Source organism: Pseudophryne corroboree, chromosome 2, assembly GCF_028390025.1.
Source record: "Pseudophryne corroboree isolate aPseCor3 chromosome 2, aPseCor3.hap2, whole genome shotgun sequence".
In the NCBI taxonomy this organism is placed as follows: Eukaryota; Metazoa; Chordata; class Amphibia; order Anura; family Myobatrachidae; genus Pseudophryne; species Pseudophryne corroboree.
Window position 1 is genome coordinate 328,222,441 of NC_086445.1, and position 72,089 is coordinate 328,294,529.

Sequence of the window (72,089 nt, forward strand, 5' to 3'; positions counted from 1 at the left end):
CTGTTAAATGTATTTATTAATGATCTAGGAATAGGCCTGGGAAGCACAGTGTCAATCTTTAAAGATGATACTAAACTGTGTAAGGTAATTAATTCAGAAATAGATGTGGAGTCTCTACATAATTACTTATTTAAACTTGAAACCTGGGCATCAAAATGGGGAATGAGGTTTATTATTGAAAAATGCAAAGTTATGCATTGTGAGATTAAAAACAAACTTGTGATTTACACACGTAATGGGGAAAATATAGGGGTAACAGTGGTGGAAAAAGATTTTGGGGTGATCATAGATAATAGGCTTAGTAACAGTGCACAATGTCAAAATGCAGCAAAGAAGGCAAGTAAAGTCCTTGCTTGCATAAAATGGGGTTTTGAGACAAGGGATGAGTATTTAATCCTGCCGCTGTATAAAGCATTGGTACTGTACGTCTGCACCTTGAATATTGTGTTCAATTTTGGACACAATATCATAAAAAGAATATCGGGGAACTCAAAAGAGTTCAAAGGTTAGCTACTAAACTAATTAAAAGGTTAGAGACACTGGAGTATGAGGAAAGGCTTACTAGGTTAAATATGTATACAGTAGAAAAGAGGCAACTAAGAGAAGACATTGTTACTATCTTCAAATATGTAAAGGGTCATTACAAGGAGTTAGCAGGGGACATGTCTGTACAGAACACGTGGGCACTCACTGAGACTAGAGGTGAGAAAATTCCGTACAAAACATAGGAAAGGGCTCATCACCGTAAGGGCAATAAGGATTTGGAACTCCCTGCCTCCCTGTAAATGCATTTAAAATTGGATTGGACAGTTTTCTAGCTGAAAAAAGTATCCAAGGCTATAGCATTTAACATAGTGACATTAAGTATCTGGGAGTTGTCATGGCTGTGATTTTTGTGAACCCGGTGTTAGTGAAGTCTGTGCGGGCAACTGGAGGACTATGTGTATATTAGGCTGGTCTGTAGGAATCAGTGAGAAGAAGGAGCAATCCCTGACCGGGGATCATACCCGGGCCTCGGCAGGGGAAGCCATATCCTAACCACTGGATCACCAGGAACTTGGTGTTGATAGCAGGATGGTGAGATTGAACTGGATATACTGTCACAGGAGTGGGTGATTGTGTACTCAAGGTTACTATGAAATAGGTTCTCTGGAGTTGTGCAAAACTGGGCTGGTTACTGGCGAGATTGAGAACAGGACTGGTTACTGGTGAGACTGAGAACCGGGCTTGTTACCGGTGAGACTGGGAACCACACCGTGAACCGGGCTGTTGTACCGATATACTGGAATGCAACTGTAATCCGGGCTGGTACTGGATATATATATATATATATATTTCATCAGGGTGAAACTTCGGCAATACACCAGGATGCACTCCTACAACCAGGGACGTGCAGTCAGGGGAGGCAGTGCCTCCCCTGTCATTAAGGAGTAAAATAATACAAGGAAGATACTTATTACACATATTCTGTGTCATAAGTATCTTTGTTATATTATTATATTCATTTTAATACAGGTAATAGTTTCGGAGGCACTGATAACAGTGCCTCCCGTTGCCAGTAGGAATGTGAATAAGTGGGCATGAAGGCCTTAGCTTCACTCTGCTTTGAAGCACCAAACTTTCCTATGTTGTAAATATATAGTGATATCAAAAAATATAAATCAAATAAACATTTGATGATTGCCCACATCAAAGTTGAATTACAGATCAAGATAAACATAGACAGTAAGGCTGCAGGGACAACCACCAAACAGCAGAGATAAAAAATACTTTGATGCTTAACCTTGGGTGTGTGGGTGGGGACGGGATTCAGGTCCAGATAGTAACAAAAAGACTGCCACAGGTATCATACCCTGTAAAATTTAAAGGAGTAGTATTGTTTGTTTAACATAAAACCTTTAAGAGACAGTACATTTCACACACCGATTCTAAGAGGAGAGCAAGAGAGCCGTAAGGTCTATACAATGTTTGACTATACAAATTTTAACCAATGAAAGCAGGACAGTAAAATACATTTGTAAATAATGATTCAAGTAATCAACAAGGCCCAAGCAATATAGACACATTTTGGGTCAGACTGAGGCATTCATATGTCAATTTTAACCAGTCAACCAAAGCGGCACACCAGAAATCAGACACCTGTGGCAGAATGTAAACAAAACACGTGGAGACCAAATGCACTAAAAAGAAGTACTGTCGTATGTACAGCCATACTCACAGATTTACACTGCAGGTACTGTATTCTGGATTAAGTGTAGCTTGAGTGGAACCATACAAAGAACCATCTAGTCATGTTCAGTATGTGGGTAGTAGTGTGGTAATACAGTATATATTGCAAGGTCACCGGAACACATCTTTGTCCCACTGTGGCTCTCCAACACAGTATCTAGATGGCATCACACATGTGCAGAAGACCAAGTGGTGGCCATCTTGGTAAAGAATAATACATCAGTAAAGGAATATTTCTGGACATAGCGTAATAGCACTTCCAAACTTAAAAAAAATACAACACTGTATAATATCTAACGTATACACAATACAGAACAATATGGTTGTGGTTCATGAGCATTATAGAAGGGTAACATACTGTGTGTATAAAATACTGAATGTGATTCATATGTATTACAGCAAGTGCTGTCAAACATGTGGATAGTACATTCACATATACTGTGCAGTACAGTAGGTACACTGTGTTTATGTATTAAAATTATGTGATCAATGTAACGACTTCTGTTGTATATTCCAAATGTGTGATCTCAGTCTCTGTATTATATGTGTATATTCACTTCTGTTGCATATTCAAAGTGTGTATACTCAGTCTCTGTAGTATATATGACACTACTCTTGGGATGTTCCAAGTGTGATGTCCATAAAAAGTAATTGCTGTTACACAAATTTTCTTATAAAATTAAATTTACATGTGTGTGGCATCTCATTAGCATGCTGTGATACTTGAGTATCTGTTCTGCCCTCTGCTCAAGAATGTCTATCCCTGTGTTCAATCTTCATTCTTTGTGTCTTATGATGCTGGTCTGGATCCTTAGCAAAGATATCACCATTGGTGTCACGATATTCTGCAGCTGTAAGCATAGGTAACTTCTATAGTATAGAATATGTTCGTTCTAAAATGGTGATATGACAGCGTTTAGTATGTTTTCCAACATGTTTCACCCATAGGAGTACTTAGCTTAAATCTCCCAGGTTAATTAAAGCTCAGTGTTTGTAAATCTTGTGTTCAAGGATCATTGATGATCATCAATCCAGCAAAGTCATTTTTTTATGCACTGATTTATTGATTTATTTTTGTAATTTCTGAGTAATGTAAGTAGCACACAGGGAATAAACAGATTCAAATGATATAGTTCATTTTTTTATAAGTGTAATCTTTATTGTGCACTTGCATTTTTTTGTTTTACTAAACTAATTTAGAAAGTTAAATCCTTTTTTAGGCTCCAGTTGCTGTAGAATGGCACAGTGCATGGTTCATTAGACAAAAAAAGACTAGTATTGGCATTGACAGTACTAGTTGGAAGGGGGGTTTGGGTTTATGAGTGGAAAAGGAGGTTATTAATGTGCTAACATATTATTTTTGGGTGTATCATGCCAGGGTGGTCATTGCAATTTCAACTTCATATAAAGAAACCTAGATTGAAATCCAAGTTGAGGACACAAGAATGATTGACAAAGTTTCCTCCTCCCCAGTGTTTATGCACTTTCTTAATGCTGATACATTTCAAAGTGAAGATCCTCCATTGTGTGCAATTGTGTTCCAGCTTATTGTTAATATTTCTGATGTGTTTGGCTCATCTGGTCCTGAGATTCCTAACAGTGTTGCCTCTACTATAGAATGGATTTGAGTAAATCACAACCAGGCGCTAAAATCTGCTGACCTAGTACAACTCTCAGAAGTTTCACCTTACTTCTAAAACAGTGACACAATACAGAAAATGAGAAAGTGTACATGGGATTCAAGCGCTAAAATCAGTACTTTCCTTATTTTGGGATAATAGACCAATGTTTCTCCTCTTGAATAGGTGATGTTCTCAATATATTTCACCAAGTTTGTGCAGAAACATGGAACAGAGAATAGAACAAAATATAGTGTAGTATGTCAACCAAACAACAACAATAAGTCACAGAAACTGTTAATCCGGTATCCCCTCAGTTCATATATGCATGGAAAAGGATGTCCTAGATGGCGTACCGTACTCATACAGTAGATAGCCACAATAGACACATAAAGGTATCTTTATGGTGTAGATCCCACCCTCTTACTGATGGATCCTATGAGTATTGGTGCATACTCGAACTCACACTTCAAAGGGTGGTGACAGACATATAAAGGTATCTTTTAATGCCCCTAAACGAATGTGTCAGGATAGCGTACCCCACTCACACTTGCAGGAGCTGCTACTTTCACATCAAGGTATCTTTAATGACACTGTGCTTCCAGATAAAAAAAATTCCAATCCAATCCAAAATTGTGAAAAAAGGAATAACAAATTTATTAAAAATTGACAAAAACAATCCACAAAACACATAAAAATGGAGGTACTCCTGCACAGCACCAAAGAAACCATAGGAGTGTAGATGGAAAAAATAGAGACGGGCGTTCCGGACTGCCCACTCACCACTACCTAGGTAGATCGAATGCAAACAAAAGGTGGATGTGCAGATGGTCCCCTCTGTATCCTGCCAACGCGTTCAATCCTACTGGATCCTTCCTCAGGGCATACAGAGAGGGTCAACTGTGGGGGCTTATATACCCCTGTTGTTAATTAACAGGAAGTGATGTCATTTCCCTAATCCTGTTCATTTGCAAAACTAAACCCCTTAAAATCCTATTAAAAACCATACATTCCGTGATATTCCTAAGTTTCTATACTCAAATACAGCAATACAGTATTCATAATCTTTCTGGAGGCTCTAAAATTCATCATAAATTGAAAAATAAGAAACCAGGAATTGGATGCCACGCCGGATATGCGCGTGCGTTCCACCTCACGGTTTGCGTTCCAAATACCGGAAGTGATGTCTTCCGGTATAGGAACTGGTTTTACACAGAGATCACATGTGTATGAGCACGACGAGGACGTTGTGCCATACATGCGCTTGCGTTCCATGTTTCTGCACAAACTTGGTGAAATTTATTGAGAACATCACCTATTCAAGAGGAGAAACATTGGTATATCATCCCAAAATAAGGGAAGTACTGTTTTTAGTGTTGCCTCTACAGTATATTTGAGTCTGCAAGTGCACTACAATATATATGTGACACTCTGGAGTTTTTTGCTGCTTAGGTAATCTCCTGCTGTCACCATACTGTATGTCACCTTCACTGCTGTCTTCATGCATGCAAGTGTTCCCACCAGTAGTCTGGCAAGGGTGCCCCCATGGTTGAATATATCAGTCTCCTCCACTCAGAGCATCTGAGTTTCCTCCTCCCCAGTGTTTATGCACTTTCTTAATGCTGATACATTTCAAAGTGAAGATCCTCCATTGTGTGCAATTGTGTTCCAGCTTATTGTTAATATTTCTGATGTGTTTGGCTCATCTGGTCCTGAGATTCCTAACAGTGTTGCCTCTACAATAGAATGGATTTGAGTAAATCACAACCAGGCGCTAAAATCTGCTGACCTAGTACAACTCTCAGAAGTTTCACCTTACTTCTAAAACAGTGACACAATACAGAAAATGAGAAAGTGTACATGGGATTCAAGCACTAAAATCAGTACTTTCCTTATTTTGGGATGATAGACCAATGTTTCTCCTCTTGAATAGGTGATGTTCTCAATAAATTTCACCAAGTTTGTGCAGAAACATGGAACAGAGAATAGAACAAAATATAGTGTAGTATGTCAACCAAACAACAACAATAAGTCCCAGAAACTGTTAATCCGGTATCCCCTCAGTTCATATATGCATGGAAAAGGATGTCCTAGATGGCGTACCGTACTCATACAGTAGATAGCCACAATAGATACATAAAGGTGTCTTTATGGTGTAGATACCACCCTCTTACTGATGGATCCTATGAGTATTGGTGCATACCCGAACTCACACTTCAAAGGGTTGTGACAGACATATAAAGGTATCTTTTAATGCCCCTAAACGAATGTGTCAGGATAGCGTACCCCACTCACAATTGCAATCACATCAAGGTACATGCGCTTGCGTTCCACCTCGCGATTTGCAATTCAAATACCGGAAGTGGTGTGTTCCGGTGTGGAAACAATTCACAACCATGTGGAATCCATATGTATACCTACTAAAATGCATGGAAAAACTGTAAAATCCAGTACTGAAAACTCTATTGTCTCAGAAAGCTTATTCTGAAACCATATTACATGACCCAGAATATATGTAAACGGTGCAAAACAATAACATTAGAAAATGACATATCAAATATACATTTTTAAAAATATTTAAAAAGTCCATACGTGGAGTTCATCCATTAGGATCTTGGCCTTTCGTTCATTTCAGCAAATTCATGATGTATGGGAGATCAAAACCTTTAAAAACAAGATTGTTCCTAATATTCGGAACAATGAGACGTATACCATACCATACCAGTTAGTCATTACTGTTGTGTTTCACATATAACAGGTTTCTATGGTATACGTCTCATTGTTCCGAATATTACGAATAATGACCTTGCAAGTAGAATAGCTAAAGCAGAAATGAGTCTAATTTATTCATGTAAAACTCTTATTCCTTCTGGATTAAACAATGATTTTGAAATGAAATGGTTTATGTAAAATATGCTTTTCCACCAGACTTTTCTCTTGTTTATAAAGGTTTTGATCTCCCATACATCATGAATTTGCAAAAATTTTCTGGCAAATCGCGAGGTGGAACGCAAGCGCATGTATGGCGCGACGTCCTCGTCGTGCTCATATACATGTGATCTCTGTGTAAAACCAGTTCCTATACCGGAAGACGTCACTTCCGGTATTTGGAACGCAAACCACGAGGTGGAACGCACGCGCATATCCGGCGTGGCGTCCACTTCCTGGTTTCTTTTTTTTCAATTTATGATGAATTTTAGAGCCACCGGAAAGATTATGAATACTGTATTGCTGTATTTGAGTATAGAAACTTAGGAATATCACGAAATGTATGGTTGTTAATAGGATTTTAAGGGGTTTAGTTTTGCAAATGAACAGGATTAGGGAAATGACATAACTTCCTGTTAATTAACAACAGGGGTATATAAGCCCCCACAGTTGACCCTCTCTGTATGCCCTGAGGAAAGATCCAGTAGGATTGAAACGCGTTGGCCAGATACAGAGGGGACCATCTGCACATCCACCTTTTGTTTGCATTCGATCTACCTAGGTAGTGGTGAGTGGGCAGTCCGGAACGCCCATATCTATTTTTTCCATCTACACTCCTATGGTTTCTTTGGTGCTGTGCAGGAGTACCTCCATTTTTATGTGTTTTATGGATTGTTTTTGTCAATTTTTAATAAATTTGTTATCCCTTTTTTCACAATTTTGGATTGGATTGGAATTTTTTTTATCTGGAAGCACAGTCTAATTAAAGATACCTTGATGTGAAAGTAGCAGCTCCTGAAATTGTGAGTGGGGTACGCTATCCTGACACATTCGTTTAGGGGGATTAAAAGATACCTTTATATGTCTGTCACCACCCTTTGAAGTGTGAGTTCGGGTATGCACCAATACTCATAGGATCCATCAGTAAGAGGGTGGGATCTACACCATAAAGATACCTTTATGTGTCTATTGTGGCTATCTACTGTGTGAGTATGGTACGCCATCAAGGATATCCTTTTCCATGCATTATATGAACTGAGGGGATACCGGATTAACAGTTTCTGGGACTTATTGTTGTTGTGTGGTTGACATACTACACTATATTTTGTTCTATTCTCTGTATCAGTCTCCTCCACTCAGAGCATCTGACAGTGCCTGTCTCTACCAGCCAATGAGGTCTCAGCAGTGGTTACATATGTATTTCCTGTGCATCAGTTCACTGCCAGTGCAATATCACTATACCAGATGTCTACCTGTTCCAGTGCTCCTAGTTGCTCTGGTCACAGGTAAGGGTCCTGTCCAGTTACCTCTTTGGCTCCAGTTTGGATACCTCTCCAGCTCCAGTTCTGTTGCCTCTCCTGGTCCAGTCCAGTTGCTTCTCTGGCTCCAGTCCTGTTACCTTTTCAGTTCCATTCTGATCTATATTTTGGTTCCATTCCAGTTCCATTCTGGTCACCATTCCAGTTCCATTCTGTTTACCATTCCAGCTCCAATTTGGTTATAATCCTGAATCAAGTCTTAATGCTACCTGCATAATACAGCTATTACACTAGTGCCACTTCACTCTCTACATTGTCCCCAGCTCAAGTTATATATCCAGAACTATACAGTCTTATAAAGTTCATGCAATTGTAGTGCTGTAAAATTACGCCTTTGAGCAAGTCCTGCAAAGACCGATACAGAAGCAAATTACACATTTTAACCAGTTCCTAATTTCATTGTGAAATACATTGCATCCTGAATCATATGTTCCATGAATAGGAACTGGATTAGGCCTCCCATCTTCCAGCACAATACTTCCACCTCTGATCCAACACTCAGGCATGACAGTGTGCATTAGCTGATGGATGCAGTGAGGGACCAATTGCAGTCTGCAGAAGCTGTGCAAAACCTGGGGACCCTGACTTGAGAGTCGGAAGTCCAAAGACAGCAAATTCAGTTTCTACAAGAGTTGTTCTCACAATTGGATAATATAAAAATTTGGTTCAGTGGCTCTGGAACTTCAGCTTGCTCTGCACCAAGTGCAGCATTGACTGCTTCTGTTGAAGCACCTCATCTACACTTGCCCACACCAGCAAAATATGAAGGGGAGACCAAATTATGCCTTGGGTTCCTCAGCCAATGCAAAATATACTTTGAACTCAAACCTTGCAATTTTTTTTCAAACAAGACCAGAGTTTGCTACTGTACATCGTTTACCTCCTATCTGGGACTATATTGGCCTGGGCATCACTTCTCTCTGTGAGATGTAATTTTTAATACTGATGACTTACCCAGAATTTGTCTCTGCATTTTGATGGATCTGGTAGGACCTGACATATTATGACTGCATAAATGCATAAACTTGTTGAGTAGGGTAATATTTAGTACAATTCCAAACATTGGCATATAAATTAAGATGGAATTATGAAGCACTGTAAGCAGCATTTTGCAGTGGACCATCTGATAGGATATAGGAGGAGATAGGTACTCAAGATCGTCCATCTAAATTAAACAACTTAATCGCCTAATGCACTAAAGTGGATTTGTATATCTCCATGAATAGGCAATTTAGAAAGGGAGGATTGAATTTCTGTGAGCCCAATCTCTTCCACAAACTCAACAATCACCTCCTCCTGGTGAAGAACCTATGCAGTTGAGTTGCTCTCTTCCCACTCTATCTCTATCTTTCTCAAGAGAGAGAGAGGGAGATGTGCCAGAGATACCTGTAGAAGCTGTGCCTTTATTGTGCAGCTCCCAGTCATCAACTTGACCCAAGCATACAGGAAACTTCACCTCCAAATCTGTGAAAAATAATCCAGATTAGGAGTAGTTAATGCTTCTCCCCAAAAGTCTGATTGTACTTTCTTGATTCCCTTTGAAGTTTTCTCAGCCCTTTTGTAATGCAGAATTTACCGGAAACTTCATAATCAGAGCTTTAGTACAAGAACTTTCTCTGCCTACCAATTGTTGTCCCATTCTGTATATCTCATGGCTGTAAATAGAAGTCAAATCTGACACTGTAATTACTCATCAGATATAACAACAAAACTATTTTTTACTCTTTTTAAGATTTCAACACTGGTTCATTAAAAATTAAGGTTTCTCATTTAGACACATACATTTTTAGTTACAAAGTACAGTATGTGTATAATTGATGTTGTTACACTGTGTCTTTGAACACTTAGGCCCAGATTTATCAAGCCTTGGAGAGTGATAAATAGTTTGGTGACAAAGTACCAACCAACCAGCTCCTGTCATTTTTCAAACAAAGCCTATAATATGGTAGTTAGGAGCTGATTGGTTGGTACTTTGTCACTGTGCTATTTATCACTCTTCAAGGCTTGATAAATCAGGGCCTTATACAGGGACTCTCTCTGCATTATCTATTACCAGTCTCAGGTAATCTGTATTGATGGATTATTTATGTATTACTATTTTCTGTGATGTGATCTTATTATTAAGCTTGATCTCTGCTACTAAGAAAAGTGATAATATTGCATTATCCATTTTCCATTTTTTGATATAGTTTTATAAAGCTAAAAACAAAAGCAGCATGATTAATTAATTAAATTATTACTACTTTGGATACACCTGTGGATCAGGTATATGACCCGTGAACTTCAACGTCACAGTACTCCTGCCTTTTGACAAATGTGCCCTGTTGTGAATAAAAATGCATAAAGGATACAGGCCTTTTTATCTATCCTGTTGGATGGAGAATCACACATTATCTTCCAACAGTGTGATAATTTTGGTGCTCTCCCAGCTGCAGCATTTGGGGCAACACCCTTCAGGTGGTATATACAGCCACATGGAGCATGGTCTGCAGCCTTCTATCCCACTCCATCAGCCATACATAGGAGCGCACTGTCATTGAGGTGTGCAGACCACCATCACACCATTTGGTGTCCACCTCCAGCTGCAATGAGGCCAGGAATCCAACACTGCTGCACCCCTTGGTCCCTGCCTTCAGCTGCTGCGCTGGTCCCGGTGCGTGGAGGGACAGGATTGGATGCCAATTCTACATTTGTCAAAGTGAGTGGTCAACATCTCCATTCCTGGCTACTGTGCTTACTATTTACACTCAGAAGCCTAGGCAGACTGTTTACATCTGAGTGCCCTTGCTGTTACAATAAAAGTAACCATGGTTTATTGTTTGAAATAACATCATTGTAATTCACTGGCAGCTCCATGTTTATTGTCCATCCTGTGGCAACAACACTGTTTCAATTAACTGGAACTACTAGACATTCAATCTGGGTAACCCATTTTTAACACTCAACTGGGTTTCTATATGAATGTTTATATATAAGGTTCAAAGTGTACATTGTTAGAATGTGATTCTTTTTTTTATATACCCCCAAGAGGTTTACTAAGATTGTGCTTTTAGTCTAAGAAATACTTTTGATTTTAATATTGGTAATTATATGTATTATTAAGTGCCACCTGGATCTTCATTAAAAATTAATTACTCATCAGACTCTGCCTTTGAAAATTGAAATTGGTGCTCTGCACAAGTCTTGGGACTTCACTGGCTCTGATCTGCTGCCTCCTCCATATTGAGATTTCACCAAAGTTTGTAGCAAATCCGGAGCTTATTATTGTGAATGGGACTGTCCCATAGCTCTCTTTCCCGGGGAAGATTCCTCCAATGAGATGCACCTATCATTTGTCTCTGCTCAAAACCAAATACATGGCTGATTATATCAAAGATTATTTGGAGAAAGGACAGATCCACCCCTCTTTATCAACCACTAAAGTGGGATTCTTTTTAATCAAGAAGAAGAATGGGGGCTTCATCCCTGAATTGTTTATAGAGGATTCAACAATATCACCCTTAATAATTATTACTACTGCCCTTGATCACAGAGTTGTTCAATCAAGTTAGTAAAGCCATTATATTCACTAAACTTGATTTGAGAGGTGCTTATTACTTAATTTGGATTTAAGTTGGAGGCAAATGGAAGACTATATTCAACACACAAGATGGGAAATATGAACACCTTGTGATGCCCTTTGGTCTAAGTAATGTCCATGCTATCTTTCTACATTTTGATAATCAGATCTTCTGAGACCTCTATATGAATGAAGTTGTGTATCTTGAAATTTGAGTAAGCAACACCTGCACATCAAGGAAATGTTGTCCCATCTCTGAGCTTTCCAGCTCTATTGTAAATTAGAAATGTACCTTCAATGTCTCCATTATTCCCTTCATAGGGTACATCTGGAAGTGGATGTTTCTACTTTAGGGGTTGGTGCTCAATGGAGATCAAGAACTACTTGCTAAAGAATTAACTTTGGGGGTATTTGCTGTAAGGAGCTGAACATCTAGTACCCTCCTTATTGATCACACAAATCTTGTGTATCTCAAATCTACTCATTAAATCAATCCCAGAAAGACTAGATGGTCTTATACTTCTCCAGGTTCAATTTAAATTTGGCTTACTATAGAGTCTTTTAAAACAGCAAAGCCAATGCACTCTCCCAGTACTTGGAACTTGGTGAAGAATAATTTTATCAGAAAAGCATCCCATTTTCAATCCTACATCATTCTGGGCAGTTGATATTATTCCTACACATCCTCCGGGTAAAATATTTGTGAAGTCCACTCTCTGGTAGAAGCTACTCCTTTGGGCTCTCGAGGTCATACTAGTGGCCAACACTCAAGCAAGATGTCCAAGAATGTATTGCTTCATGTACTAAATGTTCAACATAAAATATCTTGCCATTCTCCAGCTGGTCACCTTCTTCAATCATCCATTCCACATCAGCTGTGGGCCCCCCTTTTCTATGAACTTTATTACCGACCTACCAATGACCAACTATCTAGGGTGTGGTGGACTGCCTTTCAAAGATGCCCAACTTTGTACCACTCACTGCTCTTCCTTCAGTTCCAAAACTGGTCCAGATATTTATCCAATACATTTTTAGACTGCATGACTTACCAAAAGTGTCCAGTTTTGTTGCCAAGTTCTGGGTTTCATTATGTTTTGCACATCAAGTCAAACTCAAGTTTACATCTGCTTACCACCCTCAAACTCAGACTGAGTGGGTAAATGGGTAAATAGGATTTGTAATACTTTCTTCATCTATATGTGGCTTGCTTCCTTGTAAGACAACTGGGCCAAATTACTCTGGTGGATGGAATATTCTTATAACAACTAGTATGCCTTCTTTGCAGTTTACAGCCTTCGTCCCAGGGTAGCAGAATTTATGCTTCTTCCAGCCTCCACTGTACCAGCTGCAGATAGTACTTTAAATTTTGTGAGGTTTATTGTGCATTTAGTTGCATAAATACATGTTAATTTAGTATAAGTACATGTTTTTAGAAATTAGCAGAGGCTATAATATACATGTACAGAACTGTATGTGTATTTTTTTGTGCAACTAAAAAATATCTGCCTATTTGCATTTACATAATGTCAGTGCAATATTGCATGCTTTTCCACACTAAAAGGAAACATCATCAATAGAATCCAATTAAACAGGCCCCCAGTGGGCAAATTATTATGATAAATTGTAAAATGCTTGTTTGGCATTATTAGAAAATAACCTTAAAGAAAAGCATCTGCAAAATCAATCTCAGATTTTATTTCACAAACTGAGCAATTTTGCAGTATAAAGTAATATTAAAATAACAGAATGTGCAATTAAGTGTCCAAGCACAACTGTGCAACAATCACACTCATATTGTAAGATGACAAATAAAAAAAATGCTTTGCAATAGGTGACCCACTAAACACTTAACATATGTAAATTACATAGCATTTTAGTTGTGTAGACTTTTTCTACAATGTGTGCAGTAAAATATAGTAAATCTAAATTTGTCAAACTTCTTTTATATTTGATATGTATTGTATACATCTGGAATGTTCATAAATTTGGGTAGAGACTTGCACCTAAACCTTTAGAGAATTTCCTCTGATAGATTATGTTTGAATAAGAGAAAAAAACATTTTGCAGAGTCTTGAACAATTCAATAACACTCTTGTAAAAAAATAGGTCTGTATTATCCACATGAAAAAGATCCAGTACTACCAATTAGTGAATAAAGTGCCTGATTCAGAGATGCACATCAATGCCTTCACAGCTGAGATTCAGTACGTATTGGCTAGGCAAAAATAAGCAAAAGTTGCAGATTCCAGGATTTGTATTAAAATGCCAACTGAAAGCCTCCACTGCTTATTAGAGATGCTCGCTGACCTCCATGTTTTGGTTTTGGATCTGTATCAATTTGGAATTTTGGTTCTAATTTTGCAAAACTACCCTCACATGTTTTGTGTTTGGTTTTGGATCTGCATTTTGACAAAAAATAAAAAAAAACCCCGCTAAAATCATGTAATTTTGGCCTTATTTTGTTCCTATAACATTATTAGCCTAATTATCATTAATTTCTAGACGATTCAAGTTAATTTTGACCACTTCATGGAATTTGTAGTTCATTTTGATTTACTGTACATCATCTTTTCCACATTTTGAAGAAGTAGCCTTCAACACCGATCACTTACAAAGTCCCTGGCTGTGCTAAACACTCTTTCAGAGTACACACCGGAGGGTAGGCAGCTTAAGTAAACCCTATTGAGTTTGTACAAGGGGCTCCAAATTTATTTTTTCCTCATAGTAGTCAAAGGGACTGTATGACATGTTCACTTGTACACTCATTAAAATAATCCTCTGCCATTCTATGGATGGTAATCATATGGATAATAACCTCACCCATGAACACACACATCTTTTTAATTTATTTTTAATATATTTTCTATATAATTTTTCATGCACTGTGACTCACACAGCATATTTATTATGAACTCAGTGGCACACAAAACCCCTACTGATTATTATTATCATACAGTGCTACTGCCTGTCCCTGAACATACACAAGTGATCATGTGACTCACAGCGCTTACATTATTATGATGGTGGCAAGGCCTAGTTCTGTATACAAACAAGTTATAAAAAAAAACACTTTTTCTGTTTAACACGGTGGCATAGAATGGCTCTGAACACACACAATTTTTTTTTTTTTTACACACTGCTGTGAATCCTGCGCTTATGTTAACAGGGGGTCACTCCAACCCGTTCGCACGCAGAGGTTCTTCGCTGCGGTGCGAACAGGTTGGAACAGTGTATGCGTGGTGGCCACATTGTGCACGCTCAACTGTCACCAAACAGAGGCCAGAACAAAGAAGAAAGTGACCGCTAGCGTGATTGCAAGAAGATTGACAGGGAGGAGGCATTCCGGGGCATCTACTCCCCATTTTCCGGGTGTGGAGATCCAAACGCAGGCGTGTCAAGGCGTTTGGAGGGCGGATGTCTGACGTCAATCCCAGGACCTTCATCGCTGGATCCATCACACAGGGAAACAAGGTCTGACCCTGGTCTTGTTTTGCAGGAAACTTTTTTAGCATAGCAGGGCTGCACAAGCGATCACTGCCCTGCTATGCTAAAATACACTACCCCATAGGCGGCGTATAGTTGATCGCACGAGCAGCAAAAAGTTTCTACGTGCGATCAACTTGGAATGACCACCATAGTTATGTTGGCTTACACCAAAAACTTTTACAGGCCAAACCCTTGTTCAGTAAATTTTCTTCCACAGGCGATAGGGGTTGAGATGACAAATTAAACACTAGTTTTTCTTTAGGTTGGTATTTTTGTTGTTTTTGTATTCCCTTTTGTTTTGTCCTCCCCTTCTCGTTCTTTTGACCTTGCGCCAGCAACTCTGCATGTCACTACCCCGTAAGGGGTTTTCTGTGTGTTGGAGGATTCATCTGATTCACCAAAATCAAAATTACTATCACTTTGAGATGTCTGTGTGGATTTCTGGTTACGGAATGTTCTATTACACCACGTGCTTCTATTGCATTGGGAATATGAAGGTTTTGATGGTTCTGTGCCCATTAAACACCTATACACCTAATTTTCCTCTAGTATTTTCCTCGTAGTCCTGTTGGACTGTTTGTAATTTGGATTTCTTAAATCTTAATAATTCCTTTTTATGTGTGTCATATTGGCTTTTGAGTTTCGTCAGCCATTACTCATATTCCGGATTGGATAAATCACTGTTATATGTCAGCTTTATGTTATCAGTTTTTTCTTTAGTTGTTTTCAGATCCTTTCCAGCCTGTTTGATTACTAGCAGCAGTCCATCTCCTGCAATATTCTGGACTGGTTCTGCCGATAGTAGGGATATTATGGACTCTAAAGCCCCTTGGAATCAATTTCTGTCTGAAGTAGTCAAAGAGGGATTGTCCATGCAGTAAATAATCAATTTATTTTTTCTGTATTTTCAGTTATTGGTGGTAGATATCTTCCACATCAATGCCTTCTTCCGGATTAACAAAATGTTAGATGCTTGCTCATCCGTGAATCTCAACACATCCCCTTTCTGTAATACCAGTCCTCCAAAGTCCATGGTGTATTTGGACGAAGTGATTGGTTGTGCAGGATTCATTGAAATTGAATGAAGAAAATTGTGTGCCTGAGAATGGATACGTGGCAAGCTGCAATTAATACAGATGGATGCCTTAACCCGTACTGTGCCCTTCCATAGGTACAGAATGGATATCCGGTTGTTGGTTCGGGACTACTTGTTCCACAATCACCTGTGTTCCTTTGTCAATATAATGCAAGATCCAGTGGTAGAGACCATAGCATGGGTGTATAGACACGGCACGGCGCTGCAGGATTTTCCAAATAATGTTGTTTAATATGACGTTTTGGGGCTACAAACGCCCCGTCCTCAGAAATACAGCAACAATGGTTTAACAATAGTGCTTACCTTACAAACCATCCCCAATCACAAATGATGTCCCTCACTGTGCCATGTCTTTACCGCCGGGATGCATGTTTTGTCGCTCAACAGTGATGTCATCCCAGCTGTTGTCATGGCAATGGCTTCCTCCCGGACGCGGTCAGCTGAAATTAGAGAGAACATCACATATTAATTATAATATACCCAGAAAGTGATAAAGTTAAAACTACTATAAGTAGAAGTATTTCAATACAAAAATATACATGTACAAAGAGAAATATATATACTAATGAACCTGCAAAAAGAGGATCACTGAGCTGGCAAATAAAGGATACATGTAATGTACTTTCAACGCTGTAACCAATTATATTTAAAATAGTATCCTTGAATGATGAAGTGAGTGACACATTTGTTGCCATTTGATCAGCTCTAGTGAGCCACATATAACCCAGCATATTAGAAGGAAAAGGAATGTTCTTACTCTATAATAATACAGGAACTAAAGCAAGTGTTCCAAGAGATTCTTTCAATCAGTCCCTTAGGGGCTACTGTGTGAAGACGATATAAACATGAGGCCTCTAATTTCAAGAGAGCCTTATCGCGATCTCCACCCCTATTTGTACTCATGATGTGGTCAATTATTTTGTAATGGAGAGAGGTAAGTTCATGTCCATTTTCTTTAAAATGAACCACCACTGGTTGATCCATTTTTTTCCCATCAATGCTGCTTTAATGGCCGACCGATGGAGAGCCATATTTTCTTTAAATGTATGTGTAGTCTGGCCCACGTAGTGAAGGCCACATGGGCATACTAGGATGTAGACTACAAATCTTGTATCACAAGAAAGAACATGCCTGATAGTAAATGTTTTTGCAGAGTGTGGATGTTTAAAAGAATGACCAGTAAGGAGAAAGTTGCGCGTTGTGCAATTTGGACATTTGTAGCATCCTGGATGCTTATGTATAGTAGTAGTGGCAAGATTGTCAAAACCCATGATGTCTGAGTGCACTAAATGGTCCCTAAGGTTCTGTACTCTTCTATAACATGCCGTTGGATGTATACTGTGTAAAGCAGCTAGCTCCTTGTCCAATTTCATGATTGGCCACAATGCCTTGTATGTTTTAGGGATTATCCCACTGGAGGTATCAAAGGTGGTGATCCAAGGAAATACATTCTCCTTCTCTCTATTCTTAGATTATGAATGTAGTAGTTCTTTGCGTTTAAAGTCCAGAGTTCTTGACTTGCAGTTTTCTAACAGTTGTAGTTTATAGCCCCTTTGATGGAATTTAGAGATGATCTTATCAAGGTGCATAGAAAGTTCACGGGGTTCACAAATGCGCGCTGCTCTAAACATTTGTGAGAAGGGCAATCCTTTCTTTAAAGGAGGAGGATGATAACTGCTTGCTAATAGCAAGGTATTCCTATCTGTGTTCTTGAAGAATAAGGTTGTTTCAATTTTGTTATTTCTCAGCCAAACCGTTACATCAAGAAATCAATGGATTCTGCACTCCACTTGTATGTGAACTTGATAGGAAATGGGAGATTATTTATTTCTTCCATGAGTATTTCAAATGCCGTAGCTCCATCATTCCACAACATGAATAGGTCTTCCATAAATCTACTGAACATAAGTATATGTTCCCTATGTTCAGTTGAAAAAAACATGTTTTGTTCTTGTTGGAACATAAACACGTTCGCATGAGCCGGTGCCGCTGCCGATCCCATGGCACACCTGGCTTCCTGTATATAGATGCTTCCATTGTACATAATATAATTGCGGGAAAGTTTTAAGCGTTAAAGATTCAAAAAAGGCCCTTATCTATGAATAGTTCTCCAGTGATATTGGTTGAGAATGACTCCATAGTTGATATACCCTGTTCATGTGGAATCAACGTGTACAAGCTCTTCCCATCCATTACACACATAATTGTGTGTGCTTCTATCCCCATAACGTTTTTGGTCTTATTCAAAAAATCGTTTGTATCTTTCAAGTATGTGTCCTGTATGATAACATGTGGTTGAATAACCATGTTCAATAATTTGGAATTGGGCTGATACAGGCTGTCCCTTGCTGAGATTATTGGGTGACCTGGAGGACAAATTGGGTCTTTATGAATTTTTGAGACTGTGTATAAAACCAGAAGTTTAGGTGTCTCTTGTTTGAGTGTGGTCAAGGTTTTTTCATCTAGTAGATTTGCATTTTTAACTTGTTGTAAATATGTATGAAGTTCCCTTTGGAATCTGGCTGTAGGGTCATGTGTTAATTTGGTGTAAACTGCAGTGTCCTTAAGTTGATTAGAAAGTTATGTTTTGTAGGCACTGAGGTCTTGAATCACTATGCCTCCTCATTTGTCCGCCCGCCTGATAGTGATGCCTTTATTATTACTGAGAGTTTTAAAGAGCATGTGTTTCTTCCTTGGTAAGGTTAGAGATGTATCTGGTAGATGCTTGTGTGTATTTCTTCATAGATTGATCCAGAAGTCTTGTGTAGGTTTTAATAGAAGCATTTTGCGATGGGGATCGAATTTTGATTTCAAATGTAGTTGATGAAATTCATCCAGGGGGCATGGGATCTCACAGAAAGGCAAATTCTGAAAAATATTATTTTAGTCTCAATTTCCTGTTCATTCTATGCAGGTCTATTTGCCAATCAGACTCATTATGTGCCATTGTGGGGACAAAGAACAAACCCTTGTTCAGTAAATATTCTTCCACAGGTGATAGGGGTAGAGATGACAAATTAAGCACTAGTTTTTCTTTAGGTTGGTATTTTTGTTTTTGTATTCCTTTTTGTTTTGGCCTCCCCTTCTCATTCTTTTGGCCTTGTGCCCGCACCTCTGCGTGTCACTACCCCTAAAGTGGGTTTCTGTGTGTTGAAGGATTCATCTGATTCACCAAAAGCAAAATCACTATCACTTTGAGATGTCTGTGGAAATTTCTGGTTACGGAATCTTCTATTATGCCACGTGCTTCTGTTGCATTGGAAATATGAAGGTTTTAATGGTTCTGTGCCCATTAACCACCTATTCACCTGATTTTCCTCGTAGTCCTGTTGGACTGTTTGTAATATGGATTTCTTCAATCTTAATAATTCCTTTTTATGTGTGTCACATTGGCTTTTGAGTTTCGTCAGCCATGACTCATATTCCGGATTGGATAAAGCAATGTTATATGTCAGCTTTATGTTATCAATTTTCTCTTTAGTTGTTTTCAGATATTTCCCAGCCTGTTTGATTACTAGCAGCATTAAGTCTAAGCTGCATTTGTTAAGAACTGAAGTCCTTCTCCTGCAATATTCTGGACTGGTTCTACCGATAGTAGGGATATTACAGACTCAATTTCTGTCTGAAGTAGTCATAAAGGGATTGTCCATGCAGTAAATAATCATTTTTCTTTTTCTGTAATTTTAGTAATTGGTGGTAGATATCTTCCACATCAATGCCTTCTTCCGGATTATCCTCCCTGAACAAAATGTTAGATGCTTGTTCATCCGTGAAACTCAACACATCCCCTTTCTGTAATACCAGTCCTCCAAAGTACATGGTGTATTTGGACGAAGTGATGGGTTGTGTAGGATTCATTGAAATTGAATGAAGAAAATTCTGTGCCTGAGAATGGATATGTGGCAAGCTGCAATTAACAAAAATGGGTGCCTTAACCCTTACTGTGCCCTTCCATAGGTACAGAATGGATATCCGGTTGTTGGTTTGGCACTCCTTGTTAAAGTTCACAATCACCTGTGTGCCTTTGTCAATATAATGCAAGATCCAGTGGTAGACATCCTAGCATGGGTGTATAGACACGGCACTGCAGGATTTTCCAAATAATGTTGTTTAATATGAAGTTTTGGGGCTACAAACGCCCCGTACTCAGAAATACAGCAACAAAGGTATAAACCATCACCAATCACAAATGATGTCCCTCACCTGCCCGCTGATCCACGCGTCAATACTCCACTGCCAGGATGCACGCTGCATCACTTCATCAGTGATGTCCTCCTGGCTGTTGTCATAGCAATGCATCTGGCTTCCTCCCGGCTGTGGTCAGCTGTTCACTGAGCCGCACTCTGGGACTCCGCCGCCGGGGTACAAGTTGCGTCGCTCAACAGTGCCGTCATGCCAGCTGTTATCATGGCAACGATTCTGGCTTCCTTCCGGCCGCGGTCAGCTGAAATTAGAGAGAACATTACATATTAATTATAAAATACCCAGAAAGTGATAAAGTAAAAAATACTATAAGTAGAAGTATTTCGATACAAAAATATACATGTACAAAGATAAATATATAAATACTAATGAGCCTGCAAAAAGAGGATCACTGAGCTGGCAAATAAAGGATACATGTAATGTGCTTTCAACACTTTAACCAATTATATTTAAAATAGTATCCTTGAATGATGAAGTGAGTGACACAATTGTTGCCATTTGATCAGCTCTAGTGAGCCACATATAACCCAGCATATTAGAAGGAAAAGGAATGTTCTTACTCTATAATAATACAGGAATTAAAGCAAAGTGTTCCAAGAGAGTCTTTCAATCAGTCCCTTAGGGGCTACTGTGTGAAGACGATATATCCATGAGGCCTCTTATTTCAAGAGAGCCTTATCGCGGTCTCCACCCCTATTTGTACTCAGGATGTGGTCAATTATTTTGTAATGGAGAGAGGTAAGTTCATGTCCATTTTCTTTAAAATGAACCACCACTGGTTGATCCAATTTTTTCCCCATCAATGCTGCTTTAATGGGCGACCTATGGTGGGCCATTCTTTCTTTAAAATTACATGTAGTCTGGCTCACGTAGTGAAGGCCACATGGGCATACTATGATGTAGACTACAAATCTTGTATCACAAGAAAGAACATGTCTGATAGTAAATGTTTTTGCAGAGTGTGGATGTTTAAAAGAATGACCAGTAAGGAGGAAGTTGTGTGCTGTGCAATTTGGACATTTGTAGCACCCTGGATGCTTATGTATAGTAGTAGTGGCAAGAGTGTCACCCACATAAGTCTTCTTTTTCTCCACGTGTGTAACCCCTGCAATACCATAGCTACTTATTCAAAATGGTAAAATATCGTGTGTGTGCCCACTTTGCCAGTGTATTTCATGCCAAAAACAGCATTGTGCCAGGCAAAATACAAGTGGCTCATATGCAAGTGACCACCCCCTGTTGATTCGAGGTGTCAAATTTCGTCCCAAAAGTAGTTAACCCATGCAAAACTACAGCTACTTATTCAAAATGGTAAAGTATGGTGTGAGTGCCTACTTTGCCAGTGTACAGATGGAGCCACACTACAGGCATCTCTGTGCGCTAGAATGGGAGAGCATCGCCATCCAGGTGAGCATGCGCGCCTAGATGGAGATGCTCTCACATTCATAGAATGGGAGAGCATCTTTGTGCACTCCCGGAATGACTAGGTGGACTGATCACCTATTCATGCCAGGGGTGCATGCCTGCAATGGAGCCGTCTCAGATGAGCGTGGCTCCATCTGTATTTTATGCCCAAAACAGCATTGGGCCAGGCAAAATACAAGTTGTCCATATGCAAGTGACCACGCTCTGTTGATTTCAGGTGTCAAATTTCTTGCCCAAGACTTCTTAACCCTTACAAAACTCAATTTTCTGAATAAGAAGCTGGAGCTTGAATAAGAAGCTAACTTGCATACCTCCCAACATTGGGAGGAGAGCAGGAGGGACGCTTTGGCGTAGCTGAGCCCGCTCGAAAAAGGGGCATGCCCTATAGGAAATGGGACGTGGCTTTGCAGGGGCGTGGCATATATGAAATGGGTCATGGCTTCGCAGGAGCCACCTTTTTCCAGCACTATGGGGGCATGGCCAGTGTTCTATGAGCTGCTGGCATGCCCCCTCACCCTTCGTCTCTAGTGAATAGACGCTGTGCGCATGCGCACAGCATTTATTCACTGCTGCTCTGCTAGGCAGAGCAGCGAATGCATGAGCCTCTCAACTGCCCCCACCACCACCACCACAGGACACTGTGGCCTGCCTATGGGACAGCAGGACAGTCCTAAAAATATGGGACTGTCCCGCTAAAATCGGGACAGTAGGTAGGTATGATATTGGATTTTGCAAGCAAGTTCCTGTTTAGCTCAAATAGATCGAAGCATTCCAGCTACTATAAGGGGAGAAGCTACCCAATCTATGCAGCCCTCCTCCTGGCACTTGCCTCATAAGAGCCCTGATTTCATAGCTACAGGGTACAACCCTCCTCCTTAATTATTCATGACATGTTCAGCATACCCCAGTTTGGCCTCTGGTTTTATCTCTCCTCCCCTGATAATTGTTTATGTTGCTGCGTAGATATGACAGTGTATGAGGTATAATAGTGATATAATATGCAATATAACAGAGATCAGGGATTGCAGTGCTGTCTGTGTATATTAGTGTATGAGGTATATACAGTGTCACGTCATGTGGTACTGTTGTAAGCACAGTAACTAACACTTTTACAAAATGTGAAATGCTGAAGGCTATAAGCATACTAAATACCTAGCGTTATGTGTATAAAGTGCTCTGCTCTACTGTGGTGTAATGCGTGTAACGGGATGTAGTTAATATCCTGGCTGTTGGGATCCCGGCGTTAAGGATACTGATGCCAAGAACCATCTGGTTCTCCCCCCTCTCTCTCTTTCTCTCTCTCTCTCTCTCTCTCTCTCTCTCTCTCTCTCTCTATATATATATATATATATACAGAAAGAGAGAGAGAGAGAGAAATGTATATAAATATAGAGATAGGTAGACAGATGTAAGAGAAATGCACCAGACCGTTTTTGTTGATTTTGGATTTGGATCTAATTCATCATCAGGTTTTGGTTTTGGATTTTGGCCGTGACTAATTTTGGTTTTGGATTTTTTCCCAAAAATTTACCAAAAAAGCTAAAATCACATAATTTGGCCCTTTCATGTTCCTATAGTTTTAGTACCATCAATAACATTCACTTCCACTCATCTACAGTCAATTTTTCCACCTCACAACTTACATTATTTTCAATGGTTCACCAATATTGTTCACAGGCTGCAGTGAGCTGGCTGGTTAAACTAAGTGAAAGAGCAGCAACACAAATATTCAGTATGCAGCAGATTGCTTATACACATTACACCACACAAGAGAGCCCTTATACACATTATGCCAATTGGGTTTGGTATGATCTACCTGATGATCTACTGGATGCCAGGACGCAGTTGATGGTGTGGACCCACCAGCTGAGAGGGTATTCTGGGTGGTGGGTGGGATTTCAGCTGTCAGCTGAGGGGAGAGAATACAGGAGATTGTAACCTGTGGGGGTGAGGGGGGTCATGGGTGATGTGAATGGGGGTAGGGGGGTTTATGGCTGTGAGGGAAGAGAAGACAGGAGAGGGTAGCCTGTGGTGGGGATGGGGGGTCATGAATGCTGCAAATGGGGAGGGTGGGGGTTTTGGGCACTGAGGGGAGAGAATAGAGGAGAGGGTAGCCTGTGGGGTGGGGTGGGTGTGGTCATGGTTACCACAAATGGGGGGTTTAAAGCTGTTGGGGAGAGAGGACATGAGAGTGTAATCTGTAGGGACAAGGGGGGAGGGTAGGTTGTGGTTGCTGTGGATGAGAAGGTGCTTGGAGCTGTGAGGAAAACCTGTGGGAGGAGGTGTCGCAGAGCATTTGGGAGGGAGGGAAGAGAGCAGGAATGGAGAAGTTAGAACTGAGGGTGGAGAGGGGAGGAAATAACTGGAGTGACAGGAAGGAGAGAGGGCAACTACTAACTGCATGGCCATGTGTCAGTCTTGTTCTGTCTGGGTGGGTACCAGCTGGGGACTGGAGGAGCTCAGTCTTGCAAGATGCCAGCGTATTCTCATGGCTGCAGTAGCACAGAGATCTTCCAACGAAGGGTTGCCTATGCCTGTCAGGAAGTATGGTGATTGTCACAAGCTACTTGGGGCGGAGTCACATGCTGTTTTTGGCCACACAGTCTGCACGGCCTCTCTAGAAAACTTAACTGTAACTTTAAGGGCCAAACTGTCCCTGGATGCAGTCATAGGAGGCTGTGATCAGATGGAGAAACTGCATGTGCCTTAGGGCTGGTGCCCCAATCAGAATTACAGTGTGCATAAGCACTAAAACTGGGCATCTCAATCCTTGCACAGGCTAGGAGTTTATAGGCCTATGAATAAACTTGCAGGCAAGAGACCGCCAATAGTGACTGCTGCATTTACTTTTGTGTGTGACTCAAAATCAGGCCCAAACAGTTAATTTGAATTATTGTTAAATCTATCAACACTTATCAATAGTAAAGTATTGTAAGGTATTATATGTGGGATATTTTTATTTAGTTTTATTCTATTTTTAATTTCTGTAACAGTTAACATCATTAGTAAGGTACTGTATAGTGAGCTCACATGGCATTCCTTGTCACTCTGCTTTCAGTCATATAGTAATTAGTGCTTGATTGAGATCTCTAATGGGGTGTACACACGGTGAGATAAATCTGTAAGATTTTGACTATATATTCAAAATCTTAAGGAAAGTCAGTGCATATCTCAAGGTGCTAGGCAGCTTGCGATACAGATTTTATCCCGATGTGCACTCCTGTGGGGTCAGCATCACAAGGCTAGATAGGCTGTGCAGGCAAGTCAATCTTGAGTATCTAGTGTACTATCTAGTACAAAGTATAGTCAAAATTAGCACTTAGTCAAAATCGTACATTGACAAAACCTCAAGTACAGATAGTCAAAATCTGTGCTATCTGGGCTCTGGGGGAATTCAAGGGAAATCACATAGTCAAAATCGGGCATAGCAAGGATCCCCCCGTGTGTACATATCTTTAGATTCAAACCCAAAGCACTGTAAACAAAACTTGAATTGATTACTAATAACATCAGTCCTACAATCTGGCAAAAAAAAAAGAAAACAATAATTAATTATTCATGAAATCTCATACAATACTGTATTTTAAACATTATTACACCACAAATCACTCACATCACACAGCAGTGCTTATATTTTCACCACATGGGGAAGCTTTTGGTGCAGCTGGTCTGTTTAACAAAGTTGCAGAAATTTGAAACTAGCATATGAATATCAATGATGTATTTTGGCATGTGGCTATGATCTCTTTCACTCTGCAAATGTTACATAAGCCCCACTGCAGTGAAGCATGGTTACGCCCAGTTCTGTGCTTTTTTGCTTTTCTTACAAACTCGAATCAGACCTGGAGTGCTGCCACATCACTGTACTACACACATCTCATGTACCTCAGTAGCATCCCCACTCTCTACAGCATGTAATGTAAACCAGCTGACCAACTGCAAATTCCTGGCCATTTATTAATTATCCATATGACTGCCCAGTCCAGTCCCCGTGCTGCAACCATGTTCACATGATTCTGACAGCCTATGGACTGTGGTCTATTTAAACCTGCTCCTGATTACAGCAAATAACAAGAGCAACTCCTTCCTTTTGGGATAGTTCCTGGTGCTAAGGCTTCAATAATTCCTGTGCTATTCTTGTTACCTACTGCTACACTCCTGTCAGGTCCATATTAGGGCTTGTGGGGGCCCGAGTGCAACACATATATGTGGGGCCCCACCAATAAAATATATGCTGCCTGCCTTCACATATAATCCAAACCTGGAGATATGTGCATTGCAGGGGGGTCAGGGGTCAAGAAGGAAGATACCTCTCTCCAATGTACAGTGTAAGGGGGGAAGGGGGTAGACAGGGAAACACCCCTCTCCCATGTGCAGTGCAAGGGGGGAAAGGGGCAAGCAGGGAGGGTGTAGTGCTACCACCGTTAGATGCCACCAGCTGGGAAATGGTGAGACCCATTATAGTAGCTGGGGCTGGGAGAGGAGACTCACACATACCAGCAAACATTAGAAAATTAAAAAGCTCCTCCTCTACACACTGATGACAGTGGGCATATGATAACTGCTGGGAGATCTGCTGCTGCTAGTTCCCGGTACAAGTACTGTAGGTGACAGACACCGAGTGGTCACCTGAACTCCTTGCCTCTGCCTGCGCCATTGCCCTCTACCTGTCTTTCCCCAACTGCCTGCACTTGGTGGCATCTTTGGGTGCTGAGTAGGGTAAGTCAGGCATTTGTAATAGTGTGGGGTCCCCTGGCCACCCACCCCACCTATAATCCTGCCCTGACTCCTGTGTCGACTACTTTATCTTGATTACTACAGTTGCCACCTGCTGCCAGTACTCTGCACAGCTACAGTATCTTCTGCAAATTTGCTAGCTTCTGCAGTTCCCTGCTCAGTCTCAGTAAGTATCAGTTCATTTTCCAGCTTCACCTTTACTCTGCTCAGCAGGTTTCTGCACACTTGCAGATTTCTCAAAGTACCCTATTAAAACTTAGCAAGTCTCAGCACCTTCCAGTCTCACCATGCTCTGCTCAGTGGGCTTCCATACCTCTGTCAGAATTCCAGTGTTCCCACAGTTCTCAGCAGTTATCTGCATTCCTGCCTTCCTCACCTGCATCTGTTTACATATACTGCAGATCTCTTCAGGAGTGCCTCCTGCATTTTGTGCTTATCTGGCATGTCATGACCATTTCACAGCATGTCTTGGCTTGCATCTGTGATTTCCAAAGCAGAACCAGTAGCTCCAGCATCTTACTTCCTTGCGACCATGCTGCATAAACAGAGGCAAAATTAGAAGTGAGGGTGCCCCTGGGCACAACAGTAATGACTGCCCCCACCCCCCTTTTCCTAATTTTTGTTATTGATTTGTTATAAGCCTTCATTTGATGATAGACAATTTAACAGAGTAATAAATAAGCCACTATGATTTTTTTTTATTTTTAATTACTGTATGTATACATATTTAGTATGTGCATGTCTTACCCATTTATACTCCATTCAAGATGGCATATGGTACAGTACAGTGGATATATTTAGCAGTTACTGGTACATTTTGGGCTGACAGTACCAATACAAGCATCCAAGTGCCGCCCCCAAACAAGTACCACCCCTAGGCATGTGCCTCACGTGCCTAATGGGAAATTCACCACGATGCGTGACCATAGGGCTAATCTGAAACCCGATAATTGAATGATCTGAAAGTGACTCTGTATCTTTGTACACAGTCACTTGGACTCGCAAAAGTGCCAGCAGTGGTGCAAGTAGAAATATTTTCTTAGTGGTACTGAGTGGCGAAATATGGCCGTGGCCATGTGTGTGACAGCCCCTTTTGGGGGAGGGGGGGAATCTGGAGGCAAGGCTAAACATATATAGTAATTCCTCCAGTAAAATAGAAATATATAGTGATACCTCCAGTATAAAAGAAATATATAGTAATGCCCCCAATTTAATAACAATATATAGTAATGCCTCCATTATAACAGGAATATACAGCCACTGTTACACTCCCAGTAACCCTGACAAAGTGGGAGGAGCCATCATGCTGCCAATCACCATGGTCTTGTTGCTTTGTGGCACATTATAATTGTGGTAATAGCAAAGTGTGTGGCAGGTGGTTCTGCGTACCTGCTGCCAAATTCTTAAGGGTACTCTGTACCCGAGTATACCCGCATACTTGCACCACTGGGTGCCGGTACCCATCTGAATACAAATCCAGACATCTGCAACATTTGCAGATTTGGGCACAGTGAGCCTTATTCAGCTTCAGTTGCAAAATCACAAATTGGGCAATTATTGGCAGACTGCACATGCTCTGCGAACGCATTGCATGTGCGTGAAGACTAAATTGCGATCACAATTTAATGAAATGCGATAGCAATTTGATTGACAGGAAGTGACCGTTCATGGGTGTTAACATGGCGTTTGTGGGGAGTGGTTGGAAAAATGCAGGCGTATCATGGTCATTTTTGGGGCATGTATCTGATGTCAGTTACAATAGATTGCGACAAAAAACATTGCGCCGGTGCAACCGCAATCTCATTATTCTGAGTAGGCCTGCAATTGTCAATGGTACTAGATTTCTGCATATGCATTTTGTTGTTGTATACACAATTTTGTGATTGCATTGGTGGGCAAGTTTTATCTTTTTGTGCGGCTCTTCCCATGTGATTTTTAGTGGAAGCAGGATTAAAAAAATCGCAATTTCTGTCTCAGTAGCGATCCAAGCTGAGTTAGGCCCTGTGTCTCTCATTCAGTAAGGATTGCATTTGCAAAGCTGCTCACAGCATAGCACCTCCTTTCTACATTTATGATAGCAATACTGCGATCAATGCAAACATCCTGAACATCATGACCACTGGTCGCAATGTTCATCTGTGATGGCAGGCTGAGTAAACCTGAGCTTACTCAGGCTTTCCATCGCAGGGCGGTTTTCGTGGCAAAGGAAATTGCATCTTGTTGTAATGCAGTCCTTGGCCTCACAACTCCCAGAAAATGGAGGCAATACGCCCCCGTTTCCAGCAATGCTGGCCGCCCCTCCCCGTGAACGTCTCTGCATGTCAATCAGGCAGAGGCATTCACATCACTGAGATGTGATAATGCTTGCGTATGCGCAGTTTCCTGAAGATCGGGAAACTGCGAGTTGGATCGCTTATGTGATCCAACCAAAATCAGGCCTTGTATCTGCATACACATTTGTAGCAGCAATGGCATTAGCATACAACCCTGAATCAGGACCATACCGTGGTCTTTACGTTACTAATACAAAATAAATTTGACTGTATTCAGTAGTATATTTTAATATAAAAGCAATTCTACTTCTCAATTATTTGACAAATTCTGAGTACAGCTAAAAAACACTTAAACACAGTACAGAACACATTTGTTCGCTAAAATATTTACACAAAAAATGGTTTTTGCAGCAATTACATTATGCTTTAATCAAAAGTAAATATAAAAACTAGGCTATTTATATTTCATGTGGAAGAACATAGTAGAAGCTAATTTAACTATAATTTTTAAATTAATCAATTGAAGAGAAGTCATGGCAGGCATCTTCATTATTGTCAGGGTTATAATGGATGGTGTACTTTTTACAAACTAAGCAGCCTAATCCATCAGTGACAGTGTAATGTTATTTAGACTTTGAAAATCTGTTGACTTGGTGGATTTGCACTAACACCATAAATTCTTCAGTTTTATTGCAGGATAAACATAGAAACTCCCTCCATGAATTCCCCTTATGTTTTTCTGGAGTCCCATAAATCCATAATTGAAATAATGTTTTGCAATTCTTTTTCAGTTAAATCGATTTACAAAATAACTTGTACAACTTAATTAATCACATTAAGCAGTATATTTTATGTTAATATGCTTACCACTGCAATGAGGTTATTCATTATGTAGTAGTTGATCACTTGTACATCTTAGAAACATTGAAAGTATTACAGAAATATGTTATATATTGATGTACTGTATCATTTTTATTTTACTAGTTGTGTTATTCTTTTTTCTGTTGATGTTATATGTTAGGCTACATTAACTATATATACCCGGGCCAGATAAAGGCTTGTGAGGGCCCAGGGGCAATGAAGTTGTGGGTGCCCTCACTATTAAAATTGCTGATAAACACCCCTGAGCACCCCCCATGTGCACAATCATTAAAAAGGAGGCCAGCATCAGACTGTAATTGATTGACAGTCTATGGAGTCTATGGATCCGCAGCTACCACTAGGGGGTGCAAAATGGGAGCAATTCAATTGTTGCTCCATTTATACACTCAGCAACCATGGGGCAAACATGTCTTCTTGCGGCCTCCTGAGATGTGAGTAGAAATGAGTGTTAAGTCTGCATTTTGGGCATCCAAATGGACTTTAGACAGGTTTAGCCATTGTTCCCGGCTAATTCCTGTCTGTTTGGGTGTGACATGTGCGATGTGCATAAGCCCCCAAACTATAATTGAATTGTGACAGCCTCATTTAGACAGGAGTTTTATATTCCCAAAACAATTGAATCAGCCCCTAAGCCATTTGGGGGGTAGCAATGAGCTTTGTTTGGAAAAACAGAGGTGTGTTACCACCTTTTAGGGTGGTAAAAGGCCAGGGATCTCCAAGTTAGAATGAAGATTTCCTGGCCTCTGTGACAGGCAGCTTGCATGGCACCATAGTGGTTCCCACTGTTCTCATATGAGCCATTCTATCTAACCAACTACCATCAACTCCAGTCTGGTGTTTTAAAATGATGTGTCCCACTGTAAACTTAGTTAACTCTATTCTGATTACTAAATGAAGGTGATAAAAAGCATGGGGTCCACCTGCAAAATGAGCCACTGGCAGAAGGCTGTGATAAACCTGGCTGGTCTTCAGGGTCTGGGTATGAAAAATTGGTTTGGATATGGCTGCTCGAACTTTACAACAGCTGCATTAAACTATCTACAAGCATCATCAATAGCCACAAAATATCTACCGTCACGGATGATGAGCATATGGACAATGAATGACATACCACTTTAGAGTATGGCCAAGCCATCAAAGTTTATCTAAGATCATCCACAACAGAGCAGCACAAATCCAAATCCTTTCTTTTTCCAAGTTCATTTCCTCATAGATAATTAACAAAAACTCTAGGTTTTGGTTAATTATAGAAAACACTATCTGACCCAGGAAGGATAGATGCTTAAGCTTGCCACTAGTCGAGTAGCCCAAAACAACACAGGAGTCATCAACAACTTGAACATCCATATTATCAGACCTGAATCCAAAAATGGGGAAGTAAGAAAATGAAAAACAATTGAAATTTGAATAAACCAATTTTAAACAAATCAATTTAATAATAGATGATCTGCCAAAAAGAAAGCATCTGTGTTTTGGAGAAAAAAAAAACACAAATGGGATGTTTAACACCCCTTTCAGACATACAGAAAAAACGTGTGTTTTTGCTTGTGAATGTGCATCAACTCGGGTTTTTGTTATGTTTGCACAGAAACAAACTTAGACCTGGGAAATTCCAGGGTTGATAGACTTGTGTCATACTCATGTAGTTCCTGAATCATGTTGGTCCCTCTGAGACATCTGCGAGACTTGGGTAGGTTGGCTGAGCCCTGGCGAAAACCCACAAATCTTACTAAAAAAATCAAACCACCTTAACTCCGACTGTGGAAAGTGGCAAATAGAAAAGCTACAACTTGAAAAAAACAAGGGTGATGAGAAAAAACAGACTACAAAAACTGGCAAACAACAATCACCAATGTTGAAAAACCTCTTACAAACATAACCAAAAACTACAGCAACTTGCAATTGTCTGACTTCCATCGGCCCAGCACTTCAATTTCAGGAAAAGATAAATCCGCACAGCTGCTGACACCATGGCAACAATACAAAATAAATCGGGAATGCAATCTTGAGGCCAAGGCATGAGACACTCTTCAAATCCCAAATAAACTGATATTTTGTTAATGGCATGCTAATATTATGGATCAGCCAAATGGCAACATATTTATAAGTGAGAGTCTCTGGACATTTCCAAACATCACTACAGGCAGCTATAGAGACTCATTGACCCCTACCCAACTTATCATTTCACCAATGACAGAATGAAGTAAGGCTTACACTACCCACTTGGATGGCATGACTACTGTAGCTTCAAAATCTGGAAAGTACCATGGACAACCACTGTACTCTAAATGCCAATTCAAATAATCACATTTCAAATCAAAAACCGACACATCCACAATCGCTGCAAACAAATTTAGAACTAAAAGAAGATCTATAGGGCTTTTTCTATCTGCCATAACCAAATTGCACGAGCCAATCTTTCAAAACCTTCAAAACCTATACAATGAGAAAGATTTTAGTCAAAGACATATGGCATGATTTGATGCTAATGTCAATGTTAAATGTGGTAAGTTTTGTTTTACTGCACATGTGTCTAAGTCACACCATGCATGTGTTCCAGTTGTGTTCATATAGAGTCACAGTTGCAATTTCAGACACATGCATATGGGAGTGTTTTTAAAATGTATTGGATGTTCCTGGGTGGTGATAGGAAGGTGGCTATTCAGATGCATGGAGATGCTCCATGTTATGGGTACATTATGAGAGTGTTGTTCCATAGGCATTTCTAGAGATGAGGGGACCTGTGTGTATACTCCGTGTGTATGTCCCATCCTCTCCTGTAGCCATCACTGCCGCTGTTATCACTCTTAGCACTGAGACTCTGGCACAGTGCCAGAGTCTACAGCGCATGCGCAGGACTACAAAATAATGTCCGCCACGCCAGAGTCTCTAGTGCTCAGTGCACTAGCAGCGACGATGATGGCTACGGGAGAGGAGGGAGGCCACACAGAGGATGGACGCCGGAAAGGAGAGGATGGATGCCGGAAAGGTGAATATAGAAGAAATGGGTGCAGTGTGTGCAGTGTGGGCCCCCTCTGGACCCAGGGGCTGGGGTATACCACACACACTGCACCCATTATAGATACTCCACTGGTTGTTGCCATGTAACTGAAGTATTTTCATACACAAATGCTGAATCATTCACTCTGTAGTCTATACTCAGATGGAAACCCTTCATCTTCAGATGATTGCTGCAAATGAAGATATTTAAAGTGGGCATCTTTGCTCTAGCACATTCAAACACAAGAGAAGGGCTTGTAGTGGTACTTGCATAAAATCACAGATGTGCGACCAGCAAAAGATACAAACACAGTGCATCCAACTCAGAATCAGGCCCATAGAGACTGCATATAAAAAGAAATCAACAAACAATGACCACTCTTACCTATATTAGTGACTGCCTACAAACTCCCATTCTTCTAAAGTTCTCCAATAGGCCCAGAAAGTAGAAGCTAGAGACCTCCTAGCTAAGTCATCAATGCTGTCTCAATCACTTGCTAATCATAAGGGAAAACTCACCAACCTCATCCACTCCAGGTGTCAAAACCCTAAACCTTGACCACTGAAATCTAGACTAGGAATCTGCAATCACGTTTGCCACTACTGGCACATGTTGGTCTCTAAATGCAGCATTCTAAGCACTTGAAAACAAGATACACAATCAACTGAAACCCAACAGCAATGAAGACCACTGACACACCACAGTTAATAGCATGTACAATTTCAAGATTGTTTTAGCACAACACTACTTTATACTATGATTGTGCAAAATTTTACTCCAAAACTGCATTGCAATGATGATTAGGAAAAGCTCAAGAATAAAGGGGCTACTCATTAGTCCCCTGATAACCCATTCATTAGGCCAAGGCTCTATGAACCATCAAGGTAACAAATAAACCGTATGTCTAGCCATATTTGTAACTGGGAATTAGCAACTGTCTGCACAGCCCACAAAATAACAACATTACAATCTTTTGGAAATTAAACCGATATTGAAAGGTTGTGTTGTATTTCTGATGATAAAAACATGAAAATTATGAGGCTTGGCTGCACCAGCAGTAGGCCTTTTGAATTTTAGGTAGGAAGATATTCCCATGGGTATCATCCTATAAAACTTTGTGCATTTTGCAAATATATTGTACTCTTGATTATTTGGGGGGACAATTGCAAGGTTGAAGTGGAATATATATACTGAATACATATTGTCATGTAAGAAAAATACATTGGCAGAAATTGATATAGAAAAATATTTGACCAAAGCCTCATATTCAACAACAAATTGTGAGTACATTCACCAACAAGAGGTGAGTACAACCATTTAGAGGAATACTGAACCCATCTTTTTTAGAGTAATATACTATGTTGTTGCTTTCTCAATTCTCTTCTGAGCATTTGAGACTCTGCTTCACAAAAATCTGACAAGCTGAGAAAACACTATTGCACCAACAACCACCATAGGATAATGTTATGAAGCATTTCTGAGTTGTACACAGATTGAGAATGTATCTCTAGTTTATATCCTCTCCATAAAATTCAACGTTGTCCACTACTATATACTGTATTTTTCAATTCTCTTCACAACCTATGTCAAGAAGGGGGACAAACAACAATATTTAGACAGAGAAATAGCACCAGGAGATTTCAACCACATCAACATCATAACATTTGTCATTCTGGTGTTGACATTATAACATTATGAATGTCAATACAGTGAATGTTAACATCATGACTACTGTACATACAGTACCCTCAAATCAATTTGAAGGTTTCGAAGTAGGAAAAAATGCAGTATTGTGTGTGAAATGCTTCACTGAAAAGATAAAAACTGTGTTTGTTTCAATCTGACTTTTTTTTTAACAAAGACAGAACATTTTTTTAAAGAAGCATCCAGAAAACATACATTGTTTTGTTAGATCCCTTGGCTCTTGCACATCTGACAGAGATAAATGGATTGGATATTGAATATAATTTACCCACTCTCTGTACTTCTTTGTGGGAGGATTACTGGATTACTTATGACATGATTGTATTTGCAACATCATCACAACTTGAACTACAGCAGCATGGTCATATGTTAATGTATTGATCAAATACATGGGACTATACTGCATTTACAGCATACTGACTTTTGTATACCAAGAGGCCTTAATATAATAGCAAAATATACTATGATACATACAGTATATTATATTACAGATTAAACTGTAGAGTTCTTACATTAAACACTAACCAAATAGCTAGCCACTAATGGTCATCATGCTCATCGGATAGTATTTGCTGCTGTATATCTTTGCATGCCTTATTATGAAGGAATTACTGTTACTGTTTCCTGTTACTGTTTCCTGTTACTGTTACTCCCAGCAAAGTTAAAATGCAGTTTTCAGATAAAAAGATACATATCACTTAGCTTGAACTTTAATTGAATTGTAATGTTTCTGATTTCATTAACTTTTTAAAGCTGTGGTTTCCCATATACATTTGTTGATGTTACAGTGTACATACAAAAGTAACGACCAATAGCGCAAAAACACAAATGTTCAAATATAGAGAAAAAATCCTTATATAAAATGAAGGATAGTCCAATTAACAATATAGGGCTCTTTTTCTTTTAAATCCTTTTGAAGTCCAAAAGGAGCAAGTCTGATAATGCACTCCCAATCTTTTACTCCTGAAGGATCTCCTTCTCATCCAAATAGAACATATAGCTTTGTGTATTTAAGGTGCAAGTGCCAGGCATCTAGTATTCAGTCAACCACTTACATTTTCAATATATCAAAAGAAAAGAAGGGGATATAGTGCAACACAGCCAGATAGATAAAAAGCAATGTATTACAGTACACAAACACATGTAGATGAAAAAACACTTATGTAACCACTAGAGTGAATGGGACATCATCACAGGCATAGGTGAAGTTACCCTCTCTGCTGTCATATGGGAATGCAGGTCAGAACTCCGGAACTCCTGAACTACCAACGGGTATCAACACCAACAAAGACGGTCCCAGGATCAGTCAGTCACCACGCCTAAAGCTTTTTGGACACAGTCCTTCATCAGAGGCATGGTGGCTGACTGCACTGATCCTCCATATATACTCCCTATGATTGCAAATCTCAAACAGGCCAGTCATCCCACCGTGCACACTTCCGCTCCTCCTCTGGTGGAAGTGATGCTACGGACCTATAGCCGGAACTGGAAGTGCGTGGCATGCGTTCCATGATGCGTTCCGCTGCTTCACAATGCCAGAAGTCCCTGTGTATTCATTAAGTGTGCATTCTACAACATCCAAAACGGTCCTTACAGGGCATCCATGCGGTCCACATCACCGATATTCAGTAGAACATATGGGAGATTTTCAAAGTGCATCGTGCATAACTTCATTGGACATAAATATCAATCACTCATAATGCAGTGATAGTCCATGTAATCCAATCATTAAAAACAGACCCAAAAGAGAAAAAGATACAATATATAAAAATACAGGATGCATAAAAAACATTTATAAAAACCACTTTTGTTCATATTCAGCATTAAGACCATTAGGAATGAGCAAATTAAGTTTAAAAATCCATTTCATCTCTGCCTTAGATAACCTGATCTCCAAGTCCCTACTTCTCCAATTAGAAGTAATGGATTGAATACCAAAAAAACTTTATATAACAAAGGTTACTCTGATGACATTTCTTAAAATGCATGGAGACCACATGTGTCTACAGGCCTTATTTTATGTTGTATGTATGTTCAGCAAGACGAGTTTTCAAATTTCTACTCGTCTTGCCTACATACAGCAACCCACATTTGCAAACCAAGCCATAATTAACATTACTTGTATTGCTCGTAATGAAGCTCCGGATATCATATTTCTCTCCATTAGCTTCAAATTCTTTTTGTATACTAGGACCCTTAACCAAATGACATATAGTGCACAATCCACACCTGTAAAAAACCGTGACTCCTAGTACTTGTCTGTTTATTATCACCCATGGCACTTTGCACTAACAGGTCCTTAAATATTTTCGCTCTATGGTAAGTGAAAATTGGCTTATCCGGGATTTCACTCCCCAACGCTGGATCTTCTTTAAAATTTTCCAATGTCTTTTGAAAACGGACTCTGTCTCTTTATGTTGTACACTATAATTACTAATAAAATTCCAGGTATTTACTTGTTTATTTTTAACATGATATATGTATTTTTAGATTGGTGAAGGGTCTTGTTATATCACCAGAGCTGTACCACAAGTAGTTGGCGCGATCATGAATCATCTTTTGTTATTGTATTTGATGTTACAGTGTGTTAGAATAATACTGTTTCCAAAACTACCAGGATGCTGCTTCTGCTCTGGCTTTGCTTTTGGCAGCACTTTTGCTCCCTCCTTAGTACATACCACAGCAGAGAGGCAATAGTTCTCACACCAGACAAAGTAAATTCAAAACCTAATTGGGTGAAAAAGAATATGCTGAATATTGGAGTGTGTCAGTTGTATGATGGGTAAATGGCAATAAATTCACAGATGTCATTAAATATAGAAAAAGGCATATGTACTAAAGAAATATAACTTTTCACTAATTATTAATAAATAGTTAACAGATTTTTCACATATAGGTGTGTATTCAATAAGAGATGGAAGCTGCTGTCTTGTCGGAAAGATGGCAGCTTCCGAATGATTTAGGTCAGAAGAGGTTCCGAACTATTCAATAGGGGCTGATTTTTTACGACAAGTCGGGAATTCCCGACTTGTCGGAAAACACGTGGATCGACGGAATAGCCACCGATCCATGTGCTTCTGTCGGAAACAAAGTCGGATTGAGGTGAGGAGACGGGGAGCGGTGCAAGACAGGGAGAGAGAGTACTTACCGGTGGGTACGGATCCCTCCAGCGACTCCTTCCACGGCTCCCTCCAGTGGCTCCCTGTGAAATCACACATGGGGAGCTGCTGACAGCAGCAACAGGGACAGGCCACAGGGAATGGCCAATTACAACAGTCAGATTTGGCTCAAATCCGACAGTCGGATTTGGCCTCTCATTGAATAGGGCATGTCAGATCCATTCTGACAAATGCATGTCGAAATGGATCTTACACTTATTGAATACACACCATAGATGTAATGCTGCAAAAAACCTACAGAAGTACTGATTATTTTTAAGGATAGTCCAACAAACCTACTGAATCTTACTAATACACTATACATTGAGGTCCATACTTTCAAGGTACTGTATATGATGCAGACCTATTAGACACTAGATTAATAATAGCAGCAAAGTCTATCAGACAAAATTAAGTGATAGCAGTACTCTCAACATTGCTCCCTATTGCAAGTCTTAGCAGTCTATTTGCTGCAGCTTGATACTCTGGATATACAGTAACTGTAACTGCATGCATTTAATTTCCAACATTCCTTATGGTATATATCACTCTGTACTTAAAAAACATACACATATACAGATGTGTCCACTATTACCTTTCTGAAAAAAGTATCATGGCCTGCCGTTCATGGCACGAGATAAGCTTTCCTCTTAAGATATACACGGCAAGCCATGTGTATCTCCTCTGAAATATAGTGCAGTACCACTTTTCAGACAGCAGGTGGCATTTTCAGAAACTGAGCAAGCAGAAAGTCTGATAAAGAGATTCTAGAGGGAGTAGTTCAGACCTGATTCTAGCAGCATTTTATTTGCAAATGGGCAAAACCATGGGGGTCATTCCGAAATGATCGCACGCTAGGTTGTTTTGCAGCATTGCGATCAGGTCGAAACTGCACATGCGTATGCACCTCAATGCGCATGTGCATCGTACGGGTACAAAGCGGATCATTGCTGAGCAATGGATTTAACGAAGAATCGATTCGCACAGCAGATCGCAAGGAGATTGACAGGAAGAGGGCATTTGTGGGTGGCAACTGAACGCTTTCTGGGAGTGTTTGGAAAAACGCAGGCGTGTCCAAGTGTTTGCAGGGCAGGTGTCTGACGTCAATTCCGGACACGAACAGGCTAAAGTGTTTGCCCCGAATTTACATCAGACACCCACCCTGCAAACGCATAGACACACCTGCGTTTTTCCAAACACTCCCAGAAAACGGTCAGTTGACATCCACAAATGTTTTCTTCCAGTCAATCTCCTTGCGATTGTCTGTGCGAACGGATTCTTCATTAAATCCATTGCTCAGCAACGATCCACTTTGTACCTGTGCGACGTGCCTGCGTATTGCGGGGCACACACATGCGCAGTTATGTCCTGATCGCAGCTCAGCAAAACAACCTAGCGTGCAATCAGGCCTGCATGACCCCCATGGTTTTGCCCATCTGCTAACAAAATTGCAGCTATGGGGGGGTCATTCCGAGTTGATCGTAGCCCTGCACAATTTTGCAGGGCTACGATCAGGAACAGAGACATGTGGGGGATGCCCAGCACAGGGCCAGTCCGCCCTGCAGGTCAGTTACGCCCCCCCCCCCCCTGCAGAAGTGCAAAAGTATTGCACAGCGGCGATGCTTTTGTACTTCAGGAGTAGCTCCCGGCCAGCGCAGCTTTAGCGTGCTGGCCGGGAGCTACTCATTACTACACGGCCCGCAGCGGCTGGTCAGCAGCAGCGATCGGGTCAGAATGACCCCCATGAGCCGTATGTGCAGGGCAATTTATCCATCATGCACACGGGAATATCAGCTGCAGCAGCTAATTGTGAAGTATTAATATTTTTCCAATACATCTCTCATACTAACTTCCAACATGTACCTGGCTCAATGTTGCCTATATGTTTAAAAAAATATTTTTCCTTGTGATTGATAATGTGCTGATGAAGAGTTCATACAAACTCCACACAGAGATTCAATATAGAAATTATGATACTAACTAAAAGGCACTATTGATACTTGTCATTTTTTGCAATTGTTTGGTGGTTAAGGTGCGAGTAGAGAGAATTTTTGGTATTTCAATACCACATATATTTAACTGGGATCCGGTCTGAAGATCGACAGTGTCTGCCATACAAGTGGGTGCTGCGTCTGTCTGCCACAAATTGGTCCAGTGCTGAGGCTGTGTTGCCATAATAAATCACTGGGTGCTCTGTCTGCCATACAAGTGGGTGCTGTGCCTGTCTGCCACAAATCAGTCCTGTGCTTGGGCTGTGCTCCATAATAAGTCACTGGGTGCTCTGCCTGCCATACAAGTGGGTGAAGAAACATGAGACCCAGGGCCTGATCAGCCATAAGCCTGCAGCCGGAATGGCTGAGTCCTGGGGGGGCACCGGCACAATAGATGCTTAGGCTCTACCTACTACTGGAAGCTGCAGATTCCATGCAGACAGCATGGAAGACGGCCCTTATAGGAGACAGATGCCAGAGGTATTACTAGACCATTACCCAGCGCTACCCAGAATGAGCATGTAACCCCCTGGCTCTAAGCATATAACCCCTATGGCAAAAAGCATATGTAACCCCTGGCAACGAGCATGTAACCCCTGGCAATGAGCATGTGACCGGGTCAGACTTCCGGTCAGCAGAATCAAGGATCCCGGTGGCTTCTCCTCCCACCTCTAGCCACCAACAGCACCGTGGGCAGCAACATGGACATCCATATGTGCAGGGCAATTTATCCATCAGGCACACGGGAATATCAGCAGCGGCAGCTAATTGTGAAGTATTAATATATCTCCAATACATGTGGGAGTGCCAGTAGTATCCTCGGTGCAGAGGTGTAGGTGGTGTAATCAGTGCAGGGGGGCTGGCAGTATCCCCAGTGCAGGAGTGTCAGTAGTGCGGGAGATGTCCTCCTTGCACTTGGTTGATGGTACCGTGGACACTTCTGGCACTCCCGCACTGAGGACACCTCAGCAGGAAACGTCCTGCTATGCAAAACCATTCACTCCCGCTGACATCGCTGGGCAGGCGGAAAATCACTCAGTATGTATGCGCTGAGTGGTTTTCTGCCCAGCGATATCGGTGATCACACGGGCTCAGCAAGATCACTCAGCACACAGAGCTGCACCAGCGATGTGTGCTGAGCGATCTGTCACTGCCCGTGTTTGCAATAGAGAAAACATGGGTGATGACTAGATCTTTCAAGCATGCAGGGACGCACATCACTATCGCTATAGTCCATACACACATAGCGATTTGTGCTGTATTTCTAAGTGACTCAGCAAATCAATTAGAAAAGCAGCCCAAATCGCTATGTGTGTGTGATTGTATTCAGGTCGTTCTGATGTACAGTATTGCCAGCTTTAGAGTCCAGTTCTTAATTGTGTAGGTGTGAAAATCTCAGTGTGAGAGGCCTTTGAAGTAGATTCCTTGGGGAATAGAGATACAGCACAGTAACATGTATTCTGGGTGGGGGACGGGCTGCTGTCCTGGAATTTGAAATAAACAGTGAACTTTTAGCAATTCAGAGCCTCAGTTTATTAATGCAAAAATTGGAGTTATTTGTTACTCAGAGCACAGAGGTGAATGAAGTCTAAAGTGACATTAAAGAATAAGTTAATTAAAACCTAATAGTGCTACAAGGTAACGGAACATATTATAAGACTTTGCAATGATAAAATAATTCCAACTAAATAGTATAAATATACTGTAAGTTAGACAAAACTGAATGCAATCACTTGGATGCTTTGTACAATCCATACACAATTACAGTATACAGTGTTGCAGAGGTGACTACTTTTTAAAAAAAAAACAATTTTCAAGATTGCATAACAAATGTAATACTAGGGTGAAGTACATGTTACAGATAAAATATAACAAATTAATTAATTTAAGCAGGTAGTCTAATTTTGATATTTCAAGCACTTGCAGAAAGGATGAGTACGATAGGTAAAGGGCCCTTTATGCAAATTCTATGCATTATTCGTTTGCGTACTGTCTTTTTTGATGTGTCGACATATGGCCTGTCGACCAATATTGGTCGACCTAATGACTGTTGACCTTCTTTTTGTCGACAATATGATCCATTCCAATTACATGCAGCTGGCTTGTCCATTTCTTTCTATAATCACTGGCAGCACAGAAAATAAATGGTCTACATAATTATTACAGGTCTCCAATGTAAGTACGTTTTTCCAAAATGTATTGATGCCATCAATCAGTTGCTCTTTTGTCCTTGGCTTACATTGAGAACGAATATAACTTTTCATTTGAGACCACACTAGCTCGATAGGATTCATGTCCGGTGATCTGTGAAAAGTCAATAAAGGGAGAGAATTTAAAAATGGAATATTTGGCATTTCATGCTTTACAGTGCGGGAGGTGTCCTCAGTCCATGAGTGCTAGCAATAGGTGTGCCGGCAGGGCAGGGGTGTCGGCAGTGCAAAAGGTGTCCTCATTGCAGGAGTGCCGGCAGTGAGGGCGGTGTCCTCATTGCAGGAGTTCAGGGGTGCCAGCAGTGTGGGAGTGCCGGAAGTGTCCTCAGTGCAGGGGTGCCGGCAGTGTCGGCAGTGCAGGAGGTGTCCTTAGTGCAGGAATTCTGGCAGTATCCCCAGTGCAGGAGTGTCAGCAGTGCAGGCAGTGCCGGTGGTGTCCTCAGTGCAGGGGTGTCGGCAGTGTCGGCAGTGTGGGAGTACTGGAGGTGTCCTTAGTGCAGGAGTTCAGGGGTGTCGCAGTTTGGGAGTGCCAGAAGTGTCCTTGGTGCAGGGGTTCCAGCAATGTTGGCAGTGTGGGAGGTGTCCTCAGTGCAAGAGTTCAAGGGTGCTGGCAGTGTCGGCAGCGTGGGAGTGTCTGAAGTGTCCTCGGTGCAGGGGTGCCAGCAGTGCGGGAGGTATCCTCAGTCTAGGAGTGCTGGCAGTATCCCCAGTGCAGGTGTGCCGGCAGTGTCGACAGTGCAGGAGGTGTCCTTAGTGCAGGAATTCTGACAGTATCCCCAGTGCAGGAGTGTCAGCAGTGCAGGCAGTGCCGGTGGTGTCCTCAGTGCAGGGGTGTCGGCAGTGTCGGCAGTGCGGGAGTACTGGAGGTGTCCTTAGTGCAAGAGTTCAGGGGTGTCGGCAGTTTGGGAGTGCCAGAAGTGTCCTCGGTGCAGGGGTTCCAGCAGTGTTGGCAGTGTGGGAGGTGTCCCCAGTGCAGGAGTTCAGGGGTGCTGGCAGTGTCGGCAGTGTGGGAGTGTCGGAAGTGTCCTCGGTGCAGGGGTGCCAGCAGTGCGGGAGGTGTCCTCAGTCTAGGAGTGCTGGCAGTATCCCCAGTGCAGGTGTGCCGGCAGTGTCGACAGTGCGGGAGGTGTCCTCATTGCAGGAATTCAGGGGTGCCGGCAGTGTGGGGTTGCCGGAAGTGTCCTCGGTGTAGAAGTGCCGGCAGTGTGGGAGGTGTCCTCAGTCCATGAGTGCTAGCAATAGGTGTGCCGGCAGGGCAGGGGTGTCGGCAGTGCAAAAGGTGTCCTCATTGCAGGAGTGCTGGCAGTGAGGGCGGTGTCCTCATTGCAGGAGTTCAGGGGTGCCAGCAGTGTGGGAGTGCCGGAAGTGTCCTCTGTGCAGGGGTGCCGGCAGTGTGGGCAGTGCCGGCGGTGTCCTCAGTGCAGGGGTGCCGGTGACTTACTTACCTGCTGCAACGTTTTCAGCCTGTTCGGTCCTGGCTCTGACGTCAAACACCCGTCCTAGACACGCCTGCGTTTCTCTCACTACACCCGCGTTTTCTTACCTCCCCCCCCCCCCCCGAAAACGGCTGCAAACGGTGAGTTGATGCGATCATTGCAGCGATCGCTTTTTTCGGTTCCAGCATCGTTTCCCGTCGATGGCCGTGCGTGCGCATAGCGGCCGTCGCACATGTGCAGTAGGGACCCGATTGCAGCTGTGCGAACGACAACACGCTGCGATTGGGTCATAATGACCCCCTAAGTCCAGAACTACTTAGAAACTGCACAACATTTTTTACCATAACAGGCCTGCACAAGTGATCAAAGCCTTGGTATGGGAAAAAAAACAACCCCCATAGGCGGAGGTTAGTTTGTCGCATGGGCTGAAAAAAGCATCTTCGTCTGATCAACTCGTAATGAGGCCCTTTATTTGGAAATATTTTATCATTGCAAAATCTTATAATATGTTCTTTTACTCTATAGCACTAAGGTTTTTATTAACTTATTATTTAATTTCACTTTAGATTAAATTCACCTCTGTGCTTTGAGCAACATACTGTATAGTAAGCAGGGACGTGCCCACCGCACGTCACTGATAGTAACATCCCCCAGCCAGGATAAAATCTGTAACCCCCAAGGAGTCTACTTCAAAGGCCTCTCACACTGAGATTTTCACACCTACACAATTAGCAATTAGACTTTAAAGCTGGCCATACTGATTACAGTGTCTATTTAACAGCAATGTTAGTGCAAAGCTATGTTACGTGATGCACTGGCCACCCAGTGGTGAAACTATCAATTGTCACGAATTGTCACGGCACAATATGACGGCACAAAAGCACAAGGAATATATGTCATGCCAAATTTACTACCATAGCTCTGTTTTCAGAAAGGTAATAATGGACACATCTGTACATTGCCCACTTACATTTAAATGAGTCTTCTTGAGCCCATGTACACCAATATCATTTCTCTTAAGTAACCTAAAATTGAGTTGGTAGTATTGACTAGTTCCAGTGGCAGCAAAGTCCCAACACTCAAATACACAGATAGGGCATCTCAACACACATTTGCTACTGTACATTATTCACATTGTGTATCATTGCAAGTCATATATCTCCTAAAAGATGTATCTTTGGGGGTGATTCAGAGATGCTAATGCCGCAGGAGGTGTCTTACCTAAAAAGATCCCTACTGCAAGCACCATAGATCCTAATGCTGCATCTGAAGAAGGAGCATTAGATCACCATCATGGTCACAGTCATTGGCCATTTGTGTAAACCTAAGCTTACTCAGAATAACTATTCTCTGCTGGGGCCAGGAAATCTGTGTCGGTAGACACTGACCCCGACCTTTGCATGTCTACTTTATTGGGGTGATAAGCCCATGTTTTGTAGAACATCCATGTCTCTGCCCTTCGTAAGTGGCCATCCATGCTGCGGCTTGGTTGCACTATGAGTGACAATGCCGACCTATTCTACACATGCTCAGAACAGGTCCTATGCATGCACAGTCTATCCGCCATTAGAGTAGAAAATATTGTTTAAAATAAACTAGTTATACATAATTTGATATACAGTATACTTGCAGTTTATATTTGTAAATATCTATTTCATGCCTTCAGTAAATAATTACACATAAATGTATGTGCTAAAAGTTCTAACAGTTTAATCTGAATATTTCTCTGTATTAAGGAAAAACACTATTGCCATAACTTTACAATTGAATGTCTGCTGTGTAATTTAAAAGCATATATACATATTTATTTCTTGGCAAGTTATATTTATATTTACAAGTATTTGTTGAAAGATGGTGTTTCTGTAAATTAATACTTATTTGAATTTTAAATAACATTTTATATAGACAGTTATGATTGAAACTAGAGTACATAAAATGCACCTGTGCACTCTACTCAAATTTCATTTAAACTGACTTAATGTGTAAAATTCATTATGGTAATTCTACAGAATTTGCATGCAGGATTTATTTTCCCTTTATAATTCACTGTGTGTTTGAACTTATCCATTAATGACATTGAACTGAAATTAGCAGTTATTATTTGTATGACTAAATGCAAAGCATTTATTTATAACATTAAAATTTGCATTACATATTCATAAAAGTATGTAAGATAATGGAAAACAGTGTTTACTTGCAAAACTACAGGCTTTTATTTTAATTAACTACTATAAAACATTTGTAAGAATTTTCAATTACTAATTATACATTTTTATTTAATGTCTAAGCATTTGCTGCATATTTTTATTTTTCATATTTTAAGAATGTATTTTTTAACATTTTAAATTTGCATTTCAGAATTTACAGAAAGTAAGAGTGAGCAATGAAAAGTTAAAATATTATTATTTTTTGTTTGGAAATTAAGCAATTTTACTTTCAGTTGTGCAGGTAGGTCTTATGGAGGATTAATCAGATGTATTGAAAATAGTATATGTACTTTATGGAAGAACAATATATAGCATATACACATTCTCAACAGGGACTTTTATCTGGTAGAAATACTCAAGAGTATTATGTTTTGTTGTTATTTTGGTGGAAAACCATATTTCCATTAATAGTCAGAAAAAGTGGTTCTTCACTATTGTACAGTATAAGGATACTTTGTTCAATCAATAAAAAACTTTTTACTGATCTTTATTATAGTGCATTCCATTATTGTTTCATTTCTATTATATTTAAGTATATTTTAGAAATGTATGTCATACTGTATGTGATTTTTCAAATTCAATTTCTAAAGCCATCATACTATATTTATTTTGTCTATTACATGGTTTGCTGCAGGTTCATTGACAACTTTTCAGACTAGAAAATGTATTTTCCATCTGATTTCTGACATTCATAGCAAATCTCAGTCAAACATTGTATATGTTGCAGACAAAAAAATCCCCTTGCCCCTTGCATTAGTGGTAGTCAGAACCAGGTGATAGAGCATACACTGTATATTAATTAGAGGGGAAGGGGGAAGTCCTCTGCTTATTGTATTTAACAATGTAAAAACATCATGCAGTTGATAATGATGACTTCTACAGTATTACTGTATGTCCATTTGTAGCTCAATACTCTGGCTGCATTTATCCCCTCTTCCACTGCTGCAATAACCCGGGTTATTTCTGGGTCATGGCTTGATGCAAAAGGGTCCTTGAAAAATAATCTGTGTCAGAGCCAGGAAGGATTTGAGTAACGGTGCAGCGTAAATAGTGCGACCCAGATTATCCGACCTGGGTTATGCTTAAAATCTGCTGAGTGGCTGTGCATGCAGATGTCCACATCAACGGAGTGTCTGTGAGTGACATGCAGGGCAGGCATGTGCTCAGTGTGAATGGGGCCGACCCAGGAAACCCAGGTCTGAGGTGTAGTGTAAACATGGTCTGACCTGGGTTAGAACCATGTCTGAAAACCTGGGTCGGATCCTGGATAAGATTGTGGTATCTCAATGTACTTGCAAATCAAAAGCACAAGTAAAAACACAACTACTGTATGTCTCTACATTTGGGTGACATTACAAAAGATAGCATTCCAAAAAGTCTACGATACAAGTAAGACGAGGCACAATTTTTTGGAAGCACAAACAATACAAGATTGAAGCAATGGTAGCTGAGGACAAAGAATCCTATAAAAAAATATCTAAATTCCAAATGAGTTATTTGAACAAAAAAAAGCTAATTTAATGAAAAAACAAAAACAAATAAAAACATATAAACCTTTCACATGGAATGGTAAATGTTTTAGACATCTAAACAACAGAGGATATCTGTTTTACTGAGTGATACAGTAAAAACAATCTATTCTAGTGAATACTAGGATCATATAATGTGATTAAATGGCATTTGAAAATAATTATAGTACTGGTAACACTCATAAAAATTACATTTGCATTCTGTAGACCCAAATGTAATAAGAGAAAAGCATTTAATCCAGCATATAGCGATCAAGAATAATGAATGTACAGTATCACTTACAGAGAAAAATATAAGTTTTCTTTGTATTGCTATATTCGATTTAAACTGGAAGCTGATGGTGGAAAGGATGAATAGGAAATCACTCTCCTTGGATCAAAAACCTGTGGAAATGTGGAATGTTAATCAAGCAAACATTCCACTGTGTTATAAATTCTTAAAGTAAGCTCGTTATTCACTTGTAAATCGAATCAACGGTATCTATGTTAATAAGAGATGTTTTCAGAATGTAAAAGTTTCACTATAGAAGTGTACACTGCCTGAAGAAGGGCAATAAACCCCGAAAGCTTGCTACACTGAGCTGGTGTTATTCAGTTATTCTGTGTTAAGTCCGTTGGATGCTATCTTTTGGAACTAGTAACTATTATTCTGATTTGCACCACGGCAGATGTAACAGAGGAAGGAGGGTGCCGGTCTGTTGGATGTTTTATATATATATATATATATATATATAACAAAAGTCCTGTACTCGCATCAATTATTCGAGGGTGGGTGCTATCCCAACAGAACGAAGTCCGCTGAATATATTGGTATCCACGAAGGTGGCGGGCGCACTCTCACTAATACACAAATTCTTCAATGAATGTCAATTGTTCTTTATTGTAGCCTCATGCAATCGACGTTTCAATCCTTCCACAGGATCTTTTTCAAGAAAGGCAATACGATATCATTTGTTTCGATATATACAATCATTAGACAATGCCTATAGGGAATACAAAAATAAGAAAAAGACTCAGCCTCCCAGGCCCCATAAACGATGGCAGAAAGTCTATATAAACAGGGTTTCAATACCCCATTCTTATAGTAACTATGATATGGAATTTGTGATTAGTAAAAGATTTTTTTATTTTTAAACACCATCAACCAAAGTGACACTCATCACCAAGAATATCAGAGAAACCACCTCAGTCCCTTTAGTAAAGTACACCGATCTACTGGTGCGTGCCTGGTTCTACCAATTAGCCCACTCATGTGGAAGGTGTGGTAAAAGAGTCTAAGTCACTGAAAATCACTTACTCATGGGCTTAAAGGCAGCAGTATCCAAATCCTGAGGACTACCAGCAACATATGTGGTCCCATAGCGACTAAATGTATAATGAGAGACTGTTAGACAACCCAAAGACTCTGTGTTTTCACAAACAAAGACATGCTATTCAAACTAGCTATTACCTACATGGATCACAATCCTAGTATGCTGTGTCCTGGGTTCACTGATGTTCCCTATGGCTGATCAGTCCAACCTATTTGGAACGATGTTTTGCAATTCAAAGAGTGTGCAAATCTCACAACTGAACACAAATTACACAAGAAGGGTGCTTACCAGATGTCAGAGACAGCCATGTGTTCCCAGGAAACATGCTGTGGACATCCATGCCCCGGAAGTATATATACACCCTCGGACCGGAAGTAGGTCCATACAGCAAAAAACGCCTCAATCAAATATATAATTCTCAGTGTACACTGGCTCCCAGCGCTAGCCGTCCATCCACACCCCAGGGTTGCAAAAGCCACAATCAAGGCGCTAGAGCCTTTGTGAGCTTATTTTCCGCCGCGTCTTGCGTTCCACCACCCGGAAGTGGTACGCGATGCGTTCCAAATGCCGGAAGTAGACGCGGCTCGTTTCACATAGTTGAGCTGCAGCAGCGGGCACGCACTGGTCCACTCGGCTGAGAGTAGTTTTCAATTCAGGCTGATCTACATCACCTGAAGACCTTACACCAGCCCCACCTGCTCGTTTTCATTGGGACACCAGAAACACATGTGGGCACCGCTTTCACTCTCCATTAGAGTGATGTAAAAATTAACATGATCAATCCAAATGGCCTAAAGAGGGCTTAATGTCTCTAGTGGGTACTCTGATACTCTAAAATAATTGCCAACTATAATTTTAATTATTTATTTATTTAATTGTTTAATTTCTTGCCATCAGGGACCTGAGAGGATGGGCTAATACACGTGAATACATAGAGACAATACACACATAAAAATAACATCACAGAAAAAATATTTTCACAATTCTCTACAAAAATCTCTACAGAAATACCCCATAGGGGTTACATTCATTTAATCCTCTTGGGGATACCGTATCCAAGTGGTTGATCCAAAAGCACTCCCTTTGTTTCAACCTCTTGGTTCTGTCTCCACCTGTAACCATCGGGGGCACCCAATCAATGATTTTACATTTGAGACTCGCAACTTGGTGGCGAGCTTCAACCAAATGGCGAGCCACCGGCTTATCCGATTTACCACTATTCAATGCTACATGTATAGATGAGCGATGGTTCGCCATTCTATCCCTGAAGTTGCGGGTAGTTAACCCGACGTAAAACAGTCCACACGGGCATTTTAAAATGTAGATGACAAAATCTAATCTACAATGTAAATGATATTTAAGTTTAATGGTGGAACCTGTATGCGGGTGGGAAAATGTTGGTCCCACCATCATCGAGCGACACGTTGTGCAGCTCCCACAGGAGAAACAGCCTGGTTTTTGTTGCAACACCTGGTGCATTGGGATATAGTACAGGTCTCATGAGCATTTGCTTAAGATTGGGGCCTCTGCGGTAAGCCAACATAGGGGGGTCCATACGTGTAAAAGGTAATGCTTGATCGGTGTTCACAATTGGCCAATGTTTCTTAAGTACCTTGTTAAGATGCCCTGAGTGGTTATCATAACGTGTCACAAAGACTAAGCGGTTATCTAGTCTGTCCTTATTCCTAGGTTGTGTCCCTGCAAAAATATCACGGGCTTTAGACATGCAGTGAGAAAGTGTCTTACGGGTATACCCACGTTCCAGGAAACGTGCTTTAACCTCTTCAAGTTGAGTTTCAGTGTTGGTTCTATCTGAATTGATTCTTAATACTCTCAAGAATTGGGACACTGGCAGATTCTCCTTTAATGCAGGAGGATGATGACTGGTCGCATGAAGCGTCAGATTTCTATCGGTAGGCTTTCTATAAACTGAGGTGACAAAAGTATCCCCTACCTTGCTAATGTGGACATCTAAAAAATTAATTTCAGAGCAAGAAATGCTCGAAGTGAACTTTATGGGACAATCCAACTGATTGAGGTTATTAACCATGGTGTGAAACGCTGACTCAGTGTCGAGCCAAAGTAAGAAAACATCATCGATGAATCGACGATAAAATAGGGAAAATACTTCAGGGGTGAGTGCACCTATAAATGTTGGTTTTGTGTGTTGTGGGGGTTATCCTGATGAAGGGGCTGTGCCCCCCAAAACGTTGATGTAACTGCAGTTTGTTTACTAAATACTCTTTTGCACCTTCATGCCTCTGAGTGCCACCTTTTTTACATGGGATATTGATGGAGGTGGAAACCTCATAGGAGGGCACCTGAGCCAGAAAGCCCACGGAGGCCTTCTGAGTGCCAGCTACCACAAGGAGATATATATATATATATATATATATATATATATATTTATTGTAGATGCCATGACTTCAACCCCACTGAGCATTGGCTTTTGTAGATAATGTTGAAGGACTAGTATCATACTCATGACTAGTGGCAGCAGCGATAATATTTTTTTGCTCTTCTGTAAAGTGATCATTATTCATTTTTCAGTTTGTAGATCACTGAAGTGATTTAAATGGCTTTTACTTGTTACATGTGAGTGAATAATAAATGCACAAGGGTACAGTGTGCCTGAACAGTACAAACAATAGAACAATATATTTATTTTTTACTTTGCAGCTCAAATCCCTCTGCAGCAATTCAAAGGGCTTTTATATTTGCAGGGATAATAAACACACAGGTGTAAAGTGTGCCAGAACAAACAATAGAACAATATATTATTTTTCATTTCACACTGTGGATAACACTGCATGGAATGAAAAGGCCTATTTATGCACATGAACAAATCGCACTGGTGTACAGTGCACAAAGGTTGTACAAACTTTAAAAAAATAAGATTTTTTTAAACTTTTTACTTTTTTAACTTGTGCATGGACACAGTGCTTGTGGATGGACACAGCGTTTGTGGATGGGCACATCACTTGTGTGTGGACAAAGCACTTGTTGATGAACAAAGCACTTGTAGCTAGTGGATACACACAGCAGAGCACAGGCTTTTGGATGGACACAGGTTTGTGGATACACACAGCGGGACACAGTTGTGGACATACACAGGCTTGTGGATACACACAGGAGGACACAGTTGTGAATGGGCACAGGCTTGTGGATGCATACAGCAAGACACAGTTAGGATGGTCACAGGCTTGTGGATACAGACAGCAGAGCACAGCACAGCAGTGTGCCTGGAGTGAAATGGCACCAAGTCACCATCTCAGGGTTTTTATATAGAATCCAAATCCCAAGAGAATCTGATGCCAGGAGGATAAAGTTTTGCAGTAATTTGGAATCCAAGCCTGATGGGAAAACTTGAGTCACAGCTTGGTTATATTTGGATCTGAAATGTTTGCGGGGCATCGGAATCGGGGCATCAGTGGTTCAGGTAATCTGAACCACTAATCTCTAGTTAAATGATTAAATAAATATAATACAGTATATGCTGCTAATATTAAACTTCTGCATGTCCTAAATGAAAGAATATAAAGGAAACTACATTCTGAGTATTTTATATGAAGAATGGATCTATACTGTACCATGCACTGTACTATACTTATTAGGAAGACGTGAGATTCTGTAATACTACATAATAACTAATGCAATTTTCTAGAAATACAATAGAAAATAGAGAGACCCTGTGGCGCAAATATGGTAAATAATTTATACAGTACAGTCCCCTTTGTTTCCCTTAATAGGGATAGCAGATTTCCTCCAAGAATGTTGTTCTCCTCTCAAGGGATTCACTCCAAACGAATACCTCAAATGGAAGGAAAATATTCTTAGTGCAACACTGTTGTATCTAGATAAATCACACTTTTAACATCTGATGTCGCACTCACATTCTCTAATTAATATGTATGCCCATCATCCTCCACATGTCTTTTCTTCCTTCACCGCAGTACATATAACTCAAATAAGGAAAAATATTTAGTGCAACACTGTTTCTTAAAAGGGTAAGATGACTCTCACGACAGCAGGGTTCGGAACCAGCCGAACCCTGCTGTCGTGAGAGTCATCTTACCCTATGAGGAGGTTCTATGTGCTTTGTTATCTTTTAATTAATGTGAGTGTAACCCTGTAATAAATCTTTTTTGCCTTTTAAGAAACAGTGTTGCACTAAATATTTTTCCTTATTTGAGTTATATGTACTGCGGTGAAGGAAGAAAAGACATGTGGAGGATGATGGGCATACATATTAATTAGAGATGAGCGGGTTCGGTTTCTTTGAATCCGAACCCGCACGAACTTCACTTTTTTTTTCACGGGTCCGAGCGACTCGGATCTTCCCGCCTTGCTCGGTTAACCCGAGCGCGCCCGAACGTCATCATGACGCTGTCGGATTCTCGCGAGACTCGGATTCTATATAAGGAGCCGCGCGTCGCCGCCATTTTCACACGTGCATTGAGATTGATAGGGAGAGGACGTGGCTGGCGTCCTCTCCATTTAGATTAGATTTAGAAGAGAGAGAGAGAGAGAGATTGCTGTGATACTGTAGATTAGAAGAGAGTGCAGACAGAGTTTAGTGACTGACGACCACAGTGACCAGTGACCACCAGAGACAGTGCAGTTGTTTGTTTTATTTAATATATCCGTTCTCTGCCTGAAAAAAACGATACACAGTCACACAGTGACCCAGTCTGTGTGCACTGCTCAGCCCAGTGTGCTGCACATCAATGTATTGTATATAAAGCTTATAATTGTGGGGGAGACTGGGGAGCACTGCAGGTTGTTATAGCAGGAGCCAGGAGTACATGATAAATAATATTATATTAAAATTAAACAGTGCACACTTTTGCTGCAGGAGTGCCACTGCCAGTGTGACTAGTGGTGACCAGTGCCTGACCACCAGTATATAGTAGTATTGTATACTATCTCTTTATCAACCAGTCTATATTAGCAGCAGACACAGTACAGTGCGGTAGTTCACGGCTGTGGCTACCTCTGTGTCGGCACTCGGCAGGCAGTCCGTCCATCCATAATTGTATTATAATATATACCACCTAACCGTGGTTTTTTTTTCATTCTTTATACCGTCGTCATACTAGTTGTTACGAGTATACTACTATCTCTTTATCAACCAGTGTACAGTGCGGTAGTTCACGGCTGTGGCTACCTCTGTGTCGGCACTCGGCAGGCAGTCCGTCCAACCATAATTGTATTATATACCACCTAACCGTGGTTTTTTTTTCATTCTTTATACCGTCGTCATACTAGTTGTTACGAGTATACTACTATCTCTTTATCAACCAGTGTACAGTGCGGTAGTTCACGGCTGTGGCTACCTCTGTGTCGGCACTCGGCAGGCAGTCCGTCCATCCATAATTGTATTATAATATATACCACCTAACCGTGGTTTTTTTTTCATTCTTTATACCGTCGTCATACTAGTTGTTACGAGTATACTACTATCTCTTTATCAACCAGTGTACAGTGCGGTAGTTCACGGCTGTGGCTACCTCTGTGTCGGCACTCGGCAGGCAGTCCGTCCAACCATAATTGTATTATAATATATACCACCTAACCGTGGTTTTTTTTTCATTCTTTATACCGTCGTCATACTAGTTGTTACGAGTATACTACTATCTCTTTATCAACCAGTGTACAGTGCGGTAGTTCACGGCTGTGGCTACCTCTGTGTCGGCACTCGGCAGGCAGTCCGTCCAACCATAATTGTATTATATACCACCTAACCGTGGGTTTTTTTTCATTCTTTATACCGTCGTCATACTAGTTGTTACGAGTATACTACTATCTCTTTATCAACCAGTGTACAGTGCGGTAGTTCACGGCTGTGGCTACCTCTGTGTCGGCACTCGGCAGGCAGTCCGTCCAACCATAATTGTATTATAATATATACCACCTAACCGTGTTTTTTTTTTCATTCTTTATACCGTCGTCATACTAGTTGTTACGAGTATACTACTATCTCTTTATCAACCAGTGTACAGTGCGGTAGTTCACGGCTGTGGCTACCTCTGTGTCGGCACTCGGCAGGCAGTCCGTCCATCCATAATTGTATTATAATATATACCACCTAACCGTGGTTTTTTTTTCATTCTTTATACCGTCGTCATACTAGTTGTTACGAGTATACTACTATCTCTTTATCAACCAGTGTACAGTGCGGTAGTTCACGGCTGTGGCTACCTCTGTGTCGGCACTCGGCAGGCAGTCCGTCCAACCATAATTGTATTATAATATATACCACCTAACCGTGGTTTTTTTTTTCATTCTTTATACCGTCGTCATACTAGTTGTTACGAGTATACTACTATCTCTTTATCAACCAGTGTACAGTGCGGTAGTTCACGGCTGTGGCTACCTCTGTGTCGGCACTCGGCAGGCAGTCCGTCCAACCATAATTGTATTATAATATATACCACCTAACCGTGGTTTTTTTTTCATTCTTTATACCGTCGTCATACTAGTTGTTACGAGTATACTACTATCTCTTTATCAACCAGTGTACAGTGCGGTAGTTCACGGCTGTGGCTACCTCTGTGTCGGCACTCGGCAGGCAGTCCGTCCATCCATAATTGTATTATATACCACCTAACCGTGGTTTTTTTATACCACCTAACCGTGGCAGTCCGTCCATAATTGTATACTAGTATCCAATCCATCCATCTCCATTGTTTACCTGAGGTGCCTTTTAGTTCTGCCTATAAAATATGGAGAACAAAAAAGTTGAGGTTCCAAAATTAGGGAAAGATCAAGATCCACTTCCACCTCGTGCTGAAGCTGCTGCCACTAGTCATGGCCGAGATGATGAAATGCCAGCAACGTCGTCTGCCAAGGCCGATGCCCAATGTCATAGTATAGAGCATGTCAAATCCAAAACACCAAATATCAGAAAAAAAAGGACTCCAAAACCTAAAATAAAATTGTCGGAGGAGAAGCGTAAACTTGCCAATATGCCATTTACCACATGGAGTGGCAAGGAACGGCTGAGGCCCTGGCCTATGTTCATGGCTAGTGGTTCAGCTTCACATGAGGATGGAAGCACTCAGCCTCTCGCTAGAAAACTGAAAAGACTCAAGCTGGCAAAAGCACCGCAAAGAACTGTGCGTTCTTTGAAATCCCAAATCCACAAGGAGAGTCCAATTGTGTCGGTTGCGATGCCAGACCTTCCCAACACTGGACGTGAAGAGCATGCGCCTTCCACCATTTGCACGCCCCCTGCAAGTGCTGGAAGGAGCACCCGCAGTCCAGTTCCTGATAGTCAGATTGAAGATGTCAGTGTTGAAGTACACCAGGATGAGGAGGATATGGGTGTTGCTGGCGCTGGGGAGGAAATTGACCAGGAGGATTCTGATGGTGAGGTGGTTTGTTTAAGTCAGGCACCCGGGGAGACACCTGTTGTCCGTGGGAGGAATATGGCCGTTGACATGCCAGGTGAAAATACCAAAAAAATCAGCTCTTCGGTGTGGAGGTATTTCACCAGAAATGCGGACAACAGGTGTCAAGCCGTGTGTTCCCTTTGTCAAGCTGTAATAAGTAGGGGTAAGGACGTTAACCACCTCGGAACATCCTCCCTTATACGTCACCTGCAGCGCATTCATAATAAGTCAGTGACAAGTTCAAAAACTTTGGGTGACAGCGGAAGCAGTCCACTGACCAGTAAATCCCTTCCTCTTGTAACCAAGCTCACGCAAACCACCCCACCAACTCCCTCAGTGTCAATTTCCTCCTTCCCCAGGAATGCCAATAGTCCTGCAGGCCATGTCACTGGCAAGTCTGACGAGTCCTCTCCTGCCTGGGATTCCTCCGATGCATCCTTGCGTGTAACGCCTACTGCTGCTGGCGCTGCTGTTGTTGCCGCTGGGAGTCGATGGTCATCCCAGAGGGGAAGTCGTAAGCCCACTTGTACTACTTCCAGTAAGCAATTGACTGTTCAACAGTCCTTTGCGAGGAAGATGAAATATCACAGCAGTCATCCTACTGCAAAGCGGATAACTGAGGCCTTGGCATCCTGGGTGGTGAGAAACGTGGTTCCGGTATCCATCATTACTGCACAGCCAACTAGAGACTTGTTGGAGGTACTGTGTCCCCGGTACCAAATACCATCTAGGTTCCATTTCTCTAGGCAGGCGATACCGAAAATGTACACAGACCTCAGAAAAAGAGTCACCAGTGTCCTAAAAAATGCAGCTGTACCCAATGTCCACTTAACCACGGACATGTGGACAAGTGGAGCAGGGCAGGGTCAGGACTATATGACTGTGACAGCCCACTGGGTAGATGTATGGACTCCCGCCGCAAGAACAGCAGCGGCGGCACCAGTAGCAGCATCTCGCAAACGCCAACTCTTTCCTAGGCAGGCTACGCTTTGTATCACCGCTTTCCAGAATACGCACACAGCTGAAAACCTCTTACGGCAACTGAGGAAGATCATCGCGGAATGGCTTACCCTAATTGGACTCTCCTGTGGATTTGTGGCATCGGACAACGCCAGCAATATTGTGTGTGCATTAAATCTGGGCCAATTCCAGCACGTCCCATGTTTTGCACATACCTTGAATTTGGTGGTGCAGAATTTTTTAAAAAACGACAGGGGCGTGCAAGAGATGCTGTCGGTGGCCAGAAGAATTGCGGGACACTTTCGGCGTACAGGCACCACGTACAGAAAACTGGAGCACCACCAAAAACTACTGAACCTGCCCTGCCATCATCTGAAGCAAGAAGTGGTAACGAGGTGGAATTCAACCCTCTATATGCTTCAGAGGTTGGAGGAGCAGCAAAAGGCCATTCAAGCCTATACAATTGAGCACGATATAGTAGGTGGAATGCACCTGTCTCAAGTGCAGTGGAGAATGATTTCAACGTTGTGCAAGGTTCTGATGCCCTTTGAACTTGCCACACGTGAAGTCAGTTCAGACACTGCCAGCCTGAGTCAGGTCATTCCCCTCATCAGGCTTTTGCAGAAGAAGCTGGAGGCATTGAAGGAGGAGCTAACACGGAGCGATTCCGCTAGGCATGTGGGACTTGTGGATGCAGCCCTTAATTCGCTTAACAAGGATTCACGGGTGGTCAATCTGTTGAAATCAGAGCACTACATTTTGGCCACCGTGCTCGATCCTAGATTTAAAGCCTACCTTGGATCTCTCTTTCCGGCAGACACAGGTCTGCTGGGGTTGAAAGACCTGCTGGTGACAAAATTGTCAAGTCAAGCGGAACGCGACCTGTCAACATCTCCTCCTTCACATTCTCCCGCAACTGGGGGTGCGAGGAAAAGGCTCAGAATTCCGAGCCCACCCGCTGGCGGTGATGCAGGGCAGTCTGGAGCGACTGCTGATGCTGACATCTGGTCCGGACTGAAGGACCTGACAACGATTACGGACATGTCGTCTACTGTCACTGCATATGATTCTCTCAACATTGATAGAATGATGGAGGATTATATGAGTGACCGCATCCAAGTAGGCACGTCACACAGTCCGTACTTATACTGGCAGGAAAAAGAGGCAATTTGGAGGCCCTTGCACAAACTGGCTTTATTCTACCTAAGTTGCCCTCCCACAAGTGTGTACTCCGAAAGAGTGTTTAGTGCCGCCGCTCACCTTGTCAGCAATCGGCGTACGAGGTTACATCCAGAAAATGTGGAGAAGATGATGTTCATTAAAATGAATTATAATCAATTCCTCCGCGGAGACATTGACCAGCAGCAATTGCCTCCACAAAGTACACAGGGAGCTGAGATGGTGGATTCCAGTGGGGACGAATTGATAATCTGTGAGGAGGGGGATGTACACGGTGATATATCGGAGGGTGAAGATGAGGTGGACATCTTGCCTCTGTAGAGCCAGTTTGTGCAAGGAGAGATTAATTGCTTCTTTTTTGGGGGGGGTCCAAACCAACCCGTCATATCAGTCACAGTCGTGTGGCAGACCCTGTCACTGAAATGATGGGTTGGTTAAAGTGTGCATGTCCTGTTTTGTTTATACAACATAAGGGTGGGTGGGAGGGCCCAAGGATAATTCCATCTTGCACCTCTTTTTTCTTTTCTTTTTCTTTGCATCATGTGCTGATTGGGGAGGGTTTTTTGGAAGGGACATCCTGCGTGACACTGCAGTGCCACTCCTAGATGGGCCCGGTGTTTGTGTCGGCCACTAGGGTCGCTAATCTTACTCACACAGCTACCTCATTGCGCCTCTTTTTTTCTTTGCGTCATGTGCTGTTTGGGGAGGGTTTTTTGGAAGGGACATCCTGCGTGACACTGCAGTGCCACTCCTAGATGTGCCCGGTGTTTGTGTCGGCCACTAGGGTCGCTAATCTTACTCACACAGCTACCTCATTGCGCCTCTTTTTTTCTTTGCGTCATGTGCTGTTTGGGGAGGGTTTTTTGGAAGGGACATCCTGCGTGACACTGCAGTGCCACTCCTAGATGTGCCCGGTGTTTGTGTCGGCCACTAGGGTCGCTAATCTTACTCACACAGTCAGCTACCTCATTGCGCCTCTTTTTTTCTTTGCGTCATGTGCTGTTTGGGGAGGGTTTTTTGGAAGGGCCATCCTGCGTGACACTGCAGTGCCACTCCTAGATGGGCCCGGTGTTTGTGTCGGCCACTAGGGTCGCTAATCTTACTCACACAGCTACCTCATTGCGCCTCTTTTTTTCTTTGCGTCATGTGCTGTTTGGGGAGGGTTTTTTGGAAGGGACATCCTGCGTGACACTGCAGTGCCACTCCTAGATGGGCCCGGTGTTTGTGTCGGCCACTAGGGTCGCTTATCTTACTCACACAGCGACCTCGGTGCAAATTTTAGGACTAAAAATAATATTGTGAGGTGTGAGGTATTCAGAATAGACTGAAAATGAGTGTAAATTATGGTTTTTGAGGTTAATAATACTTTGGGATCAAAATGACCCCCAAATTCTATGATTTAAGCTGTTTTTTAGTGTTTTTGGAAAAAAACACCCGAATCCAAAACACACCCGAATCCGACAAAAATAATTCGGTGAGGTTTTGCCAAAACGCGTTCGAACCCAAAACACGGCCGCGGAACCGAACCCAAAACCAAAACACAAAACCCGAAAAATTTCAGGCGCTCATCTCTAATATTAATTAGAGAATGTGAGTGCGACATCAGATGTTAAAAGTGTGATTTATCTAGATACAACAGTGTTGCACTAAGAAAAAAGAACGAGAGACTGTATAGGATAGAGTGAATATAAGCACCCTGTTTGTTATGTAGCTAAGCTAGTTGGATCTGGTTTTGTGTTGATATTTTCTAATAGGTTGTTGATGTATGTCAATCAAACATTATCCAATAGGGAGTAGTTAGGTAGGCGGGTTAGATTAGTTTATTTAAGTGTTGGCAGAGGATTTCAAATTCCTCTTGCCATTTTGTGATCCCACCCACCCACCCAGCAAGTTGAATTCGTAAAATTGTGTTTTTAATTGTGTTTTGAAAGTTTTTTCACGTTGGAATAATAAGCTATATTTATTCCAGCAAGTGCGAGGTGCAGCGGGCGGAAAGCATTGCTATTCGGCGGCTCAATTTAGCGCAGCAGAGCTTGGCTAGCATTTCTACTTTGAGAAAGGCGAGTCGGTCACTACCTCAGGGGAGGACCAGGTCACCATCTTAAGGAGGGACCAGCACTGTGCTAATTAAGGGGAGATGGTTCTACCCAGGACGGATTGCGCAAGGGGCGGAAACTCCGCCCCATTTATTTAAAGATTCAAAAGTTTTACGCCATGGCCGAGTTGGCACTGCTTTTTTCGCCACCGGTGATTAACAATTCTGATTCAAATTTAAAAAATTTGGCTGTGACCTCCATTTTTTCCAATTTATACAGTTGTACGTGTCATTATTTTTAGGTTATGGTTCTAGTTTGCATAATAATAAAACATATGGGTGACTTATATTTTCCTTCCATTTGAGGTATTTGTTTGGAGTGAATCCCTTGAGAGGAGAACGACATTCTTGGAGCAAATCTGCTATCCCTATTAAGGGAAACAAAGGGGACTGTACTGTATACATTATTTACCATATTTGCGCCACAGGGTCTCTCTTTTTTCTATTGTATGTATTGACCATGGTGTGGTGAGCCATTTGAGTTGACCTGGGCTGCACTTGTGGTGTTTGCGCATTTTCTTTCTTGGTGTTTTTTTCCAATTTTCTAGAAATGAAAGTATGGTTAATGTGACTTAATAGCCCTGAACTTTTTGTTCATATTAATATTTCTTGCTTTTTATTTAATGTAATCTTTACATTTTATTATGTCTGCGAGCATAAGATCATGGATTGATTTATTTTCTTCATTAAGTATATGTTTGAAATGAGCTTACTGTAAGTATAATGTAAACTACAGTTTTTTTAATTCATTTAATCCATGTCGGGATGCTGGTATTTGCAGTTTGAATAGTGTTGGGATTCTGGTATCGGTATTGTGACTGCCGTGACCCTGAATGCTGGGATCCTGATTGGATACCTTTAGTACTGCCGTGCTGCACCAAGATGAAAATTAATTCATTTGCTGAACAGCTCAAGCTACTTGCAAAGAAGTGTGATTACATTGCACTAACAAATGAACTAATTAGGGACTGGATTGTTTATTGGAATCACAATTTTGAAACATGCACGCACCTTCTAAAAGAAAAGGGACTGTTTAGACCAGGGATGGGGAACCTTTGGAACTCCAGCTGTTGCTAAACTACACATACCAGCATGCCCTGCAACAATTTAGCAATTTGGTCATGCTAAAACTGCTGCAGGGCATGCTGGGATATTTAGTTCAACAACATCTGGGGAGAGGGGGGGGGGAGGTTCCCCATCCCTGGATAAGACTCTGCCATTCATATATGTACTGAATGTAACAGTACATGAGCAGTTCTGATAAATGAGCTAAAGCAGGAGACCAATGTGTGTGACATTCAGAATCATCCACAATCACAAGGAAGTTGTGAATTATAGAGGTTGCCATTTTTATAAATATTTCAAATGCCCATTATTGAACAAATGCTATAAAATTTGTGGTTCAATAAGGTTGGAGGCTGCGCTCACATAGGGGGATGGTGGCTGAGTGTGCAGCTGACCTGGAGGTGTCCCACCTCCTATTGCAATTGCGTGTTTCGTGTTGGTCAGCGCGCTCTATAGGATGTGCCAGGGATTGGATAGATTGGAGAGGTAGATATTGGTGTATGGAGTGATGTGTTTTCTGTGTATCTATGTAAAGTATTGTAGTATCAATCACTCAATGTTAATGAGATATAAAGATTTTATTTTGGATGTAACCGGATTAATGTCCCAATGTCAATGATAATTGTCCCAGGTTGGCTACCCACTTTTCAGGTGTGTCCTGCAGACTACCCTTTTTAGAAGTATACCCTCCTGATGGTATACTGATGAGGCTACAGCTCAGGTAAATGTTAGGTATGCCCTAGGGGCCACCTTTACCATAGGTGTGGTTGGTCCTATGTATCCTCTGATGCTGTGTCTATTGTTAGGTATAGGTTTATGGTGTGACTAGTGCGGCGTCCCGCCTGTCAGACCCTTCCGTGTGCGGCAACGAGTGGCGTGGTCATGTGCTGTGTATTTCAACTTACCGCCGGGGGCAGGTGCTGCCTGCCGCCGGTGACCAGTTCTTAGCCGTCCTCAAGCCTGTGTTCCTCAGTATATTCTCTCTGGGTGTCCTCCGTGTCCCAGGAGCCGCGCACCTTGTCTGCGATTGCCGGTCTCCTAATCTTCCGTCCCGTCCTCTGACTTCCTGGTTCGCGCGTCACGTGCCGGGTCACGTGAGCGCGATGTATGCAGAATGTGCCGATTCGTCTCCTTCTCCAGCCGGAGAGAGGAGAATGTTTGTGGCAATGTAAATAGTATAGTCTGTAGGTCCCTTGCAAAGAAGTGTGATTACATTGCACTAACAAATGAACTAATTAGGGACTGGATTGTTTATTGGAATCACAATTTTGAAACATGCACGCACCTTCTAAAAGAAAAGGGACTGTTTAGACCAGGGATGGGGAACCTTTGGAACTCCAGCTGTTGCTAAACTACACATACCAGCATGCCCTGCAACAATTTAGCAATTTGGTCATGCTAAAACTGCTACAGGGCATGCTGGGATATTTAGTTCAACAACATCTGGGGAGAGGGGGGGGGGAGGTTCCCCATCCCTGGATAAGACTCTGCCATTCATATATGTACTGAATGTAACAGTACATGAGCAGTTCTGATAAATGAGCTAAAGCAGGAGACCAATGTGTGTGACATTCAGAATCATCCACAATCACAAGGAAGTTGTGAATTATAGAGGTTGCCATTTTTATAAATATTTCAAATGCCCATTATTGAACAAATGCTATAAAATTTGTGGGACATAAAATCATTCTTCAGCATGTTGCAGGTCCACATGCAGGACTGAAAACAGTTTAATGCACCACAACCATAGTAGACTGCCACACAGGGAAATAACATAGAGTTCACACTAGAAAACAACCAGCCCAGAGGTTTCATTGTGAAAGTGTCAACCTCCGTAATCAGAAGGATGAAATATTTGTCACCATCCATTATACATACCCAAAACACCAACAAAATACAAATGTAACAAATGACAAATGTAATATCATGTCATTGGACCTCCTTTTTCCACACACATATGAAATTTTGATCGACCATGCACACATAGTGAACCTCATTTTTTATGGAGTCAGGTGATTAAAATCATAGTTTGGCCAATGTTCACTTCACAAGTGCTCCATTGCAATTCCAGATAGTTGACTGTGACGTCAAGTCCCTCCTGGGTCTCATGGAATGTGTGAAATTGGATCTTGTCACTGTGGATGCTGATGTGAACGCAATCCAGCAGAACACAGCAGATCTCAGGGATTATGCTGATTTGTTTGATAACAACACGATTGAGAATTTACTTGTTACATATCACATGCACTTACAGTAGATGAATCAATTCTGCCTACTTTATGCGTACAAGGAAAATTCCACTGGCTATGAAAGATAAGATGACTGCTGAACTTAACTATATGGCTGCACTATGTATATTTGCCCAAATAGATTAAACTACTCAATGTGTATCGGCCATGGTGGCTGCTGTGAAGAAGAATGGGTCTGTCTGCATTTTGATTGACCCAGAGCACACTAACAAAGCTCTTATAAGGTCACTCCACTCCCTCAAATCAGTGAAGCAAGATATAGCAGACATAACAATTGCCAAGATATTATTTGCCCTGGAGTTCAATCATCTGTCTTCAGATTCACAGTGAATACAACCATTTTTAATAGATACAGTATCTTTTATTATTAAATATTTTCTCCTCATATATTTCACATCATTTTAATTGACCTTTATTAAAAGTTACATTTTAGATTGATTAATTTCTCTTTTTCTTTGTGCGCCAACCAAGAGACAATCTTCTCTATCCTCTTTTTTGTCCTCAACCTTATTGTCTATGGCAGCACCCCCAACATATGACTGCGAATTAAAAATTAAAAATTAAAAATTACAATTTAAGTATTAATGGGGTATATATCATATTAAAAAAAATATAAATTAACCTTTGACTAGTGCAGAAGATTTCCCTTCCCCCTTACCCTTTATTAATTACCGTGTTCCGCTATGAGGCAGGCACTGAACCCCCCACAATGCTTACCCACACTGGCTACTGCCTTAAGATGGGTTCTAACCTTAAGTTAAGCACATTTAAGACCTCAGGCCAGGATAAAAAAACCTTGAAGCCGCGCACTATTACGGGGGTGAGGCTTCACTCTGAGCAGATCCAGCAGCTCACCAGCGCCATTTTCCCTTTGCAGCTTACACTGGCAGTGTTGCAGGGAAGCACAGCTCCTCACCATTGACTCCACATGTTCCTCAATGATACCAGGGGGCCTTAGATAGGGGGAGGAGTGTAGTAGTATACTGAGCCCTATTAAGGGACTTAGTGTGGCGACCCAGCTGAGTTTTACTTGTCTATAAGGGTGCAGTGTGGCATGCTCCTTGGATCCTTTTTCTCTGTGTCTCCCTGGGGCTCTGTGTGGGTTAAAACTGTGTTTTCACCTTCAGTGTGTGTGTGTGTGTGTGTGTGTGTGTGTGTGTGTGTGTGTGTGTGTCCCTTCACGTTACAATGTCCAGGGACTGTGTTTCATGCACAGCAGAGTGTCTGTTCTCTCCAGGTGATTCGCTGCCATGTACACAAGGTGTTATGATTCCAATACTCTGGTCTGGGGAGATATTATAGCAAGGACCTGAGTACTGGAACGTAATGCTGGGAAAGAGAGTGGGAACGGGAATAGCCCCTGGTGCCCTATCTCCGTTGTCTCGCCCGTGCTGTCAGAACTCTCTTGCGAGACTATGGTTGCTTGAGCCCATGGCAGCCGCGTTTGAAGGGCGGATTACGTCTGCCCAACTCCGATGCCCCCTCAGGTCTTAATGGGAGACAAAGAGAGATCCGAGACAGGGTGATAACAAGGGGCCCTCTAACTAAACAACAAAGCCAGGGGCTACAAACTAACCTAAAACTAGAGTATGTGCGGAAAACCACCAGGGAAAAGGACAACCAAAATACCCACTTGTCCACTCTCCTACCCGGCACCGCCGAGTTCCGGAGAGGACTGTGGAAGCGGAAACCTCCGCAAATGCTCCAAAACAGAATACAAAATAAAGCGACCTAAACCGCAGCACGCGGCAGAGCCGCCACTCACGAAACCACACGAGATCCTCTAGCGACTGTTGCGGGTAAATGAGGACCAGAAGACTCCTTGGGATGAGATGACAAACACCAAGATTCAGAGACTCTGAGGACAGGAATGACCGGACACAGCAGAACTGGAACAGACGTTCAGCAAACCAAAGCAGCATGCAGGAAGCTATAACCGGCGTCTGTGTGAGGCACTGAGAAGGCTTAAAACCTTGAATCCTCCAATCAGGGTTTCAGAGCCTGATTAACATAATGCCTTGCTGCACGACCAGAAAACATGTGTCTTTAATTAACTGATCGACCCTGCAATGGGGAACGCGGTCCGCCCGTGGCGTCCCCGTTGCTAGGGTCCTGGCGGATCGGCGCTCCCGGCGTCCTAGCGTTGCTAGGGAGCCGGTGGCTCAGCACGCACGGCGTCCTAGCATCGCTAGGGACCCGGCGGCTCAGCACGCTCGGCGTCCCTAGTTGCTAGGCGCCGGGCCGCGAAGAGAACTCGGACCGCGGCGCCTAACACAAGGTAGTTTTCATTCTCAGGCTAGTGGGTCAAAAACCCCCATGGTTAGATTCCATCAAGGAGATGGTATCAAATATTTCTACAAAATTAGCCCAGGATGAAAAAGAGATGCAATACTTAAGACAGTCTACGGCTGACCTCATGTTCCAGTCCCTCATGTTCCAGTCCCCACAGCAGTGTCTCAGACCCTTACGCTTTGCCCGCCGAAGCGTACTCTGGCCCAAATCAGGCAGGATCATACTGATGACGATACATCAGACACAGAGGAGGGTGAGGTGGATGCTAGTGAGGGGGATGCTGCCCTGTCACAAGGAATACAGACCTGATAGAAGCTATTAGGGATGTCCTGCACATTCCTGACAAAATTGCAGAGGTAGAAGAGGAGTCTTATTTTAAAGTAAAAAAGAAAACTTCTGCTACATTCCCAGCATCAAAGGAACTGAGTGCTTTATAGGAGGAAACTTGAGCAACTCCTGACAAAAAGTTTTAGACCCCTAAGAGATTGATTGCTTCCTTCCCCTTTCCTCTGGAACATAGGAAGAAATGAGAAAACCAACGCATTGGTCTCTAGGTTGTCACGTAAGATAGTCTTACATGGATAGATATTTAAAACATTGCGCTGTGTGTTACTGATTTTTTTGCTTTCCTAAATATAGGCAATGTTGAATTGTATATATATATAAATAAAATAAAAAAATATATATAGAAATATATATACATGTACTGTAGGAGAGGCTCTGTATATATCACTGATATATACAGAGCCACTCCTACAGTACATGTATATATATTTCTATATATATTTTTTTATTTTTATTTTATTTATATATATATATACAATTCAACATTGCCTATATTTAGGAAAGCAAAAAAAATCAGTAACACACAGCGCAATGTTTTAAATATCTATCCATGTATGTACTTGTATGCCTAAGACTCTAACTAAGTCTTAAAAACATACGCTGCAGTGTGTGGAATTTTTCTTTTTACTTATTCACCTGTGAGATATCTTTCATTAGCGCCGGGAGGGTGGAATTGGCATACCACCAAGAGACAGGTTCTCTTTATCTTTTCCATGTAAGATAGTCTTACCCATTCCTGGGGCAGCATCCTTAACCACTTGCCTGGCATGGTCGCATCAGATGCGACCATGCCTGCAAGTGCTCTATCTGACCTGGTCGCACAGGATGCGAACAGTCAGATAGTGTTAGCAGCGGCAGGGAAGGGAACTTCCCTCTGCTGCTGCTGTCAGAGGGACCGGAAGATCCCTCTGCCTCCCTGCACTCTCCCGTACTGATGGCCATGCTGCCGATCACTGCTGATCGGTCAGCACGGCAGGACCCCCCTTTCCCCCTCCAGCCGCTGCAGACAATGGCAGCCGCTGGGGAGTGTAAATTAACCATCCCAAGCCACCTCCAGACCCCCCCTGTATATCTGGAGGCTGTCCCTGCTTTCAAAATGAAAGCCGCAATGTTTTTGATTGATGTTTCGATGTTTGAAAAATATTATTTAAAAATATATATATATTTTTTTCTCTTTAACTAAAATAATTCGGGATAGGGTTAACTTCATGTTCTTCACCTAATTCACTCATAACCCCCCCCACACACACACACACACACACACACACACACACACACACACACACACACAATTTCGGAGCAGCTTTTGGCGAAATAAATCGTCAGTTAAGTGGTTAAAGGACACGGCTGACCACAAGATTGAGACCACTCTCAAATCCTTATATACAGCTGCGAGGGTGGCCAAGCGACCTACTATTGCTTGTGTATGGATCACTAGGGCCATTGCAAAAAGGTCTGGTAATCTAATAGATGGGTTAGATTCCTTACCCTGGGGGAGATAATTTTGCTTCTACAGCATATTCTAGACTCTGCAAACTTTATGGTGGAGGCCATAAAGGAAATTGGTTTGCTTAACACACGTACAACTGCTATGGCAGTCTCAGCACACAGGGGCTTGTGGCTGCACCAATGGACAGCGGATGCGGATTCCAGGAGAGGCGTGGAAGGCCTACTGTTCAAAGGTGATGCCATTTTTGGAGTTGAATTGGATGTGTAGATATCCAAGGCTATGTCAGGTAAATCTACATAACTTCCTTCCGCAGCACCACCAGCAAGGAAAACCTATTCTGCTCCAACTCTGCAGTCCTTTCGGACAGCAAAGTTTAAAGGCAGACCCAAAGGTTCTTCTACAGCCTTCAAAAGCAATAAAGGTAAATCCAGAAAACCAGCAGCTGCAGGTTCTCAGGAACAGACCTCCGGGTCTGCTTCCTCAAAGCCTTCAGCATGATGGTGGACCACACTACCTGGAAGACAGGCAGGTGGGAGCTCGGTTACATTATTTCAGTCTTGTGTGGGCAACATCTTGCCTGGATCCCTGGGTCAAAGACCTTATCGCCCAGGTATACAGACTAGAGTTTCAGGAACTCTCACCTCACACATTCTTCAAATCAGGCTTACCAGCTTCTCCAGATGCAGGTATGACTTTGCAGGCAGCAATTCAGAAACTGGTACAAACTCAGGTCATTGTCCCAGTTCCACTTCACCTACAAAACAAGGGTTATTATTACAACCTGTTTGTGGTACTGAAACCGGACGGTTTGGTGAGGCCCATTTTAAACCTCAACTCACTGAACCTGTACTTAAGGATGTTCAAGTTCAAGATGGAGTCTCTGAGAGCGGTTATCTCAGGTCTGGAGGAGGGAGAATTTCTGGTGTCTCTGGACATCAAGGATGCGTACCTTCATTTTCTGATTTGGCCGCCTCATCAGGTTTATCTGTGGTTTGCAATGCAGCACTGTCACTACCAGTTCCAGGCCCTGCCATTTGGCCTCTCCATGGCATCGAGGGTGTTCACCAAGGTAATGGCAGAGATGATGTTTCTCCTCCACAAACAGGGAGTGAACATAATACCGTACCTGAATGACCTGCTGATAAAAGCACCATCCAGGGAGAGGTTGTTGGACAGCATTGCCCTCTCAACCTGACTACTCCAGGATCACGAGTGGAATCTGAACCTACCAAAATCCTACCTGGAACTAACATGGCAGCTTCCATTCCTGGGGATGATACTGGATACAGAGGAACAGAAGGTATTCCTTCCATTGTATAAGGCATTGGTAATCCAGTCAATGGTGCGGGATTTTCTAAAACCAGCCTGGATATCAGTACATCTTTGCATTAGCCTATTGGGGAAGATGGTAGCCTCTTACGAGGCTCTGCAATACGGAAAGTTTTATGCCCTTCCAGCTGGATCTGTTGGACAAATGGTCTGGATTGCATCTTCACATGCACCAGAGGATTTGTCTGTCATCAAAAGCCAGGGTTTCTCTTCTGTGGTGGCTTCAGACTTCTCTCCTGACCGAGGGTCGAAGGTTCGGGATTCAAAATTGTATTCTGCTAACCACAGACACAAACCTAAGAGGTTGGGGAGCTGTCACCCAGGGGGAACAGTTCCAAGGAAATTGGTTAACTCAGTCAACCATCCTTCTGATCAACATTCTGGAGCTAAGGGCCATATACAATGCCCTTCTACAGGCATCGCATCTTCTTCAAGATCGCGCCATTCAAGTTCAGTCGGACAATGTGACTGCAGTAACAAACATAAACTGACGGGGCGGAATGAAGAGCAGACCAGCCATGTCAGAGGTAACAAGGATTCTCTTCTGGGCAGAAAGACCCCCGGTGGCACTGTCGGCAATCTGGGTGTAGACTACTGGGAAGTGGACTTCCTCAGCTGGCATGACCTCCACCCAGGAGAGTGGGGCCTCAACCCGCATGTGTTCGAGTCCTTGACATGTAGGTGGGGAGATCCACAAATAGACATGATGGCCTCTTGTCTCAACAAGTAGCTCATGTGGTATTGTTCCAGGTCGAGGGACCCACAAGCAGTGGTGGTGGATGCTCTGGTGACTCCATGGGTTTACCAGATGGTTTACATGTTTCCACCTCTTCCACTGATCCCAAGCATTCTAAAAGAATAAAAAAGGAAAAGGTCCAAGCCATTTTCATTGCTCTGGACTGGCCAAGAAGGGCCTGGTATGTGGATCTACTGGAGATGCTACTAGAGGACCCTTGGCTTCTTCCTCTTCATGAGGATTTACTAAAACAGGGGCCGTTCGTTTATCAAGACTTACCATGGCTATGTTTGACGACATGGAGGTTGAGCATCAGATTTTAGCCCTGAATGGGATCCAGTAAAAGGTTATTTCTATCCTGATCCAGGCCAAGAAAGGGGTGACGTCTAAGCATTACCACCGAATTTGGAAAAAATATGTTTCATGGTGGGAAACCAGGAAATTTCCTGCAGTGGGGTTTCAGCTGGGATGTTTTATCCTTTTTCTATGGTCAGTGGTGGATGTGGGCCTACATTTGGGCTACTTAAAAGTCAAGATTTCGGCCTTATCCATTTTCTTCCAGAAACAATTGGCTTCCCTCCCTGAGGTTCAAACGTTCTTGAAAGGTGTTCTGCACATCCAATTGCCATTTGTGCCTTCCACGGCACCTTGGGATCTCAACGTGGTGTTGCAGTTTCTACAATCAGAATGGTTTGAGCCTTTACAGGAGGTTGACATTAAGTTTCTTACATGGAAGACTGTTACACTGTTAGCCTTGGCTTCAGCAAGGCGTTGTCTCACAGGAGCCTCTATTTGATTTTTCACGAAGATAGAGCTGAACTCAGAACTCGCCAGCAATTTCTTCCTGAGGTGGTGTCTGTGTTTCATATCAATGAACCTATTGTGGATCCGGTGATTACTGACACCTCTGCTACCTCAAGGTCCTTGGATGTCGTGAGGGCTTTGAAAATCTATGTGAAGCGGACAGCACATCACAGGAAATCTGACTCACTGTTTGTTCTCTATGATCCCAAGAAAATTGGGTGTCCTGCTTCAAAACAGTCTATTGCTTGCTCAACAATGTTTAGGTCGACCACTATAGGTCGACAGTCACTAGGTCGACATGGATGGAAGGTCGACAGGGTTTCTAGGTCGACATGTGCTAGGTCGACAGGTCTAAAGGTCGACATGAGTTTTTCACATTTTTTTTTATTTTTTTCATACTTAACGATCCACGTGGACTACGATTGGAACGGTAATCTGTGCCGAGCGAAGCGGTAGCGGAGCAAAGGCACCATACCCGAAGCATGGCGAGTGAAGCGAGCCATGCGAGGGGATGCGGTGCACTAATTTGGGATCCCGGTCACTCTACGAAGAAAACAACACAAAAAAAAATCCTCATGTCGACCTTTAGACCAGTCGACCTAGCACATGTCGACCTAGAAACCCTGTCGACCTTCCATCCATGTCGACCTAGTGACTGTCGACCTATAGTGGTCGACCTAAACATTGTCGACCTAGATACTGTGGATTTGATGAACCACACCCGTCTCGACTTTACAACTCTGCCGAGCAGCTACTTGGTCAGGTTCGAACATGTTTGCTAAGTTTTACAAGTACAATACTTTGGCCTATGAGGACCTTCTGTTTGGTCAATCAGTTCACACAAAACTGGTTGTGGGGGAAAAAAAGCGCACTGGGCTACCCTAATACAGGTACTATATATAGATAAACCGGAATACAGAGAAATAATAATAAGATAAATACTACCCTCTTTATGGGAAAAACAAATTACTACGTTAGCAAGTAGAAAAGGCCGGCGGTGCTCCCTAGTTGTGAAGAACAAATCACATAATATGCAAAGGAGGAAAAGACAACTCTTTTTTATGGGGCACTCTTACAAATAATCTAAAACTTAACTTTTATTTATAGAAATTGGACTCACATTAACATACTAACATATAACATATATTCACAATTGAAATAATTTGAGGTGTTACTGACTAAGCCTCTAGAGATACTTCCTAACACTGCCTCCTGACTGTATCAATTATTGTGTCCTAATTGTAACAGTAGATATATAAGTATCAATATCTGGTCAATCTCCTGCCAATGGTTAGTTATAAAGAAACCAATCAGATTTCTATTAAACAATTGTATTTGATGTATTACAGCAATTGATGGTTCCCAAAGTTGCATGTAAGGCAATTAAAGTGGCTAACGAGACACACTTCTAAATAACCATGTACAGTAAGGCCGAATTTATCAGCCAATCACAAGTGTGTATTTATTTGACCAAATAAAAATATGAAACAATATAAGTATAGAAAGAAAAATATAGAAAAATGTCAGAAGGAAGATGGGGAGAAATAGGTGACTAGATGCCGGGTTTCTGCTTTTGGGAATCTGCTACAAAGCATCGAATTTCCAATGAGAGAACCACCTGGAGCATATGCACCAATCCCAAGACCTGTTTCTGCTGTTAATTTATACTGCCCAATTAAGGGCAAAGTTAATGAGAGTGCAGGGGAGAGGTCCCTAATCAATATATTGCACCAGTATAGCTTAATTCTTATAGGCCCATTGAAAAATAATAATAATAATAATAATAATAATAATAATAATAATAATGATTATGATAATAACCACAATGTTATAATTGTTATCTCTGTATGACCAATCGGTCACAATTAAAACTATAACATTCAAAG